The sequence below is a fragment of the Martes martes genome, assembly GCF_963455335.1.
Source record: "Martes martes genome assembly, chromosome: 5".
Classification (NCBI taxonomy): Eukaryota; Metazoa; Chordata; class Mammalia; order Carnivora; family Mustelidae; genus Martes; species Martes martes.
This window is the reverse complement of record NC_137892.1, coordinates 101,202,668-101,270,908: the sequence shown is the minus strand read 5'-3', so window position 1 is coordinate 101,270,908 and position 68,241 is coordinate 101,202,668. Positions and strand designations below refer to the sequence as shown.

The 68,241-nt window shown below is 51.6% G+C and overlaps 4 protein-coding genes across 6 annotated transcripts in view; 2 read left to right on the top strand and 2 right to left on the bottom strand.

The window, feature by feature from the left end:
- PRELID1 (PRELI domain containing 1) overlaps positions 1-1,432 on the top strand; it is a 3,301-nt gene extending 1,869 nt beyond the window's left edge. Inside the window, exons 3-5 of the mRNA XM_080803599.1 lie at positions 358-471; positions 587-665; positions 902-1,432. Of these exons, the coding sequence (XP_080659725.1) occupies positions 358-471; positions 587-665; positions 902-1,050 (342 nt within the window). The 3' untranslated portion in view covers positions 1,051-1,432. The remainder of the gene's footprint in view (positions 1-357; positions 472-586; positions 666-901) is intronic.
- Positions 1,433-1,686: 254 nt separating this feature from the next.
- MXD3 (MAX dimerization protein 3) lies at positions 1,687-6,031 on the bottom strand. Its single transcript, XM_080804481.1, has 6 exons — positions 5,858-6,031; positions 5,475-5,580; positions 4,792-4,821; positions 4,548-4,662; positions 2,278-2,461; positions 1,687-2,194 (listed from the first exon to the last, which is right to left on the bottom strand). Exons 1-6 carry the CDS (start codon positions 5,925-5,927, stop codon positions 2,079-2,081), a joined length of 621 nt encoding a protein of 206 aa, XP_080660607.1. The 5' UTR covers positions 5,928-6,031; the 3' UTR covers positions 1,687-2,078.
- A 16,857-nt stretch (positions 6,032-22,888) lies between these two features.
- LMAN2 (lectin, mannose binding 2) lies at positions 22,889-42,478 on the bottom strand. Its single transcript, XM_080804865.1, has 8 exons — positions 42,010-42,478; positions 41,722-41,840; positions 32,356-32,473; positions 31,478-31,557; positions 31,142-31,303; positions 30,931-31,045; positions 27,196-27,315; positions 22,889-25,429 (listed from the first exon to the last, which is right to left on the bottom strand). Exons 1-8 carry the CDS (start codon positions 42,203-42,205, stop codon positions 25,269-25,271), a joined length of 1,071 nt encoding a protein of 356 aa, XP_080660991.1. The 5' UTR covers positions 42,206-42,478; the 3' UTR covers positions 22,889-25,268.
- A 4,040-nt stretch (positions 42,479-46,518) lies between these two features.
- On the top strand, positions 46,519-60,167 carry RGS14 (regulator of G protein signaling 14). Of its 3 annotated transcripts, none has more exons than XM_080804220.1 (15): positions 46,519-46,706; positions 53,594-53,615; positions 53,791-53,969; positions 54,336-54,428; positions 54,512-54,655; positions 55,061-55,204; positions 55,322-55,433; positions 55,750-55,862; positions 56,312-56,515; positions 58,226-58,302; positions 58,547-58,673; positions 58,756-58,837; positions 58,944-58,990; positions 59,070-59,184; positions 59,440-60,167. In XM_080804220.1, exons 1-15 carry the CDS (start codon positions 46,662-46,664, stop codon positions 59,640-59,642), a joined length of 1,707 nt encoding a protein of 568 aa, XP_080660346.1. In that variant the 5' UTR covers positions 46,519-46,661; the 3' UTR covers positions 59,643-60,167. The 3 variants fall into 3 exon arrangements, 2 of the variants coding, with proteins under 2 accessions (XP_080660346.1, XP_080660345.1); XR_013966866.1 differs by having other exon boundaries at positions 46,627-46,706; positions 56,309-56,515; positions 58,501-58,673; XM_080804219.1 differs by having other exon boundaries at positions 46,627-46,706; positions 56,309-56,515.
- The last annotated feature ends 8,074 nt before the right edge of the window (positions 60,168-68,241 follow it).

Sequence of the window (68,241 nt, the reverse complement as noted above, 5' to 3'; positions counted from 1 at the left end):
GTCCTGGTTCCAGGATCCTGATAGTTGATAGCTGTGACGTTTGCCTGATTTCCATTTTTACTTCGCCTGTCGGGGAGCTCAGGAGCTGCAGTGGGTGGCAGGCAGGCTAAAAGCACTGCACCTAAAGCTACCAAACCAAGTCCAGGGTCAGAGGAGAGGTTTTAGAGAGCAAAGTGGCCCTTTTTATGTTCTTGCTCTCTTCCTGAAATGAAGGTTGGGAACACAGTAGGGGAAAGAAGTGGATTTTTCACTTTATTGCCTTAACCTGTGAAAAAGAGGCAGGTGATCAAATTTATGTGCAAGTTGATGAAGTTAAAGACTCCCACTCAATTGTGGTTGGCCTGACTCCCTGCACAGGTGGTGGAGGAACGATGTGTTTACTGTGTGAACTCTGATAACAGCGGCTGGACCGAAATCCGCCGGGAAGCCTGGGTCTCCTCTAGCTTATTTGGTGTCTCCAGAGCTGTCCAGGTGAGCAGCATTGTGGGGGTGCTGGGGCTTTGGGGGCCCAGGCATTTGGCATGAAGGCTGGGCTAGGGGTCTGTGGGAAGTTCAGAATCCTAACCCCCTTTTCTTCTTTTGCCAGGAGTTTGGTCTTGCCCGGTTCAAAAGCAATGTGACCAAGACTATGAAGGGCTTTGAGTACATCTTGGCCAAGCTGCAGGGTGAGGGGCTCTGGGCACAAAAAGAGCCTGGGGTGCAGTCCTAGCGGCCCTGACGGGTGTTGGAATCTGCAGCTGTCACCACCCCACTCTAAGCCTGGGACTCCTCATCTGTACCCTGGGGCAAATACCACCCTTCAGAAGGGGCCTGGCCCAAGGTGGGGGAATATTGGGGAGGAGGGGTGTGGAGGTGGGTCTTCTTGGAGTCTTCTGAATCCAGCCCCTGCTCTTTGCTGCAGGTGAAGCCCCTTCCAAAACCCTCGTTGAGACAGCCAAGGAAGCCAAGGAGAAGGCGAAGGAGACAGCACTGGCAGCTACAGAGAAGGCCAAGGACCTTGCCAGCAAGGCAGCCACCAAGCAGCAGCAGCAGCAGCAGCACTTCGTGTAGCTAGCCCAGGCCCCAGCGCGGTAGGACACCTGACCACCTGGCTCGAATCCCTCTGCCTGTCCCCCTTGTACTTTATTATTAAAAGTCAACTTCCAGCCCTTTCTGCTGTCTGGGTGGGTTGGGGCTGGATGTCCTGTTTGGCACCAACAGTGCAGAAGGCATGTTGCCCACGTCTGAGCCAGGCCTGTGGATGCCCACATCCGGCACAGGGAGGGGCGGGGGCCTGCCCGGTCCCAGACAGCCTGCAGGTACAGGGCTAGGAAGCACCAGACTGTAAGCTCCATGAGGGCAGGGACCTTTGTCATGTTCTCTGATGTGTCCCAAGTACCTGGAACAGTATCTAGCACATAACAGGCACTCAATAAATAGTTCTTGAATTCAATGAGCCCTAGCTCTGGAGTCAGAAAACTTAGTTGGAACCTTGACTCCACACTTTCCTGGCTTTGGGCCTTGGGCAAGTCTCGTACTCAGTGCCACCTGTGAAACAGAGCAGCCTCCAGCTGTGATGATTAAAGGGACACTGCCTGGTACAATGCACGGTGTCAGACATGGCTACTGATCTCATTTCCTCTTTTCCAGTTTGTCCGTGACTGAGAGTTCCCCATTTTCATCAGGCAGGATCACGGACAGGAAGTTAGTAAAGAGGCTTTTAATGAAAATACTGTACAGTATCTGGGACAAAAGTCAGGGGGCCTTCTCTAGGAAGGAATGTGAGGGCCCAAGAGGCTTCCTGCCGCCCCCCACCCCCCCGCCGTGGGGACAGCAGAGCCAAGTGCTACAAAAAATGCCTGGAAGGGTGGCCCAGGCCCAAGCTGCCTGCCCTGCAGGGCTCAGGGGAAACCCAGGCACCCCTCCCCAAGGAGGGACTGCCAGCAGCCAGTGGCAAGGTGGGGGGCAGGCACCTGTTCCCATGTAAGGGTCCTTTTAGTCCATTCCAAGCAGCCCTTGAGGCTTGGGGCGGGTGGGGGGCTCCCCGCTCAGAGCCAAGGGCAGTCTGTGGGTGGAGGCCTGCTCCGGGGCGGTGAAGGTTATAGCCAGGTACCACTGCCATGTGAATAGCTGTGCTCCTGGCCTGCGCTGAAGCTCCGTAGCAGCTCAGCCTCGCCCCCGAACACCAGGCTCTCCACGTCCACCTCCACCTCCTCTGCACAGGTAGGGTTCCAGTCAGGATACCTGGCCGGCTCAGCCCACGCCACCCCTGTGACTCCTTGGCTTCGGGGCACTCACCTTGGTCTGAGTCTGAGCGTTCAGAGGAGAGGCCTGAGGAGTCCAGGCTGTCCGCCCGGGGCCGCTCCCTCTCTCCCAGCCCTGCTGGTGCCCGGAGCTGCTCCAGCTGCCGCCGCAGGCTCTGCTGCTTGCTGCGCAGCTTCTCCTTGAGCCGCCTCGCCTGCTGCTCCTGCTCCTCCAGCTTCTACAAGTCCCAAGGGAGTGAGGGCCCTGGGTCAGCTGCCTGGGGGCTCGGGCCTCACCCCAGCACCACTCTACAGCGGACTGTGGCCAACTTGGTGACGGCCTGTTCCAGGCGGGGGTGACTGAATCTGGGTTCCAGAGGGTGGCTCCCATAGCCTCCAGGGAGCCAGCCCTCCTGCCCTCTGGTTCCACATACATGCCCTGTGAGCACACAGTATGGGTGAGTTGGGAAGGGCATCCCAGTCTCGGGCGGTCAGGGCGTCATCAAGTAATGGGAGTCTTTCCATGGCAAGCAGCAGGGACCGGGGAGGCCTGTGACATGGTGGCAAGTGGGCCCTACAGCTCAAGGAGGTGGCCCCCCTCTAGGTTCTAGCTGGTTACAGCCATATGCAAATGGGCCTAGCACCGCCACATTGCCCAGTTTAAGAAAAGCTGAAAGACTTTTCCATGTCAAATATCCTTTTAAATGCTGGCAGCTAATTTAAATTTTTTAGAAACTACAGACCAAAGCCTGCGGGTCTGTCACTCCTGGTTAAGACCCTCCCAGGAACCCTAGAACTTTAGCATTAATCCCCCTCACGCTCTGCCAGCCTGGGGTCTAGGGACTGGAGTGCTAAGGGTTCTCCCACCAGAGCCCTGGCTGGGCAGAAGCCTGCATTCAGTCAACAAGAACCGAACAAGGGGACATTTGTACTGGGTGTAGAAAGATGAGTAAGAGCTCCCTAGGCAAAGATGGGGCAAGAAGCAGCATCCAAGCAGAGGGAAACTGGGAAGATCATGGAGGATTCAGCTTCTCTGGTAGGGCATGGGAAGACATGAGACCAAAAGCAAACCAGTGGCAACACCTCGGCTGTGAAGGGCCTATAGTTTCATAGGAAGTAAGGAACTGAGACTGTCCTATCACGAGCCATGGAAATTTTCCAGCAGGAAACCAACCTGGACAGATCTGTGTGCTCCAAATTACATTCTAGGGCAATGTGGAGGGCAGCCCAGAAGAGGCAAAACAGGAGGTCAGGGAGTTAGGGCCTCAAGGGCCCTATCTTGGGAGGGGTGATAGGGCCTCAAGGAAGGAGCAATCCCCAGGTCTGCCCATGGGCCAGCCAGCCCCCACAGGGCACACATCATCCCTCTAAGAACCAGGCCAGGAGAGCTCCAGGTGAGAAACAGGCCTGCTACCAGGCTAGGGTGTTCTTCAGCACAATGAGTGGACACGGGCACTGTGGGGCAGAGCTGACAGTCCCTGCACTGTGATTGATTTGCTGCATAGCACATGGATCTGGGTCTGCCACAGCCCCTGGTTCCTAGAACAGGTGCTTGATAAACACCTGTTGAAGGAAACTGCAAGGCAGCGGACTTGGGCCTGGGTTACTAACTCTGCCTCTCATTAGCTGTGCTCCTCGGTCCTTGGCCTGGCCGTGCCCCCATTTCTTTGTGAAGAGGGCCAGGGGGGCAGGAAAAGGCCTCTTGTTTCAGAGGCTACTTTTAGTTCCCCGATCCACCCCCCCAATCTGGGTCTGCGTGGGGCATGAGCCCGCACACCCCACTCCTGTCCACCAGGGGGCACTGAGCATAGCCCAGGCCACAGAAGGATGCTGGGAGGAGTGACTGGTTTTCTCTGTCCTTCCCCTCTCCTGGCCTCTGGCACTGCCTCCCAAAATGGCATCAGAATAGACGGCTCAGAATGGGAGGCCTTGGAAGGATGGGAGAGCAGAAACCTCTGCAGTCCTAGGGACCCTGACATGGAACACATCAGAATGTTTTCAACAGCCATGCCCCTCTGTAGAGAGAGGGAAACCAAGTCCAGAGAGGCTGAGTGACTTCAGTTAGGACTGAATTGATAATAGCCCTAATAACCATGAGCATTTATTGGGCAAACTCGCTTAAGCCTCAGAACAATCCTCTTTGAGTTGTTTTCTGCTTTTCTTCCTACTTAACACAGTGGAAGCCAAAAGCACAGAGAACAGTCCCATGTCCCACAGCTGGCCTGTTACCTCAGGCCTCTCTCCCCAGTTGCACGTAGCCCCTCCCCACTACACGTCTCACAAGTTCTGGCAGGCTGGCTGCAGGGCACCGCAGGAACTTTTTACCTGGATGTGTGTCCTGGCCCAGCGCAGAAGGCTCAGGGTGGTGTAGCGGGCACAGTCAGCCCCCAGGGGCATCTGCTGTTTTAGCTGCTCCAGGCACCGCTTCAGCTGGGCCCTCCTGCGGGGGGAAGGGGTCTGGAGGGCAGTGCCAGCCTAGCCTTGCTGGCCAGACAGACAGCAGGGGAGGGAAGGCCAGAGGCAGATGGTTCCTGGGGCCCAGTGCTGTCAGGGCAAAGCTGGGACTCACCTGCGTTTCTCCAGCTCGTTGTGCACAGACCTGCCAATGCCAGGGAGGATGAGGTGAGGGGGTGTCAGCTACTACCCACACCCTCAGTCCCAGGGACTTAAAATCCACTAGAGATGTGGGCCCCAAACTAGCCTAATGTGGGGCCCTTGTACCAGCCTTGAGCACTGGAGCCGGCAGGCAGAGGCAGAGATACTAAGCCAAATGCTGAGGCCTGCCTAGGTGGTTGTGGGGTCCAAACGAGGCCCCTGACCAGCAGTCAGGAACGGCTTCCTGGACAGAGGTGACAGTCGAGCTGGGCCAGAAACATGCTACCCAAAGTAGAGTAGTGGAGGGAGAGGCTTTAAAATTGGAGGGATTAGCATGTGCAAAGGGATGAGAAGAGAAAAGAGAAGTCTGGGGGGAGGGGGGACGGGAATTGAGTGGAGATGCAGAGTGCAAGATTGTGAGTGGAAGGACCCTGAAGTCTCTTGTTTATGGTTTCTGACACATCGGGGTGCTCAAGAAATAGCCCCTGAATGAACAGAGGGGAGTAAGGAGATGGCAGGAGAGATCTGAATTGCCTCCAGAGTAGGGTACCTGGCCCAGAAGATACAAGCAACAAGGAGGAAGTGGGCAAAGGTGAGGCCCCATGAGGGATGGCACCCATCCCCCCTCTTCCCCCAACCATCCCCAGCCTTCCTCACCGCCCACTGTCCAGCGCGCCAGAAGCTTGGGGGGATCGCTTCCTCCTCCTGTAGACTGGGCCTGGACTGCGGTGCGGGCACAAGGACGCGTAGCCATGCTCGGCTTCTGCCAGAGAGAGCCCCAGCCCGCTTCAGCCTGGGGCTGGTCCCAGCAGGCGCCCCTGGCAAGGCACGGTCAGGGAAGGGCTTTTGGTGCCAGGGCCATTTCCCCAACCTCTCCCTGTCCGACAGCCCGGGGACCCCTCCCCCCAACAACTTGAGGGCGGGGTGCCCCGGGGCTACTGCCTAAAGTCATGCATGCCATCCTTGTTGGGAGTCAAGTCCAGCCCAGGCCTGTGTCAGCGAGGTTGCCGTCTGGAGACCAGCCAAGAGTTCTTCCTCACCTCTCTCACGGCGCTCTAGGAACTCCGCCGCCTGCAGCAGGACCTGGATATTGCTGGCCACGGATTCCATGTCGGCGACAGGGGGCGGCGGGCGGGCCTAGAGTGCTGGCCCTAAGAGCGGCTGCACCACTTTTGTTACAATGTAACTGACACGGTGCAACAAACACAGGGGCCCGGCTCCGCCCCTGGGACGCCCCGCCCCTGGGACGGCCCAGCCCTTGGCCCCGCCCCTCCCCCAAGGGGCCAGGGAACAGCCAACCACCTCCTCGAGCCCGCCCCCCGCTCAGACTCCCGGGGCTGTTATGGGCGCCGATTCCAGGCTCAGCCTTTGAATCTCCCCGCTAAAGGGGGCCGCGTCTCGCCCATTTTGCTCAACGACCCTGAGCTGCTAAGTGTATCAGGGTCTCAGTTTCCAGTCCCAAGCTGATGGCGAAGGCTCTGCACCTAAAATGGTACTCTGGGGGCCCTTGGTCTCCGGGAGGGCTCATCTCGGTCGCTGCACGTGGGCGCCGCAGAGGCGGGGCCGGCGGACACCCTCACCCATTTGCCCCATGCTTCCTGCGGCTGGCTGCCGTCACCTTCGGGGCGGGGCCTGGGAGCTTCTGAGGCACTATTGGCTGCGTGCGGCCCCGCCCTCTCCCTCCGCTGGTCAACACGTTCAGGCGGGAAAAGGAGCAGGTTTCAAATTTGAAAACCCGGGCTATCGCGGCGGGGTTGGGCGGGGAACGGAGCCGCAGTGCGCAGGCGCCGGGGGAGGGGGCGCAGATCCGCTCCTACGCTCGAGGGTCCGTACCCTCGCCGGCCTGCCATCTGCCCCTGTATGCCCGTGCTGGGCCTCAGCTTCCTATTGTCGTGAAGGGGAATAGTCTCCTGGCTCCTCCTGCTCCTTGTCATCTGCAGGGAAGCTACTGCTGGTTACAAAAACTGTCAGTAGGGTACCAATTTCCCAAGCCAAGCCATACTCTGGAAGCAGGCGAACTAGCTTGCTAAGGAGCTCAGGGTTCTGGAGCCCACAGAGTTGGGTTCCTCTCCTGTCCCTGCTGCTTCTCAACTGTATGACTCGGGAAGTGACCTCCCTCCTGTATGTTCGGGAAGCCCTGTGACGACAGCACTGTCACAGGATCAGAGCCCTTGCCCATCTGTGCCCAGTACTTTGTAGCTGCTGACTTCTGAGGCCAGTGCAAACCAGACACAGGTTTCTTCCTCCCGCAGAGCCCCTGGTTGCCTGAGTCCAGGAGCACTTCTTTAACACGACTTTTTAGCCTCCCAAAGGAGTATATGCAGTGACTTCTAAGGGTAGCCACCAGTAGGTGTGGCCATGCCTTCAGGAACAGTGAGTCTAAGGGTGGAGACCAGAAGATGAAAGCAGCTGTTTCAGGGTGGAGCATTATAGCCAGGCGGGGGCTGAGTGAGAAATGGCTAAGAGGCACTAGATTATTTATTAAGAGACAGTCCTGGGAAACACATGATACTTAGCAGTCCAGTCCTCAGGGGGAAAAAACCTTTGGGTTTCTCTAAGAGTCACTCCCAGAAGAACCACTGCCATGCTCAGCCAAAATGCTGCCTGGAACTGTCCACCCATTCACTCATCCACTCACTCATGATAGTAGCAGAGCAGTTCCTGGACCCCAGGCTCTGTGCCCAGGACTGGAGAATACAAAATGGGCAAAACCAGACAGGGCTCCTGCCTTTGCAGAGCTCACACACAACAGAGTTACAGTTTTGACAGGTCCTCACATGAAGGCAAGTCCTAAGGAGCGTCTGTCCTGATCAGAGAGGTCTGAGAAGGTTTTTCTGGGGAAGCGGCTAAACAGGTGTCATCTCTGTATAGGAGGTCTGTGGGAGACCTGCAGGCGCAGGAACAACAGGTACAAAGGCCTGAGGCTGAAAAGAACGTAGACAGACCAAAAGAAGGCCGACGTGGCTGGCAATACAGAGAGCAAAGAGCACACTGCAGGCTGATGCTGGAGAGGCAGACAAGGCCCACAACAGGCCGACTGGTCCTCCAAACCTCCACCCAAAATCGGTTATGTCTAAAGAGAGGCTGTCACTAGGCTTGGGAATGAATTCCCAATTTTATTTCATTGAAGTCAGCACCCACGCAGCGCAGGCGCAAACCTGCTATTCAGACATCGACGACCCAGGAGGCCGAACCCTGGAGGGGGGAGAAGATGGAGGAGAGTGGTTCTGAAGGGAGAGAGCTCCCTGCAGAAGGGAGCAAGGCCCACCTGAAGAGCCAGAGACGCTCCCACTGCAAGCTGTGCAAGGGGAGAGTGCGGCTGCAAGAGCACCCGAGTGACCACCCCAAGATGCGGCCTTCACCCCAGCAGCTGCCACAGGCAGGACTAGAGCTAGCAACAGCAGGGACACTAAGGTCAGGCTGGCCTCAAGGCCTCCTGTGAACACAGCTCAGGGCCACCAGCCAGAGGGACAGGAAGCACCACCTCCCAGGAAGCAGGGCAATGGGGAGGATGGAGAAGTGCCTTTTTCCTCTACTTCTTAGTTTTCTTTGTCTTTGGTTTTCAGCTGGTGGCTACATTACACCTGGGTATGGTTGTCTTGTGTTTGTCTTGCTTACAATGTTGTGAATTTCTGAAAAGTTTTTCAGTCTTTCTTTCTTCAAATATTTTTCCTGCCCTATTTTTTTCCTCCTCTTACTCTGATGCCAATTTCATGTATCCTTCCCAGTCTGAGAATATATCCGTGCTAAGCGATGTTGTTCATGTCTTCAGGTGGTTTGTTTTTTTTTAATCTCTCTGCTTCAGTGTGGATAAATTCTACTTACTTGTCTTTAAGTTCTCTTATTCTTTCTTCTGTGAAGTCCAACTTGGTGTTTAGCCCAGCCACTGTGGTTTTTATTTTAGCCATTTTATCTTTCAGATCTAGAATTTCCAGTTGAGCTTTTTAAAAAAGTTTTCTATCCACATCCCAGAGTATCTCATGACCTCATGTACTAATTTCCTAGGGTCATAACAAAGTACTATAAAATAAATGGCTTTAAAAAATAGAAATATAGTCTCTAACAGTTCTGGAGGCCAAAAGTCCAAACTCCGGGCTCAGCAGGGTTCGTTCCATCTGGCAGTTCTGCGGGACAGTCTGTTCCAGGCCTCTCTCCTCACTTCTGGTGGCTGCCAGCAATCCTTGGCATTCCTTGGCTTGTAAATGTATCACTTCAATCTCCGCCTCTAGTTTCACAGGGACTTCTCCCCTGTGTCTCTCTGGGTCCAAATTTCCCTTTCTCAGAAGGACACGAGTCACTGGATTAGGGCCCAATATTAGGACTTCATGTTAACTTACCTAATTACATCTGTTAAAGACTCTATTTCCAAATTAGGTCATATTCAGAGGTTCTGGATAGATAAGAATTTTTGAAAAACACTCTTCAACTCATTATACCCCTTTCTCTCTCCAAGTTATTCTTTTCCCATTAATTATTTCATATATATATAATGGTTTACGTCCTTATCTATTAATTCCAGTAACTCAGGGTTTGGTTTTTTTTTTTTTTTGGTGGAACTTCTATTTCTTTAAAAAGATTTATTTGAGAGAGAGAGAGAGCATGCACGAGCAGGGGGAAGGTCAGAGGAAGAGAGAGAATCTTAGACCCCTGCTGAGCACAGAGCTCAACATGGGGCTCCATCCTACGACCCCATGAGATCATGACCTGAGCCGAAACCAAGAGCTGGATGCTTCAGTGACTGAACTACCAATGGGACTTCTACTGACTGTTTTCTCTTGATTTTGAGACATAAAAGGAAGAAAATGCACTTTATAATTTTTAATTCTAGAACATAAAAGGGAGTAAAAAGAGAAGGTAACTATATCAAAGTGTGTGTGTGTGTGTGTGTGTGTGTGTGTGTGTGTGTGTGTGTATCTGTTTCATTTATTTTCCCGAGAGCAAGCAAGTCCTTACCTATCTGGCAGTTAAAGCAAAGGGCTTATGATTTGGATTCCTCTTGAGTTTTGTGAGGAATTTAGCCAAATGTACAGTAAGAGTGAACACAGTCACTTCTTACACTAACTGCAAGTTCACGGGGATGATTGGCTAGGATTCACAGAACCACTCAAACCTAAAATACAGGCTGTATACACTGTCTTATACAGCTCCTTACAGATTAAGACTGGCCCAGGGGGCACCTGGGTGGCTCAGTGGGTTAAAGCCTCTGCCTTCAGCTCAGGTCATGATCTCAGGGTCCTGGGATTGAGCCCCGCATCGGGCTCTCTGCTCAGGAGGGAGCCTGCTTCCCCTCTCTCTCTGCCTGCCTCTCTGCCTGCTTGTGATCTCTCTGTCAAATAAATAGATAAAATCTTAAAAAAAAAAAAAAAAAGACTGGCTAATTAACGAAGCTCATGAGTCTGGGGAACTATGAGAAGCAGGACTGCCACGATTCTCTCTCCCTGTGCATCTGGGACATGTTACTTGCCCGGTATCGATGTGTGACAATTCCACAGAGTACCATGTCCTAGATAGGCTATTCCAAGACTCAGCACTCAGTTTTCGGAGCTCTGTTACATGGGCATGAATAACTGAGCGCCCATGTGGTTGATCTCAAGTCTCCAGTGGACTGCTGTCATGTGACTTAAAGCCCACCTTAATCACACTGTCATTTGCTGGCTGGCCCAAGGCCTCTGGGCAAACAAGGATCATCTTCCAAGAGCTGAGGGCAGAAGACAGAGGCCTCCTTTGCAGTGAAGTTAAATGCCACCACTGCCTTTGGTCAAGACTCTTACAGCAAAATAATCATATTCCCTAAAGTTTAGAGGGGCTCGTGTGGAAGTAGGCATAGATTTAAAGCAACAATTAATATAAAGCCAGTAATTTTTGTCCTAATTATTTATTTTCCTTATGATAAGCAGGTGCAGAGCTATTCAGCTTAGAAATTAGCTGATGTTGGCGTGCCTGGGTGGCTCAGTTGGTTAAGCTCTTGATTTCAGCTTGGGTTATAATCTCAGGGTTGTGGGATCAAGCCCCACGTCAGACTCCTTGTTCAGCGGGGAGTCTGCTAGAGACTGTTTCTCTCCTCCTCCCTCTGCCTGACTCCCCCTTTCTCCTCACACACTCACTCTCTCTCTAATTAATTAATTAATTGATTTAGAAAAAAGAAATTGGCTGACTGTGAGGTCAATCCAGTGTTTTCTCAGGACAGTCATTTTTCCATCTGTGTTACTTCCTGAGGAGACTTTTTTTTTTTGAAGATTCTATTTATGAGAGAGCGAGAAACAGAGCGAGCGGAGGAAGGAGCCGAGAGAGAGGGACATGCAGACTTCCTGCCGAGCAGGGCTCCATCTCAGGACCCCAAGGTCACGACCTGAGCTGACACCAAGAGCCCAACATGTTTAACCGCTTAACAGACTAAGCTCTCCAAGTGCTCTCCAAGGGGACTTTGACTCCATTTCCCGATATATGTGACCACGAATACCAGTACCGCGACATGGCCAGTGTCACACCCTGTTGCAGCGAGCCGGGAGAGGTGTCCTGAAAAGCCCTGGCACACCGTCTGCCGGAGGGATGCCATTCAGGTTTGCAGACTCCCAGGGGTTTTTTTAGGTTTCAAAAGCTACGGTGGTCTCATAGCAACATGAGTCCCTGCCCTTTCAGGCACCTGGTGTCCCTGAGCTAGGAGACAGCCTCTGGCTGCGAGTCTCTCTCCAGGCACCAACGCCCACTGCCGCACTTTCACTGCATAAGCCACTCCCCCGTTCCTTGACCCTCAGCTACCAGGCCTCCTCTCCTCCATTTAGACCCATTTAGACCCTAACTTCTCTACTTTTGGAAGGGGCATTAGTTTCGGCCACTGTGCGGTCCAGGTTGACAACAGAAATACTAGTCTCACACACACCCACCTCGGGCCGCTCCCATTGGTGTGGGGCGGGGCTGGAGGGAGGGCTACTGGGTGCAGAACTGAGGGGAGCCTTGTGCACTAGAGTTGCATTCGGTGACAGCGAACTCTGCCAGGCAGGGCGAAGCCACAACCTTAGGAATTCCAACAGGAAGGTCTAACGGGACAGCTTCCTACATAGGGATCGCCTCTGCTTCCAGCACCAGCGGTAGCAGCCCTGGTCCTGGGACCACTGGACCAGACAGGACAAAGGAAGTTGAGGCAATGTGGGTAAAAAAGAGAAAGATATAGTAATACCAGCATCCTTCCCGTTGTCTCTTCTCCAAACACACCCTCCCCCCGAAAAAGCAGAGGAATCTGTCTGTGGGGCCTTGTCTTGGCCCCTTGTTGAGTGTGAGCACACACTCACAGACATGTGTAAGTCAGCCCTTCATGCCCTTATTTCCCCGTTTTAGATTTAAAAATTTAAATTTAAATTAAATAAAAATTTAGATTTAAAAATATTTATACTTCAACTGCCTGTTCCAAAACCATTCCTCCGAAAATTACATCCCTCTGTCCACTGTTGAACGTTATGGGCTATAAAATGTGTTCCTTGCTCTGATGAGGGGTGACCTGACAGTCTGTGTATTGCTGGTATCTTCTGTGCCAGTCCTTTTATTGCACCCTGAGCATGTATATCTACCAGGGAACAAGTTACGCCCAGTCCGGAGTAACTGTCTGTTCCCCTCAGGATCCATCTGTACCACAACCCCCCTCCCCGCCAGTTTAGCAGCATCAGTCTGACCTGCCAGATACATGTGGCCACTGCCTGTAAGTCAGTAAAAACCCAAATATGGGGGCTTTCACAATTGTTCAATTCTCCCATCATTGCTAGAGAAACGGCATACAATTCAGCCCACTGAACTGATTTGTTTCGACCTTCGTCATCAGAGTAGTGGACTAAACAGGAAACTGTCCATTTACTGTGGAACTGCCCTCCAGAAACCAACAATGTTGTTGGCCAATGGAAAGCTTTTCATGAGGCACTGCCTGAGTGGCTCGGTAGCCCACAGGATCCAGCGGCTCCTCTGGTGGTTCCAGAGCCAGACTTTGGGGAAAAGAGGCTGCTACTCATGAGTACTTCCTCTTACTCTCCCGGTGGCCTGTTCCTGTATAAACCATTTACATTTTATGATGGCCTTACCCTCCCCGTTAAAGCATTTCCCCAATGTCACCCAAGGCACTGTAGGTAGTTCAGGTTTCAAGGTTATTTTACGTCCTTCAATCACAGGGAAAATCTCAAAGTCCAATCAATAGTGATTCGCTCTCAAATGGGAATTTTCTGGTCGCAAATCCCATCAATGGCCACTAGGTGGCACTCACAGGTTTTTTGCCATAAATTCCAGGAGGCTGCATATGCAGCTATAGTACAGCAAACTAACGACCACCACCGGAATAAGCTCCTGCAACCTCACTGATTCCCATGCAGCATGTCCAGTCCTTCCTGGTGGAAGGGCAGATCCGCACTTTCCTCACCCCTTGCCGCCTGCAAAGAGTTGAAGAGAGTAAGGGCCTAGCTCTCGTTTATGCTCTGGCTTAAGGAAATGTGGCACCTGGTTTGATCATCTAGGCAGCCCACTCAAACTTCCTTCATATCGGTAATAAGGCTGTCTCACTTTCTTATCACTTGTGTATTCACTGGAGTAACACCTTCTCAATTTCCTTCAAAAACTTTCCCTTTGCGTCTACAGCCTGGCTGGCCACCCAGCACACGAGGGCCAGCTTCCCTCACATCTTCCTCACTCCGTTTCATCATTTCTAGCTTTTGATTGAAAGTGAGAAATAGGAGACTCTTCCTTTCACTTAAACACTCAAGAGCACTGCAGAATTATTTTTTTTTTTTTTAAAGATTTTTATTTATTTTTTCAACAGAGATAGATCACAAGTAGGCAGAGAGGAAGACAGAGAGAGAGAGGAGGAAGCAGGCTCCCCGCCAAGGAGAGAGCCAGATGCGGGGCTCGATCCCAGGACCCTGGGATCATGACCTGAGCTGAAGGCAGAGGCTTTAACCCTCTGAGCCACCCAGGGGCCCCTTTTTTTTTTTTTTTTTTTTTTTTTTTAAAGATTTTTACACTGCAGAATTATTAATCAGCCCAAGCTCAGTACTGTTGTGTCCATGGGAATAGGGAGGCCCGAGGAGATGGGGGAGAGGCAGGGCAGTCGGCTGAGCAATCAGAACACACCCAACATGTATCAATCCAGTTCACCGTCTCATATGGGCACAGTTCTTGGCCCCCCATGACAATTACAATAGTGACATCAAAGATCCCTGATCACAAATCACCCTAACAAATACAATGATAATGAAAAAAAAAAAAAAACCCAAACCTAGAAATATTGCGAGAATTACCAAAATGTGACACAGAAAGTGAGCAAACGCTGCCGAAAAGATCGCCCCGACAGACTTGCTCAACACACGGTTGCCACAAACCTTCAATTTCTGAAAAAAATACAGTATCTGTAAAACACAATAAAGCACAGTAAAGTGAGGTGTGCCTATATAAACTCGACAACTACCGACACTATTCCTTGGAGAAGCCGAGCTGCTCATCCCGAGAAAATGTCAGGGAACCAAGAATTCCACCAGTGGGGACGTGTGGGTGGCTCAGTTGGTAAGCGGCTGCCTTCAGCTCAGGTCATGATCCCATGGTCCTGGGATCAACCCCCACGTCAGGCTCCTTGCTCGGCTGAGAGCCTGCTTCTCTCTCCTCCTCTGCCTGCCACTCTGCCTGCTTGTGTGTGTGCTCTCTCTCTCTCTCTCTCACTGTCTAAATAAATAAAATCTTAAAAAAAAAAAAGAAGAATTCCACCAGTGACGTGAAAAGCTTCACTGTTTTTGAATTTGTAGATTTATTCTGATTTGCGATGCTACCTGGCAGGCTTTCTCTACAGAGGTGAAACGAGACTTGTTCTTTAACACGGAGAGACTTCCCTGGATGGTTGACAAATTCCACTTTGGCACTGAGGCTAGGGCTTGGTAAAGCCCCAGGGGTCATAGTTTTTACAACTTCTATCCTGCCAGAAGTATGTTTAAGGTCTTCGGTTTGCATTCAGGACCTAAGGGCTATCACACTGGCTGCTAGCAGTTTCACAGGTGGACAACTTTAACTAGATGGGCACCGTCTTCCTTGAGATCTCCAAGTTTACTGATGTGCCTGAGTGACCAGGAAGCAATCTCTTTACTGCCTGAAGGCTTGGACTTCACGGGCCCTCACAGGAGCAACAGGCAGGCTCCCTGGAGCACTTCACAGGCACCTTTTCCACAGGTGTTCAGAGAGTGGCGAACGGCCCTAAGTGAGGGCCACACAGTTGGGCACAGACAGGGTCACAAGTCAGCTTATCTAGCAACCCCTCCCCTTTTTTTTTTTTTTTAAAGATTTCATTCATCTATGTGACAGAGAGAGACACAGTGAGAGAGCGAACACAAGCAGGGCAGGTGGGAGAGGGAGAAGCAGGCTTCCCACTGAGCAGGGAGCCCGATGCAGGACCCGATCCCAAGACGCTGGGATCATGACCTCAGCCGAAGGCAGAGGCTCAACAACTGAGCCACCAGGCGCCCCATCTAGCAAGCCCTTGGCGGCAAGGAGGGTGGACTCTGAGCCTATGCTGAGTGACAGTGCTATGGGAAGTCAAGCCACTTGTGTGGCAGCTCCACAAACAGCTCAACACAGAATCACAGTGCGACTCAGCTGAAGGCGGGGGCGCAAACACACGTGCCCCGTGTTCTCAGCAGCATTATCCATGCTAGCCAAAAAGCACCAGCACCCCAAGTGTCCGTCAGCAGATGAGGGAGATGCGGTATACCCACAGGACAAAATGCTGTTTGGCCATACTATATAGTGAAACCCTAACCCTCACCTCGAAAACATTATATAAGCTCAGGAAAACCAGCCAGACATGAAAGGACAAATATTACATGACTGCACTAATATCTGAGGTATCTAGAATAGGCAAGTTCAGGGACAAAAATGGAACAGAGATGACCAGGGGCTGTGGGGAGGAAGCAATGGGAGTTAGTGTCTAATGAGTAGAGTTTCGGTTGGGGAAGATTCAAAAGCCCTGGACACGGATGGTAGAGATGGCTGCGTGGCGCTATGGATATACTTGTCATGGAGCTGACACTTAAAAATGGTCAAGATGGTCAATGTTATGTAGCATGCATACAATTTATGTATATTTTACAAAAAAAAAAATTTAAAGGACAGCAACGTGGTACAGACAGTTTAACATTTAACCACTATTCTTGGTAGTTCTATAAACAAGACAGGTAAATATGTCATATTCTCAAAAAATCATCATCTTAGTAAGACCTCCAGATGATCTGTTAACCTATAACCTGTATGATCTCCCAACAGCTATTTTTCCTTATTAATGGCTCATTTAATTTAGCTGGAACAAGGTTTTAGTGCTTCATTCTTTGGGGCACCTGAGTGGCTCAGTTGGTTAAGCATCTGCCTTCGGCTCAGGTTGTGATCCCAGGGTCCTGGGATGGACCCCACATCGTTGGGCTCTCTGCTCAGCAGGAGTCTGCTTCTCCCTCTCCCTCTGCCTGCTACTCCCTCTACTTATACATGCACTCACTCTCTGTCTAATAAATAAATTAAATCTTAAAAAAAAAGAATGATTCATTCCTTCATTCCACTCCTTGGTGGTCTCTCAGACGTGAAAACTCAGGCACAACAATTCAAAATAAAATTTTCCTTTCTTTTAAGGAGGGATCAGAAAATACGACTGACTAAACTAGATTTGGTTAAAAATACAACCAAATAACTGGAACACAAGTCATGAAAAGTACTCAGAAAACCTTTAGATAGAAAACTACAAATTTTCTTGAGATGCAAAAATAATTTGTATATGTGGAGAGTCTAGAATACTAAACGAAAATAATTAACATGAGAATAATCTGTAATCATGGTAACCGGTGGCTCAGTTCATTTAACTTGAGTGTCTGACTCTTGATCAGTCCTGACCTCAGAGACTGAGCCCCATGTTTGGCTTCACGCTGAGCCTGCTTAAGGTGCTCTTTCCCCCTCTCCCCACACCACCCCCTTGCCCCCCAACTCTCTCTATATTAAAAAAAAGAAGAAGAAATTACACTCCGTTTAATGGGTTCATGCAGGCATGTGACTCTCGGCAGTTTTGAGAGGTTAACGTGATCCCCAATTAAAGAGGGCACTGAGACACAGAAGGAATTGAACTTACCCTTCTCCTAACAGCTACAAAGAGGCAGGAAGGATGCAAGCACAGCTGGATATCTACAGCCACAGCACTGTCACTAAGATCAGTTTATGTAAAATTCCACATAAGCACCCCCTCCCAGTTTTACAGAGCTGTGACGACATTCAATGTTATACAGGTTTCTTCTTTACGGTGTGCTCGTGAAGGAGTGCTGTGGGGGTGTTTGGGTGCGTGTAACACGTTGAGGCAGATGGTTAAAGTTCTTGCTGTACTTATTTTAGAGCTGGGAGGAAGCGGAGCCATGGCCACGCCAGCGTTCAGAGTTTAGATTCTAGCAAAACAAGGCAGCTGTGCCCGGAAAGAGATGTCAGCCCCCGAAGAACTGCTCCAGTGCAGAAGGACAAAGAATGGAAGACCCAGGCATGGATGTGTGGCCACCAGGCGCCATGGGGGCGGACGTCTGGAAAAGGAAGCAAAGACAATGAGAGGGCTTTAGAAAGAAGTGTGGACTGTATATGGGGAAAAATCCAAGCGAAAATGAAGCAAGTGTCTGGGGCGCCTGGATCAGCAGCCTATTAGTTTTAGTGGAGTCAAAAGTTATACTAGGACTTTCGATTGTATGGGGCGGGTCAGTGCCCCTAACCTGAGCTCTTCGAGGATCAACTGTATTCCTAAAAATGTCAAGAAAAATAACCTACTCAGGAGGAACAGGAACCAGAAGATGACATCAGACTTCTAGTTGGCAACACTAAGCAGAAGTGTAAGAGCAAAAGATCCATTTCCACAGAAGAGTTCAGAATGGTCCCCTCCCTGCAGCATCTCTAAGAAGATGGGTATGTGCCACAAAACCAAAAAACACAGAAGACATGGGACAAAGAATCACAGAGCAAAGAGACTAGGCAAGTAAATAAATGAGCATTTTAAAACATTAATACCAATTTTGGAACCAAAATCCCACATAATATCTGTTGCTTTCCTGTTCTACTCTCCCAGGATGGCAGGGACACCTGGCTACTTAAGACATCTCTCCCAGGATCCAGAATGAATCCTGGCTCCGGATTCAAGGCACCTGGAGTTGGCAGCCAAGCCTTGGTGCCCAAGGAGCAGATGAGCTGAGCCTGTGAGGCTGCGCCACTGCATGGACACGCGACCCACATCCCCCAGTTGCCCGTGTTTTGGTCACCTCCACTGCATGGCCTTGCACCTCAGTGCAGGGCTTGCCCATTTCCCTCCTAACATTCTCTCTCCACAAGACCCCATTCCTTCCTAAATTTTCACTGACCTGTGAAGTCTCCTAAACCTACCAACTAAACCACTGCAAGTCTTTCCCTCCTCCTACAGAATAGATTCTCCCTTTGGATGCCAATCCCCACTTGCATGAGCTAGGATTACATTCAGCTTTGAGTAAAAGAAAATCCAACACAAGGCACACACAGCAGTTGGCTTCTCTCCCTGTGAAGGCCATCTCCAGTGGCAGCCAGTCTGGGGACCTTGGCAGGCCGCCCTCCAGATGGCCTCATGCCCAGCAGCCCTGCTGCCCACAGGTTACTCGCCAGCCATCTCTAAACCTCAAGCCGGCCTCTCTATGCTGCTGTGGGACACTGGGTCTGGAACTCTGCACTGTTTCCCAGGCTCCTCACCCAGCTGGCCTCCTACTGAGTTCTGCCACTGGGAGGTGGCAGATGGAAGGGGAAGCAGGAAGAAGGGACTTCCTTTTGCCCAAGGCCAGCAGCAGCAATGGGGCACCAGATGGCTCCCGCTTCCAGCACTCCCAGCAACACAGGGCCTGCCAGGCAGGCGGAGAAAGCGCCAGTTCACCTGGGCTGCCCCCCGTGGGAGCTGTGGCTCTCCTGCAAGTCCAAGCAAGCGCCACGTTCCACTGTCTCACTGTCTCACGTTCCACTGGCTCAGCACGAACCAGAGGATCCTCCAAGCTCCAGAGTTCTGAAAGTATCACCCCTCTTCCTTCTGGTCCCTCTGGGAGGCATGTGTTTACCCACGCTGAATTTCTGGCATATCGCAGGGCCCCCTTCTGCTCTGAGCCTCCCCACACCCCCACAGCCAGCTCCCTATATCAAGCGCCCTCTGTTTGAAATACCTGGTGTGGCACTTTGTCCACGCTGGATCCCGAATCATGCAACCTGTCTTCTCAGCCAGACTTTGCACTCTGCGAAGACAGGAACTGCGCCTCTGCATCCCTTGCCTACTGCCTAGTACACACTAGTTCATTAACAAGGACTTGTTGAAATAGCTAGCCTTTAGTCCATGATGGAACTAAAACTGGGAATCAAAATAAAGCATGATAAAACCATGGGTGAGATTATTTTAGCTCACATTCATTGCTGGTACTATTGACTGAAATCAAGAAATGCCAAGTATCGATCATGAGATTCTTATAACAACACCCATTCTATTAAAAAAAAAAAAAAGATTTTATGTATTTGTCAGAGAGAGAGCACATGCGGAGGAGAGAAGCTACCACCCTACCCACCCCCCCCAACCCGGCAGCAGGGAGCCATATGCAGGACTCTGCCCCAGGACCCTGGGATCATGACCTGAGCCAAAGGCAGATGCTTAACAGACTGGGCCACCGAGGCATACCCGCCCTGCCCTTTTGAAAACAAAAGCAAAGGGACACCTGGGTGGCTCATTCAGTTAAGCATCCTGCGCTTGATTTTGGCTCAGATCATGACCCCAGGGTCATGAGATCAAGCCCTGCATCAGGCTCCGTGCTGGATGTGGAGCCTGCTTACGATTCTCCCTCTGTCCCTATCCCCTAACCAACCCCACTTTCTCTCTTAAAAAAAAAAAAAAAAAAAAAGGCAAAATAAACTACTGGGATGACACCAAAATAAAAACTTCTGCACAGTGAAAAAAAAAAAAATCATCAGCAAAATGAAAAGGCAACTTACTGACTGGGAGAAGATATCTGCAAATGACATATTCAATTAGCAAATAATATATTTTTCCAAAGATGACATTATAGATGGCCAAAAGACACACAAAATGATGCTCAACATCACTCATCATCACAGAAATGTAAATCAAAACTACAGTAAGATATCACCTCACACCTGTCAGAATGGCCAGAATTGAAAACAAGAAGTAATAAGGTACGTGAGGATGTGCAGAAAAAGGAACCCTCATGCGCTGCTGGGGATGCAAACTGACACAGCCACTGCGGAAAATAGGGAGAGTCCTCAAAAAGCTAAATATAGAAATACAATACGATCCAGTAATTCCACTACTGGGTACTTACCCTAAGAAAACAAAAACATTAATTCAAATATATGCACCCCCATGTTCACTGCAACACACAACAGTCAAGGTACAGAAGCAACTCAAGTGTCCCCACACACAGATGATGGATGGAGACGTAGTATACACATACACAACAGAATCTCACTCAGCCATAAAAAGGAATGAGATCTTGCCATTTGCAACAACACGGATGGACCTAGAGGGTATTATGCCAAGTGGAGTAATTCAAACAGAGAAAAACAAATACCATATGACTCCACTTCTATATGAAATCTAGAAAGACCAGACAGACAAAACAGACCCATAAATACAGAGAACTGATGGTTGCCAGAGGTGCAGGGAGGTAGGGGGATGGGCAAAACACGCCTAGGGGAGTGGGGGACAGAGGCTTCTGGTCAGGGCATGACTGAGTCAGAGGGATGAAGAGTACAGCACGGGGAAGACAGCCGATGGTGTCGTACCAGTGCTGTACGGGGACGGCAACCACACTCGTGTGAGCATGGCATCACGGAGCTGTCAAATCACCGTTCTGTACACCTGAAATTCCTGTACCGTCGTGTGTCGATACTGCAGTTAAAACTAAGTAAAAGCTTCTCTTTTGATAGGTAAGTTCATGTTTACTGAAATATTATGTATGGAAAAATGCACAAATCTTACCAATGAATTTTCATTCCGCTTCCCTCAGCCAAATGCAGGTCTTTCTCCATCTTCATCTGACTTCTTGTATCCACTTTCTTTAATTTCGTTCCCCTTCACACGGTTACCGGTTGTGTTCCCCCAAGAAGGTATGTTGAGTCCCAATCGCCAGTATCTTAGAATACAACTTTATTTGGAAACGGGGTCTATGTAGATCTAATCCAGTCAAGATGAGGTCAGGGGGGTGGCTAATCCAAACGTGACTGAGCTCCTTCCACAAAGGGGAAACTGGAGGTGGAGGGAAGAGGACGTGAAGATGGCCATGCGGTGACGGACTCAGACTGGAGCGATCTAGGTCTGAAGCCAAGAAATGCCAAAGGCTGCAGAGAATCTGTGACACAATGAGTTTCTGCTGTTTGAAGCCACCAGTCCATGGTGCTTAGTTGTGGCAGCTCGCAGAAACATGGCAGAGTCATGCTCACTGTATACTTTAAACCTACTTTCTACTATAAATCTTTATTTCACCTGCGGTCCGCACCGGACTGTGAGTTCCATGAGGAACCCTAAGTTCCTTTTACTCTCTGCTGTGTCCTGGTGCTTAAGACAGCATGTGGCACAGGGGTCACGTCAGTATTAGCTGCAATCCAGAGAAGATGCCGACATGTTACAAAATCAGACATATACATGGAGGAGAGGTAGAGCTATTCTTACTCTCAAATTAACAGAAAACAGGACTCAAGGTAGTTTGAGCAGATACAAATTTATTTTTTTACATAAAAGCCCAGCAGTCAGGAGTCCAGGACTGTGGCAGCACCTGACGTCCTAAGGACCCACATTCTATCCAGCTCTGGTGTTCACTTTGGCCCCGGTGGTCACAGAGGGCCTCTATACCTTTGGGTGTCACCTCCACATTCCAGCAGGAGGAGGGGGACAGAGCCACGCCAGCTGCTCTCTGACCCTTTTTACTGAGAACCTCCTTGGCAGACTGCCTCCAGCATCTCAGCAGGCACAACTCTCCTGGAACCACCCAGCTAAGACGCTGAAGATGTGGCTGAGCACTGAGCCTTCCTGCTGCGCAAGAGGAGGAGCTGAAGGAGCGGTATCCGGAGTGTCTGACTCAGTGGTGCTGTGGCTCCTTTGGAAGGATGAATGTCAAGAAATGTGTTGGGATAACTGGCTAGACAGAATGGGAAAACCAGGTCCCTACATCACACCCTACACAAAAGTTAATTTCATAATTATATACTAAATTTGAACAGCAAAATTTTTAAACCTTTGGGGGAAAAAAGTCTGGAAAAGAGTGAATGACATTAAAATGTAGACTGTATATCACATGACATCATTAGAAAAGGAAAAAGATAAGCATACTGAGCTGTTTCTACAAAGGATACAACCTAAGGACCATATGACAACTCCTACACAGCGACCAGAAAAAGGGAGGGGCAAAAAAAAAAAATCAAACGACCATGGAGGAAATACAAATGGATTTTGATTTTGAAGATAACAAAAATCCTCAACCTGACTGGTAGAGAAATGCAAATTTAAACTTCTACACTTATCGGACTGTCAGAAAGTACACACTGACAACAGCCAGTGTTAAGAAAGGGCCAGAGGGAATCTCTATCACCAGGTGGGAGAAGAATGGATACAGCCCACTTCAGAGAACAACGGGACATCCAGTAATCCTGGAATGCAACTAAATCTGCCCAGCAGTTCCTGTGCACTTGTGCCTGGATGGAGACGCGCTCAAGAATGGTCAGAGGAGCATTCTCAGAGCCAAACACCTGGAAACCATCCAAACATCCAGCAACAACCAAAGACAGAAACTGGAGTCCACTCAAGGCCCACCCTGAGCTACATGTAATGCAAAGATTCACAAACAATGTTGAATTTTAAGATCCAACAATAAATCTGTGTGCCATTTGTAACTTTTAAAATGCAAACTACTACTATGTATTTACGGATACATACCTCCACAATAACATTTTTAAAAAACACTTGAAAAAAAATCAGAACCTGCAGCAATCGCCTTCAAAAGGAGGGCTCGTACACAGGGCAGGGGGACAAGGAGGGATGCAAGTGTGTCAGCAACGGTTTATTTCTCATGTTGCACAGCAAGTACAAGGATACACATTCATATTTATCTTTTGTATGATGAAATAACTCCATTTTAAAATGCATGTGGCAAAAATCGTGGATTACAGCAGCATGATCCCACATGTGTGAGAAAGCAGATGTGAGAGCACACATCGAACCTTCTAGGGAAGCACCTGCAGGTATAAACTCTGAAAGGGATGCAAAGGAGACACTGACAGCCAAGAACAGACCATAACCACTTCAATCTTTGCCTTCAAATCACTGGTCTTACACGTGCTGATTCCCAAGCCTAGAACCTCACCCTAACCACCCAGCATGGTTATTTCAAAGCGGCCCTTCCTGGGCTGCACCGTGTCCCCCACCCCCCCCCCACCCCGAAGAAAACACTGTCCTTGCCCACACCCCATTGACTCCTCAAACCCAAACTAGAGAACACAGAGGCCGGACTTTCGTTCTCTAGGTGACTCCAATGTGCAACCAAGGGCCAGAGCCACATCGTCCAGGGTGCCACCATACCTCATCATTCAGGAATTCAGGGAGGCACTGAGGGGCCAGAATGAAAGGCCAAGTGTGGTGCGTGTGGTGCTGACTGACGATGGTGGCCGTAGCAGCTGTGGGGGGTTCCAGACCCCCAGCCCTCAGGGTAGACATGGCACTCCCCCCAGAGGAGGGAGAGGCTCAGGGAGACAGAAGCCACCCAACCTAGTGGATTTCCGGTGTCCAAATGGATTAAGTGTTGTGGAGAGAGATGAGTTAATAAGCATCACCTGCTCAGAACCACGCTTGGCATGTAGTAAGCTCTCAAAGTTAGCTACTTCCCAAGTAAAGAAACAGTTTGGGGGAAAGTGAGCTCAGCAAAGTATTTCAGTAAAGATCATGTTTACTCTTACAGCTTCATGAATGGGCTCCCAGCCCCATGAGAAGGAAACGCAGCTCAGACGTGTCTCACTGAGGTCTCGTAAACAATCTCTTGATGACTGACCTAAGAAGGACGTGTCCTTCATATGCTGAGAGCACATGGAGGACAAGAGAACGTGAACAGCTGCTCGACAAAGAGCTCAGGAGAGTGAAAGATTAACAGGAAAAGGAAGTTCTTCCTCCTCACTTCATCTACTTCTATCTACCTGCAAGAATCTAATCAAGAATATGAATTACAAAAAGCCTAGTTCCAACAGGAAGACAGGGTTGCTCTCGCTTTTAAGATGGAGACTCGAATGTGACTTAGGAAGATGCTGAAGATGGTTCTAGAATGGATGAGGACACACTGCTGTGTGGCAGAGTCAGCGGCATCCAAGAGCAGTCTGGAGAACAGAGGTAAACCATGGCCAGGACAGACAGACCCATGAAAGCTGCCAGATAACGGTGCTTTCCCTCCAGCTGCTGGCTTTCTTCTACTCCCTCTGCCATCTTTCTCCCATTGGAACACCCCAAAGGGAATACTGACCCTAGCCTGTCCTCCTGAGCCCATGAATCCCTTCCAGATCTTCCTGAAGCCCCCTTAGCCAGAGTTCCCTCGAGTTCACTTGTGCTTAGGTCACAGCCTTCCTGTGGTACCCCACATTCTACCCTGGCTGGAGCCTTTCACCCAGAGGCTCAGGGCACATGAGAGACAGCACAGGGCCCCATCCCCTCACTTGCTATGTGATACTTGGCAAGTTTCACCTGACCTCCTAGAGCTGTGCTTCCCCACCTGGGAATGGGAGCATGGCACTGGCCTCCTGGGGCTGTGTGGCAGGGCCGAGGGGTGGAGGGTGAGAGCCATAAAGCACTGGCCACTTGGAAGTTACTTGAAGAAAAAGAGAAGCATGCCCCTTAGGACAGTCACACAGCTGAAGTTGGTTGTTTCACTTTATTTAGCAAATGGTCACTCTCTGAGCCCTACCAGATTGCTCCTCCAGCTTCACCCAAGGGTCTGCCTTGGGAAGCAGCTCAGAGGGCAACTGGGAAGGCCCAGGTTCCCCAGTCAGCCTCCTCTTCCACCAACACACCCTGCAGAGAACAAAATCACTGCTCACGTCCTCAGGCACCCACCCTAATGTGGTTGAGGGGCCCTCCAGTGTTCAAGAGCCTGCCAGGGCCCAGCTCCAGGCACAGCTTCCTTCCTGCTCCTGAGATGTTGGTGACGGGCAAGGACCTCTGTCCCCAGCTGTGGGGGTGACAAACCCTATTCCCTAGCCCTGCAGCCTGTCCCTGCTGGGCAAGAAGCAAAATGTACGAAAATACTTTTAATCATTTCTTTGAAACGGTTAAGAAATAAGGTCATCTTATTTTTCTTTTACAATCCCAGTAAAAAAAAAAGTTCACATTAGTGCTGGGGCCCAAAACTAGGCCCTTCCCCGGAGCAGAGCACCGGCCACTCAGTAGAAACGCTTGTTCCGCTCCTGCCGCTTCTGAAACACTACAGCCCCAACCACGGCACACACGATGATCCCCAGGAGCGCACACAGCAGCAGCAGGAACACCCGCCACCCCGTCAGCGGCCCGCTGCGGAAGTTGCCGGTCGGGTCATCCACATTATCTGGGGGAGAAGAAAGGGGAGCTGCAGTGGCAAAGTGGAGGTGGCAGGCAGGCTCCCAGGAGATGGGGGAGTCCGACGGGACGGAGCCGAGTGACAGGCCACAGCCAGCCCTACAGGGGAAGCTGTTGCCTGCTCACAGCCCTACCGGTGAGGGACAGGGGGATGGACGGAGGCAGAATCCCACTAGGACCTAGATTCCCAGGGATCAAGGCCCCAGGAGCCTTCTGCTGCAAGAAGCTAGTGAAAGCTGGGATTCCTGGCCTCCCCAGGAGAGCCTGAGTCTGCACAGGGCAGGCCCAAGATCTGTGTTCACAAAGCCCCGCTCCAGCCCCGTGCAGTGGCCCAAGGCCCCCCTCTGGAAGAACACAGCTCTGGCCAAAGGCTGCCCTGACTCACACCTGGATGCTTCCCATGGCTCCTTGGGGGTCTCCCCAAGCCCCTTGCCCCCTGTCCTTCCACTCCAGCCACACTACTTCTCTGGCTGCTAACACCATCAACAACGCTGCTGGGAATGAGGCCCTGCCACATTAGGTATCTCCTGGAATTCCAACCACACTGGGATGGGGAATTCTCGATCTCCCTTTTATAGGAGGCTGACGAGAGGAACAGACTATCAAGTTCATCAGTCTATGGTGAAGGGACTTGGGTCTGGACTCAGGCCCTTCTGCCCTGTGCAGCCTAGGCCATGTTCCTGCCAATTGGCCTCCCTCCGCAGCCACAACCCTCCACTCCTTACTGTGGGGGTTACTCGGGGCCTCCACCCAGCCAGGCCTGAATGCCAGCCAAGAGCCAACTTACATTCTCCTTTCCCACACAACCTGAACAGGGCAGGCCTGCTGACTCGGTCTTAACACCAGCCTCTCTCCTCCTCTTGCCTCAGTCACTAGACTAAGCCCCAGGACAGCCCACAGCTAGGCACAGAGTGGAATCTCTGGAACCATCTGCTAAAGGAATGAAAAGAGCAACAAGTCTGCAAACTAGTTAATCCCTGCATGGCCAAAATCCCAGGGTTGCTGGGTCGATCAGAGCAAATTAGGTCTCCAAAAGCCCTCAGCAGCCAAAAACTCTTGATTCAAAGGTTGCAAAAACAGTGGCGTATGGCAAGGTCTGTTTAGCCCCTGAGATGTTTAAAAGTAATTTGAATCTTAAAACAGTGAGACGTCACATAAAATGCTGGGTTCCACTCTGGCTCCCACTCTACATGGAGACCTTGGGCTAGGCTGAGAGGCTCTTCAGTGCCCCAACCCCAACCCACAGGCACAACTTCAAGGTTCTTGGGGTATATGTCCACACACACACAGGAGTTTCACTTCAACCAGAACCGTTGCTCTGTGAAGACAGGCTGGTGGCTAATTAGTGCCAGGGGAAGAGTCTGGGCCTTTGGGGCTTGGCAAAAACTTAAGGTCAAATCTTGCCTTTACTTGTTTCTAGCTGAGGAAAGCTGGAGGATCAGTTCCCCCAGCTCGTGGCAGGACCTCCTGCCCAGGCCATTCACCGAGGCCACACACGTATTGTATCAGAATGCCCTGCACACCACCAACAATCTGGCCCCTCTGTCTTTATTGCCCATCAACCCAGCACCAAGCACTGGCAGAAGCAGAGGCCAGGTGCGCTCACATCTGTTCATTAGCACTGATTGCTACTCTAAGACCCCAGGCCACAACCCAACCAGGTGAGAGCAAGTAGACCACAGGCACTTAGCCCAGCTGGCCCCACCCCCACCCTGCACGAGGCTGCCCAAGCTGGGGTGGGTCTCAAGCACATACCTTTGGGTGACTTGAGGAAATTAACGCTGGGCTCAATCTTGGTCCAGTCAATGTTCTCTTCATCAGGAGTGTGTTCTACCATCAGCTGGAACAGCTTCATGGAGATGATGTCATGATTGTCTGCAAGACCCAGAGTTAGCTTATTATAAGGGGCGCAGAGCCTGCCTTAGGGCACATGGCCCATGCCCCTCCCCAGCTCCGGGCTGCTGCTCCAGTCAGGGAAAGTGGCCAGGTTCCCTGGGGCAAACCCTGCTCCTGCCTACTGAGGGGCCTGTTTTCTTTCCAGCAACCTCCAGTCACCCCCAGCAGGCAGTGTTCCAGAGGCTGTAATACCTCTAAAACATTAAGAAATCTGGGAGGAGGCAGAACAGACACACACAAAAAAACATGGTTTTTACACTGAGAATCAGCTGGGTCTAAATCCTGAGTCAGGTTCCTTGTTTGTAAATCTGGATGATACTCTCCACCTTGCCTGGTTATCATGGCAAGAAAATAAGACAGTACATACAAAGCACAAGACATTGCCCAGCAGATAGTATGTACCAGAAGAAAACCTGCATGTTATTCTATGGCCGTTTGAGAAGCCTGATCCTCCCAAGGGGCAGCGGGCAGCTGCCAGGCACTCCTGTCAGAGACCCAAGAACAAGACACAGACAAACCACTCAGCTACCTGAGGGCTAGGCCCCAATTCCTGGGCAGTGACTGTCCCCGAGGAGACGTGAGAAAAGGTCGGGTCTAACACTGTGGGCAGAAGAGAACCTCTGGGGCGCCTGGGTGGCTCAGTGAGTTAAGCCTCTGCCTTTTTGGCTCAGGTCATGATCTCAGGGTCCTGGGATCAAGTCCCGAGTCGGGCTCTCTGCTCGGTGGGGAGCCTGCTTCCCCTCCTCTCTCTTTGCTTGCCTCTCCGCCTACTTGTGATCTCTGTCTGTCAAATAAATAAATAAAGTCTTTAAAAAAAGAGAGAGAGAGAGAACCTCTACTTGACACTAAGGGATCACCCCATTCTGAGATAGGGAGGTTCTGACCCGAGACAAGGGTGCTGGTCCCTTAATTCTAGTATCAATGTGGCTAATGAGCTGAATGTGAGGCAAAGCCTCATGCCAAGAACTCTGGAGACTGGAATAGGGAGAGCCTAAAAAACAGGGAGCTGGCAGCTGGGTCAGGCAGAGCCCTGTGGTACCTGCCAGTCCACTGTGCAGAGCCCCGGGGGTCCAGGGACAAGTCCTGACTCTCAGGTCTGATGGCAGTTCCCATCTTAGCTCTGCCCTTCCTAGGTCTGTGAACGTGGGGAGATCCCTTTACCTCTCAAACTCCCCACGGTAACAGGTGTATAAAAGAGAAAAGCAGGGCACCTGGGTGGCTTAGTTGGTTAAGCGACTGCCTTCAGCTAAGGTCATGATCCTGGAGCCCCAGGATCGAGTCCCACATCGGGCTCCCTGCTCAGCAGGGGGTCTGCTTCTCCCACTGACCTCTCTCCTCTCATACTCGCTTTCTCTCATTCTCAAATAAATAAAATCTTTAAAAAAAATGGGAAAATTGGCCACGCTATCATGTGACACTCGTGAGCGGCCTGCTGCAAAGGCTCACACTCACACGCCTCCGATGAATGGCCAGGCACTACTGTGTAGACAGCCATCTCTAGCAGTCTCCACTGGGCCTCGCCAAACGGCCTCAGAGAACATCCACTGCCACAGATCTGGCTTTGTTCCCAGAACCTTCTCCTGACACAGGCTGAAATACGATCAGGTGAAATTCCAGATCGCCTGAGGGGGAAGACTGTGGTGAAACCCTAGATGAAACCGGACTGACAGCCAGCTGATAACTGACTACCAGGTTGTCCACCAGCAACTAATGATTCCCTGAAGCTGGGTAACAGGGGCAAAGGGACTTACTGGACCATTCTCCCCACTCTGGGGTATATAATTAAAATATCCATTCCAAAAACTTTAAGACCCCAAAGCAATGACTCTCTGGGGACCAAGTGGACCCAGGCATTTCTGTGAAGGGGAGGCTCCCAGATTGTGGCTGGATTACAGGCCTTGGAAAGGTCTATCCTGAGGATGAGTAAGCCCTTCGTCTGATTCTGTACACTGCTTCCCACTTTCAGTCAGGAGCAACTGGGCCTGGGCCTGGTGCCCTCTGAGGGCCCTGATGCCTTCTGAGTACCATAGCCAAGGGTCACTATCAAGTGTCACCCAGGCCCAGTGGCCCAGCAAAGCCTGCACAGGCTGACAGCAGCCCAGTGCTTACAGAGCACACTGTGGGCCAAACAAGAGCCCTGACTTTATGAAACCTACAGTTTGGTGAAAGGGACACATGAAATCCAAATTATATGGTAGATTCCAAGACAGTTAAATACTATGAAGAAAAATAAATCCAAGAAAGGCAATAAGGAGTGCAGAGAAGACTGTATTCGTGTGCCATTTTGAATAAGGGAAGCAGGGGTGCCTGGCTGGCTCAGCTGGTAGAGCATGTGACTCTGGATCTTGGGGTTGTGTGGTCAGGCCCCACATTGGGTGTAAAGCTTACTTTAAAAATGTAAATTAAGGGCGCTGGGGTGGCTCAGTGGGTTAAGCCTCTGCCTTCGGTTCAGGTCATGATCTCAGAGTCCTGGGATCAGGTTCCGCATCGGGCTCCCTGCTCAGCAGGGTGCCTGCTTCCCACCGGCCCCCGCTGCCTGCTGCTCTCTGCCTGTCTCTCTGCCTACTTGTGATCTCTCTCTCTGTCAAATAAATAAATAAAATCTTAAAAAAAAAAAAAAAAGTAAATAAAAATAAATAAATAAATAAGGAAATCGGGGAAGGCCCCATTGAGGAAGTGACATCTGAGTAAGACCTGAAGGAGAGGAGGGTAAGGCACAGGCACAAAGGCCTGGCAGAGGGCACTGGCATGTCTGAAGAAAAGCCATGGGTGATGTAAGGGAGCAGGGAGCCATGAGTTACAGGTGATGGGGGGCAGGAGAGGCACTGGCACACAAGGCCCAGCAGACCACTACTGGGACAGACAGTGGCCTTGACTCTGCAGGAGACATGAGCAGTGGTGAGACCTCACTCAAGCTTTCACGGAATCGTTCTAGCTGCTGAGCTGGGAGAGATTGTTGGGGGCTGGTGTGGAAGAAGAGGACCACATGGGAGGCTCATGCAGTCATCCAAGTGAGTGAAGACAATGGCCCGGACCTGCCAAGTAGTAACAGAGGGGAGAGAAGTGGTCCGCTGCACTGAGAAGACAAGGCCAGCAGGACTCACCAAAGAATGAGAGGTGGCATGTAAGAGAGGAAAAAAAATGAGACCGGAATGACACCAAAGTTTTTTGGGCTGAACAACTAGAGTAACAGAGGTGTCATTTATGCCTCGGTGGCAAGACGTGGGCTTCAGCTGTGGGCATGTGAAGACTAAAATGCCTGTTGGGTATCCAGGCAGAGATGTTGGGCAGGCAGGTGGTTACATAGGTCTGGAAAGGTCTGAGCTGGTGATGGAAAGATGGGACTCTGCAGCATCTGAATTCAAAGCCCTCTAGCTGCTCAAGAGCATGGAAGATGGCTGAGGGAGTGCTCATGCAGTAAGCCCCAGGTGTGCCAACATGCCCAGATGCTGGAAAGTGAAGGAAGAAACGCAGGTACAAACTCCCAAATGAAGGGAGTTCAAGAAGAAAAGTGATCAACTGCATCGCAAGCTTCTGACAGACGAGTGAAGGGCAAGACTGAAGCTTAATGCCTTGCTCAGCCCACACACTCACCAGACAGGTCTCCCGTGCCAGCCGAGGCTCCGAAGTAGTAGCCCGTGGGCAGGCGCACTCCCGTGATGTCGATGCAGTTTTTCCATTCATTCTTGTCCTCTAGGTCAGTCATCACCTGCAGCCAGCCAGCAAGTTAAGTACACACCATGCTCAAGCCCAGCCACCTCCCTGAGCCCCTACAGACAGAGCTGGCCCTGGCCTGCCTGCTCACCGTCAGACGGCCCCGGGAGTAGCGCACAGCCAGGAAGGTATCATGATCTCGGTTCCGGAAGTCGGCCGTGCAGCCTGCCAGCTCAGTCCAGCGGCCATCTTTGCTATGGTCGTAGGACAGGGAGCCATTGTTCACCATCACCGAGATGTACGGGAACACACGCTGAGACCGAGACACCAGTTACTCCATGGCCAGCCCAACCTGTGGGAGGCAGTGGGGGCCCCAATCCCTGGAGGCCCCTTCTGTGCCAAGACCAGGGAGACGTCCTGGTCCCCACCCCTCCGGCCGACTGCCCAGCCCTTCCTGTCCTGTCAGAGGCAGAAGGCAGAGGCATACCTCTGTGGTCTCATCGTTGGGATATGTGTCCAAGAAGATGGCTAAGCCGTGGAAGTTGTCTTTGCTCCCAAACACAGGCCCTGGAATTAGAAGGAGATGCTCTCATAATGGGAGATATTGGAGTTGTCCCCTGGTACCTGAAGGACAAAGTAATACCAGTATAGGTGGGGAAAAGAGAGGTTAATCTGAGGTCATTCACCCAGGGAAGGGAAGGATCTCTAAGGGAAGGGAGGTATCAGGGGTGCAGCAGAGAAGACTCAAAATCTGAAACCAGAACTGTTGAGGGAATAGCACCTGGCCTTGTGCTCTGACATGTCAGGTGACAAGAGGGCAGGGACCCCTAGAGAGGAAGCCCCATCTTCTAACCCAGGGGTCAGCAACTTTATGTCAAGGGCCAGAGAAAAAACATTTTAGACTTTTAAGACACATATGGTCTCAGCCACATAGTCTTGTTTTTGCTATTTTAAAAAATGGTAGAATGATGGGATGCCTGGGTGGCTCAGTCAGTTAAGGATCCAACTCTTGGAGTGGGCCCAGGTCATGATCTCAGGGTCCTGGGATTGAGCCTTGCATCAGATTCCATGCTCAGCCCTGCTTCCCTCTCGCTCTCCCTCCGCCCTTCCCCCTGGTTCATGCATGCTCACTCACATGCTCTAGCGCACACTCTAAAGTAAATAAATAAATTGGAAAAAAAAAAAGTCGAATGGTAAAATTGTTTCTTAGCTGGTGTACAACACCAGGCCACAATGGGGTATAGCTGCTAGGATCCAGCTAGCCCTCTTCTTAAAAGGATACTTCCCAGAGCAGACTCAAAGAGGAGCAGTAGGACCCTAACCGGAGGGTACAGAATGCCCTCACCTAGATAAGTGCGTCACTACCTGGCACAAGGCGGTCCCGGGTGTACCACAAGGCAATGCCATCTCCATGGAGATTCTTCTTCCCAGCACCATGGACTTTAAAGTGGACGTGCATCTCCCAGTCCTTGAGGAAGCAGGGCTGCAGGGAAAGCAGAGAGAGCTGCTCAGAACTCACCAGCTATCCTGCCAGCTAGAGGTGACCCAGCGCAAGCCTGTCTCCTCCACTGAGACTGGCACTCCTTGGAACAGGCCCAGGCAGTAGAGTCACCAGTGACATTGACCAACAGACACCCTACGTGCCCGGCATTCTCCACAGGAAGGGAGGGGGCTGCTGGGCCTCCCAGGTGGGGAGGAAGGGGCCACCCAGTGTCCCAGGGCTGCCTGGGCCGCCCATCCTGGCCCTAGTCTTCTCTTCGGCCTGGCCATAGTTTCTCACTCTATGATTCACTTTCCTCAACACCAGCCAAACCAGCCATTTCCTCTCCATCCCCACTACTCCTGCCCCAAAATCGTGTAGAAGGATTACTACCCCTATTTGAGCCACGTGTTTTACAAAACAGAAAACCCATTCAAAGACAAAATAACTTGTCCACAGCAGGTTAAGTGGACTTAACCACAGCAGGTTACGATCACCCAGATCTGTAGGACTCTGAAACTTCTGCTGTGTCTTCTGTACCTCCCATGATCTTCAGGCCTTTAACACAAAGTGCAGCAACTCTTTTCTGGTCTCCCACCTTACTGTCTTCCTTTCTAACCATGTTTCCAAACTGAGACACTCAAACCCAGGTATGGATGACTCCAAACCCCAACCACTTGGCCAGCACCCTTCCTGCCTCTTGCAGACCCAGTCCAGCTTCAGTGTGAGGACAGTGCCAGGGCTGGTGGCCTGGAAAGTTCATGCTCTGGGGTCTCTGGTCTGTTGTGATGTGAGAAAAGGCAGATATTCCCTGGAATTCAGGAACACCAGCTGCAGAGCTGGACACTGTCCACAGTAAGGGGAACAGCCTAGCCTCATCCACCAGGAAGTTGCTGGTGAAAACTAAGGTGTTGACACATACTTTGACAAGAATCCACATGGGGGAAGTCTACAGAGGGGGGATGAGAGCAAGTGTTTAAACAAAGGCCCATTAGAAAAGCAAACTAAAACAAGATGTTGACTTATCAGATTGGCAACTATTAAAGAGATCATTAATACCAGTGTAGAGGAGGATGAAAAGAAACACATGCTCTCAAACAACCAATGGGACTGTAGATGCTCCCATTTTCTTGGGGGCAGTCTGGTTGTTGCAGCTTTTTAACAGACCACGGCACATCCGTAAGTCTTTATACTTGAAGATATCAAAGATATTAAGAGAAGAAAAGTAAGTTGACAAAGTTCAAATTCGTATACAGAGAGAAAATAAAAATTAAAGGAACATGGGCAAACATTAATGATACGTGACTTTGAGAGGGGAACTACAAGACATGTTTACTTTCTATATTTGAATTTTATATCATTAATATAATCTTTAAAACTCAAAAACAGAAAACTTTACATCCCTTCTTGGATGATCTGGCTGGGGCATTCATTGATTCATCAGACTTACTGTTCTGGCTCTGGGAACCAAAAACCAAGATGAAGCGCCCCAGTTTCAGCCTAGGAACACAGATGGCAGACACCTAACCAATAGCTCGCAAGTAGTAGTGTGAAATCTTGGCCTTCCCAATTCTTGGGAGTTCACTGGCTCTGTGGAAATCTGCAGATTCTAGAGGGCACAGCTGAGAGCCGAGGAGGCCAGCTCTCAAGGATAGATGGACAAAGACTCTGATGCCAAGCCCTACTGAGGGAGTGAAAGGCCTGGTGAATCACCCTTGCCTTGGGCTGAGACCACAAAGAAAACAACCCAAAAATTAGAGCCTGGAAAAGCCCTGCCAGGGGCAGGAGCCCAGCTTGAGCCCTCTCATCCCTGAAAGTAGACTAAAGTGACTCACCCATGCCTGAAATTGGCAAACAATCTTACAAAATACAGTATCCGACATACAATAAATAATCAGAAACACAAAAGACAAGTTATCAACCAAAACCAAAAGGGAGGGAGGGAGAGACAGGCTAATTGGAACTCCATATACTGGACTTTCAAATAACAAGCTTACTACTTCAAGGAGATAAAAGACAAAATTGAGAACTTTGGGAAATAACTGAAATTTTTAAAAAATCACCTCACAAAAAAATTCCAGAATTAAAAGAATAACTGAAAATAATAATGTAACAGACAGGTCTAACAACAGATTAAAAACAAAGAGAGAACCAGTGATCTCCAGGCCAGTCAGGTAGATAAAAATATCCAGGAGGAAGCACAGAGAATGAGTGGTAAATACAAAATTGTCAGTAGGAGACAGAGAATGAAAGATAAGTATAACTGGAGTTTCAAGATAAGAAGTGAGAGAACAGGTCAAAGGAATTTTTTTTTAAAAGATTTTATTTATTTATTTGACAGAGAGAAATCACAAGTAGGCAGAGAGGCAGGTGGGGGAGTGGGGGGAGGAGCAGGCTCCCTGCTGAGCAGAGAGCCCGATGCGGGGCTGGATTTTAAGACCCTGAGATCATGACCTGAGCCAAAGGCAGAGGCTTAACCCACTGAGCCACCCAGGTGCCCCAAAGGAATATTTAAAGAGATGCCCCAAAGGAATATTTAAAGAGATGTTACTAAAACTGATTCAAAGACATTACACCACAAATCTTAAATCTTACAAACCAAAGGAGACAAATAAAAAGAAAACCATACCTAGGAACATCAAAAAGGGAGGGAGGGAGGAAGGGAGGGAGAAAAAGAAGTCTTAAAAAGCAAGAGGGGGGCACATAAGATTATCTTCAAAGCAACAATTAGCCTGATATGGGGATTCTCAACAGAAACACTGGGAGCAAGAAGACAACAGTTTGAAATATTTGGAGTTAAAAGAAAATGACATAGGATTCTATACTTAGCAAATGTTATCCTGCAAGAATGAAGGTGAAATTAAGACATTTTTAGATAAACAGAAACATTAAAACTGTCTTTCATTCATCAGAAAGAAGGAAAATTATCCAGAACCAGAGATCATGACCTGAGCCCAAAACAGAGGCTTAACCCACTGAGCCACCCAGGTGCCCTGCAAGCAAAGAACTTTCAACCTAGCAGAAGACTAAAAATGGAACAAAACTTAAGCAACCCGAGAGACAACTGGCGAGAAAATGAACAGAGAATGAGCAGTACAAATAGAAAATAAATAATAGGAAGGTAGACAAAACCAAAATCCAAGCGCCTGGGTGGCTCAGTCAGTTGGGCATCCAATTCTTGGACTGTGGTCTCAGAGTGGTGAGATACAGCCCCGTGTCAGGCACTGTGCTCAGTGTGGGGTCTGCTTAAGAGTCTCTCTCCCTCTCCCTCTGCCCTTCCTCCTTTCTCTAGATAGATAGATAAATCTTTTAAAAAATCGGTAATTATCCTAAATGTAGATGGCTACATGCTGACAAGGCTACACAAGATCTCTATTATTTTTTACAACTGTATGTAAATTGGGGCGCCTGGGTGGCTCAGGCGGTTGAGCGTCTGCCTTTGGCTCAGATCATGATCCCAGGGTCCTGGAATGGAGTCCCACATCATGATCCCTGCTCAGAGGGGAGTCTGCTTCTCCCTCTCCCACTGCCCTCTGCTCATGTGTGCTCCCTTTCTCTCCAATAAATAAAAGCTTCAAAACAAAAACCTCTATGTGAATTTACAATGATCTCAAAATAAGTTTAATTTTAAATAATAAATAAAGGATCAAAGACAAACTTAAGAGCTAAAACTATAAATCACTTAGAAGAAAACACAGGGTCACAACATTGGATTTAGCAAGATTTCTTGGATAAGACACCAAAGCACAGACAAAAACAAAAAAATAAAGTGAATTTCATCAAAATTAAATGCGTGCACATCAAAAACATTGAGAGGGTAAAAAGACAAACCATAAAATGGGAGAAAGTATTTCTAAATCATGTATCTAATAAAGGAGCAGTGTCTCCAGAATATACAGAGAGCTCCCAAAGTTCAACAATTAAAAAAAACAAAACAATTTTCTTTTCAAAATAAGCAAAGGACTTGACTACACACTTTTCCAAGGAAGAAAATAAACAAATGGCCAATATACACATGAAAAATGCTCTATGTCATTACTTATTAGAGAAATGCAAACCAAAACCACAAGACATTGCCTCACACCCATTAGGATGGATGGCTATCATAAAAAACAAAACAAAACAAAACAAAAAAACCCACCAGAAGATAACAAGTGTTGGCGGGGCATCTGGCTGGCTCCGTAGCTAGAGCCTGCTACATTTGATCTCCAGATCGTTATTTCGAGGCCCTCACTGGGTGTAGAGATTACTTAAATAAATGAATAAACTGTAAAAAAATAAAATTTATATTAAAAAAAAAAAAGAAAAGCAAGGCACACAATCCTACAGGGTGGCTCAGTAGGTTAAGCCTCTACCTTCGGGTCAGGTTATGGTCTCAGGGTCCTGGGATTGAGCCCCACACTGGATTCCTTGCTTGGTGGGGAGTCTGTTTCTCCCTTTCCCCCTGCTTGTGCTCTCTTTCTTTCTCAAATAAATAAATAATTTTTAAGGATTTTATTTATTTGACATAGAGAGAGAGAGAGAGAGAGAGAGAGAACACAAGCAGGGGGAATGGCAGGCAGAGGGAGAGGGTTAAGGTGGTAAATTTTATGTTATGTACATTTACCATAATAAAAAATATTTGTGGTATTTTCTTTTCCATGTGTGCAGATACATAAATACAATAATCAAATAATTTTTGTAGAGAGCCATTACATTTTTCAACCGCATTTAAATGTCAATGAGAATCCTACTAAAGACAAGGTTTTCAAAAATTAAAGGATTTAAAAGTTAAAAAAAAAGGTTAAAATGACAAATTTTTTTATGTGTATTTTACAACAATAAAAATAAACCAATAATCCCCCAAATGCCTAATTACATGCCATTTACAAGACACAACTCTAAAACAAAGAAATGGAAAAGGAAAAGGACAGAAAAAGATACAGCATGCAGATGCTAACTGAAAGTAAGCTTGTGCAGCTATACCAATAACAAAGTTTACAAGGGGACTTTTTAATGACAAAAGGACTTTTTTTTTTTTTAAGATTTTATTCATTTATTTGACAGACAGAGAGAGAGCACAAGCAGGTGGAGAGGCAGGCAGAGAGAGTGGGGGAAGCAGGCTCCCTGCCAAGCAGAGAGCCCAGGACCCTGAGATCAAGACCTGAGCTGAAAGCAGAGGCTTAACTCACTGAGCCGCCCCGACAAAAGGATTTCTTAATGAACAAAAGATTTCATTTACCAGGAAAATTTTGGCCTCAAAATCTATCAAGCAGAAACTGACAGAATTACAAAAATAAAAACAAATCCACAAAGCAATTTTCACACCTCTCTCAGTAATTGATAAAAACAAGCAAAAATGTCAGGAAGAATACTTGAACTCAATCAGCAAACGTGACCAAGGACCTAAAGGGCACAATGTACTCAACTAGCTGAGAATCTACATTCTTTGCAAACACACACAGAAAATTTTCCAAAAACCTGACCCTTTGCAAGACTCAATAGACCTCCAAGGACGGAAATAATAGATTGTGTTCTTTGACCGGGATAAACTCAAACTAGGTATTAATGATGACTTAATTTTTTAGGAACTAGAAAAGCTTTTATGTTTGAAGAAAAAGTTAAACATATCTCACCTCTACAAAAGTCAGCCCAGAAACCAGATTTCAAATGGTCTCTTCGGTGCCCAGGAGTTTTCTGCATCTGAGAACAACGTACTGAGATAAGACCCCAAGCGGGTATGAGGGGTGCCTCCAAGCAGAAGGGCAACTGCAGGGAGATGGGAAAGGAACACCTACTCTCCTGCCCCTGGTATGGTTTATAGAGAGAGGAGTTTCCTGAAAGGGTACACACAGAAGTTGAAACCTAGAAACTGAATCCTTCATGACCAGTCTCTGTGTAAGGCAGACTGAAGACTGCAGATCGGTGGAGGGAAATACCAAGATAGAGACACTATAAAGCCTCTGAAGGATTTTAAGCAGGTTCAGGGAAGGGACCAGCTGGAACTGATTTAGAAGCTGCTTTTGGATGCAGAGAGTGACATGGCCATGCTTTTCCATCCTCGCTGCAAAGCCGAGCCGGCTGGGGCGCTCAGTAATCTTAACGCCCTGGCCCTCCCTGGGGCCAACTAAATCAGAATCACCTGGCTACAGGTGATTTCCATGCCTTTGCTCACAAGTGGGAGGCAGAGCTAATCAAATAGTCAGCTGATACATTATGAAACATTCTGATGAGAAATCACTACGTGATTTGGGGTTTGTAAACCTAAGGAAGTTGAAAATATCAAGTAACTCTGCTATAACAAAACTCCCTCATCCTCATCTACTATTTAAGTGAACAGATTCCCAGCACTCGCATCTACAAAAACAAAAAGCAGAAGTGGTGCTGAGGCCTATCTTACTCTGACAATAACAACCACCCAGACAGGGATGCACTTCAACAAATTTCTACTTCTACGATAATTATCCACAAATTGTGTGATGCATTTGTTTTGACCAAATGTGTATTAATAATATTCTCCCCCCAAATACTAAAACTTAGTTTCAAGGTCCCACCAAAGTTAAAAGGTTTACATTATTACACTTCTTTTAGTTGGAAAGGAATGAGACACACTAATCAGTAAGAGATTTTCAAGCATTAAATACACCGCACAGAACAAAATTCTATGTGGGATGAAATGAAAATACAAATTCAATAAAGAAAAAACCTGATGTATAATTTGGGCTGATTCACAGCATTTAAAACATACAGTGAATATCAAATGGAAATTATTTGGATTCCACTGAATACACTTAAGAGTACTGAACAGTTTCATTTTAAAATGGCAATATTTAGGGGCACCTTGGTGGCTCAGTCAATTGAGAGTCCCACTCTTGATTTTGGCTCTCAGCTCAGGTCATGATCTCCAGGTCTCGCATGCCCACTCCGTTCATTCCGCTCAGAGTCTACTGAAGATTCTCTCTCCCTACCCCTCCCCCCCAACCAGGGCGCATGCTCTCTTCCTCAGTACATACGTAGGTACATAAAATCTTAAAAATAAAATAAAATAAGATAAAATGGCAATATTTGAAATACACTGGAAACTACATCCTTTGCAAACATTTAAACTTAAGAAAAGCAGTTCTGGATATCAACTTCTAAAAAGTGTAAGAGGATATATACTTTCAGACAGTACATCAGCCACAAAAGCTTAAATGCTACTCTGCAGCCCACATAAGGCTCCCCAGGATGGGCCCAATCAGCCCCTTGGGCTTCCCTCTGTCCTGTGCTCCAGCCATCAGACTCTTGGGAGTTCCAGTCACCTTGGGGCCACTCCCTGGTCTGGACTGCTCCACCCCAAAACAGCAGAAGCTATGTTTTCTCTTCTTGGTACCACAGCAGGTGCTTATGAGTATTTTGCTAATTCAGGGCGCTTCCCAGAGTGAGGGAGACAAAGAAACGTCCAGAAAGCACCTCCCCAGTAAAGGAAAGTTCTTGGGAAACAACAGGCAGAAAGTTCTAAGCATTCCAAGTAATTTCTTTCAAGAATTACAGGAAACACTCCAACCCTTTCAAGAGTATCTGCAGGGCTAAATAGGAAAGTCCCTAGAAGTGAATGGAGACGCGGGGGAAGGAAGAGAATTCTATTTCAGACTGAAAATTTGATGAAGTTAAGTGCAGAACTCTCTCAGCCCTGTGACATCACCAAGCCACTGACAATGCCAACCAACCGTTACCTACAACCATAATTAAGTTACTTGTAGCTGAACCAATTTCTAAAAGTTCCAGCACTATTTGTACCTTACTTAAAAAATAGAAAAATTAATGACATACTGAACTCACTTCCATAAAAAATATAACACATTATAATTTTTAAAAATTTTCTGAAAACCCTAAGACAGAATAATGTGACAGGATGTGACGCGGGGGAGATAGAGTAGTTAATGAAATACTGAGTGGGTGGCACTCAAGCTGAGACATACCAGATGAGAAAGAAGCAGGCAGGCATTAAGAACCAGGAGGCAGTGTCCCAGATACAGGGAACAACAAGTGCAAAGGTCCTGAGGCAAGAAGGCAGCCAGAGAGGCTTTATAAAATTACCAGTATAAATGGAGATGCCAAGCACCAGGAGCCAGACTGTGTAGACATAATGTCTGTTTATGCCCTTCACGGAAGACCCCAGGCTCTGAGAATCAGAGTGAAAGCTGAAGAAAGTAACCCAGATGCCCCTAGCAGAAAGAAGAGGAGGAGCAGAAGGGACAGGCAGATGGACAAGGACAAGGACAGTGTGGGCTCCTAGAACTAAATGGGGGAAGCCATTCAGAATGGACCAAAGAACAGGGTGATGAAGAAAACTAGGACAATGGCCAACAGCTTAGGCCTATGGGAAGAAGTGGAATCAGGCAGGCTGAGGCAAGAACAGCTTCCAGCCCAAGCTGTGACCCAGCCCCAAATTAGTCCCCTTTCGCCCCTTTCCTGACCTAGACTTCCTCAGTGTGGAGTCTGCATAGCAACTTATTTTGGCCACTGGTCACGTATGACATGCCAGTGACACCTGAGGTTCCCTAACCTCTAGACTGAAGGTCACAAAAATCGAAAGTGCCCACAAGTCCAGCTCCTCTATTATCAGTGATGACAAGACCCTCAGTAAAGCACTGGGGAAGTGGACTAAGTCCGCAAGTATTTCTAAGGGATTCCTCCATTGTCCAGGGGGAGCAAGGGGGGCATGCGTTGCAAGTGAATTGCTGGGCTTCGTATCAGACAGATCAGAATTTAAATACTGATTATACCATTCAGTGTTTGTGTTAGCGCTGCATAAAGCCGTGACAACCATCTACTTTCAAACAGCCTGTTTGAGAATTAAATGCAATAAGGCTGTTTAAGGTCAGTGGCTAACACACACAAAATACCTAATAAGGATTCCATCTGTTCCATTTATCCCACTATTGAGAGTTCAATTCAGACAGCTATGAGCTCCACTGCTTACCAGCTATGTGACTTTGAGTCAGGCACTTTCAACTAATTCTTAGCTTCCTCAGTAAAACGGAGATAACATCACTTAATTCATCTAGCTTTCCAAGAAACTAGATGAGAAAGGTGTGAAGTGTCAGGCACAGCTCCCCACACAGTTAACTTCAATGGTCATTCACAGTAACTTCAAAAGTCAAAATGAGGATACCTTGTGGGGGGTGGGAGATCACAAGCCTTCAAACCAAGCTCAGATCTGGGGTGTTGCGGAGACTGGGAGTAGTAGCTTACTTAAGGATACACCCAGCGTCCTGGGAGTCACTCACCTGGTGGTTCCAGATAGAGCCCTCTTTGCTGCGCTCATCAGGGGTCAAACGCACATACTGACTCGTGAGTATAGTGCTGCCTTGGAAGTCCCAGAGGGGCATGGAGCTGGAACCGACCCCTGTGGGGAGAGAGGGGCGTAGACAGGTGCGTAAGAGGCCATGCCAGCAATGGCCTTGCCAGAGGCAGAAAACCCACAGAGCTGCTTTGTTCAGGAGAAAGGAAACCCCTTTAACCAACCCTACCCAGCCTCTCCCTCACCCTGCACTCATTCCCGCCCCAGGCCTCACCTTGGTAGGGCTTGATAAGCGAATGCTCCCGCTTGAGGTGTTCACTGTTGCCGTCAGTTATATCCGCAACAACCGGCCCCAGCAACAGGAGGAGAAGTAGAGGTGTAGTGGGGCCAGGGCCGGGGCCGGGAAGCCCAGGCCTCCCCGGGCACCGCCGGCCCCAGCCCCAGCGCCAAATCCAGCCTTCCGCCGCCATTCTCCGTTCCTCTTGGCCACTTCCGCCCTAGGACTTCCGCCTTCCGGGTGTCCCACCTCATGTCCTCCGGCGGGAAACCCTTCAACCCTAATGTCACCGGGAAATTTAAAAAAAGCAAAGCCTCGCAGCCGAAAGGAAGGCGGCTTTATTTACTGAGCAGGCCCCCAACCTGGCCAAATGCCGTTCCATCTCCTTGGCGGCTCCGAGGAACCTGTCTGCCAGCCTCAGCAATGGGTTTCTAGGAGCGACAAGAGCCGCAACCAATCGTGGAACAGCACGTTAGGCTTGTGAGCCAATGAGGAACAGAGGGATAGTAGTACTCGGGGCAGCACGAGGGTCGTGTGCGAAGCAAGGCATGCTGGAACTTGTAGTTTGGGGGGGTTTCGCGCGGGCTGGGCGGACGAAGAACGACCTCGGCCACCAGCCGGTGATCACATCTCTGGAGTAACATCTCCCAGTCCTTGGGGGGAAGAACTCAGAATGGAAGGAGGAAGCCTGAATTCCAGCTCCCTCGTCCCCTCGTACTCACTGGGTGGCTCTGGCTACCCAGTCTTAAAGGTTTCTGGCCCCACCCCTCTCCTAGCGCCAGGCCTTTGGAGACGTAGAATTCCCAGTTGCGGGCGTCCACTACTTCCAACTCCGGTGGCCCTGTAGGGTTTAAGCCAGAGGAGCGGATCCGGATCCTATCCCGGAATCCTGAGACGGTTACGACCCACCCGGATCCAAATCATTTTAGTGCCCGCCCGCTGCAGCTGGAAGGGGCCATGAATGGTCCAGAAAAGCCACCTGTGGACCAGAGGTCAAAAACTGCTGGCGCACAGCTGGGTAGAGCTCTGTTTTACCTGTTCATGCTGTTTCAATACAATGATTTTAAATATCGATTTATTTTTATTTTTTTAATTGTATTTATTTATTAGAAAGCGAGAAGGCACAAAACGGGGGAGGGGGTTTGGGGGAGAGGGAGAAGTAGACTCCTCGCCGAGCAGCGATTCCCAGCGGAAGTCAGCCACTTAACCGACTTAGCCACCCAGGCGCCCATCGGTATTTCTAAATCGACAGACTTAACATCAGAAATCCAAATTTCCGGCTTTTCAGGAAAATCTGGACATCCAACCACAGTACGCCCATGTGACCTTACAAAGGCCTTCCTCTGCGGAGCTAGCCTCTCCACTGGCCACTAATTTATAACACCTGCCCCGCCCCTCCAGCTATTTGAATTAATAACCCCTGCTACAGCTCACAGGATCGGGGGTGGAATCATTGGTTGGTTGCTCCTTTATTTTATTTCACGAATCTGCCCTTTTGAATGAGTGAACTTATTCAAGATTAGTGCTGAGACATCTTTCTGGATCACATACTTTTGATTAGCTTATTAAAGTAATACGCTCATCTATGTAGTACAGATATATAATACAGCAAAAGTCCCCTGCCATTCCCTTCCAGAAATGTATCTATATCTATACCTTCCACTAGACCTCTAGGACAGCTGGGATTTTTGCCCGTTATGCCCAGCATCTAAAACCACACTTGGCACAAAGGAAGTGATTAATAAGTAATTAGTAAAAGTATGAATATTTGTTCTAGAACCTGGAATTGGGCCATGAAGAATGAGTAGGAGTTTACCAGCCATAGGAAAGGCATTCTCAGCAGAGGGAACAGGAGATGCAAAGGCCCAGAGGGATGCCAGAGAGCATAGGGATGAAAGCAGGTCGGAGTGGCTGAGGAGAGGTGGGTGAGAGTATAGCTGAGGCCAGAACTTGAAGGGCCTTCTATTTCCAGCTAAGGAACATGGCCTTTTTCCAGAAAGCAATTGGGATGGTTTTAAGCATGGGAGTGGCCAACATGGGTTTCTCTGGCAATGGTGAGGAGAAGAAACTAGAGGGGAGCTACCTTCCCCAGGTGGGGAGACTGAATAGAAGGTCATTATGACCAGATGAGAGATAGCAAGGCCTGATCCAGGGAAGTCTCCAGAAGGAAGGGAGATTGGATCTCCCACACAAAGACTAGAAATCAGTAATCGATCCCCTGAGGGAGCCACGGAGAGAAAGAGAAGTTGAAAACCGAGTTCTGAGAGCTGCAGGGAAGAAAACTTGATAGGAACTAAGAGATGGGAAGTCCTAGGGTTGGCTGGGGTCCCTGGGGTAAAGAGCTGAAACTGGCATCTGTAGTGGAGAAGTGAGGAGAGGGGAAGATGACCTTGGCAGGGGCCAGAGCCTGTAATGGGGCCTTTTGGGGAAGAAAGATGAACTGTTGGCACCTGGCCTAGTAGCAGCCCAGGTGCAGTTCCCAGCACCCAAGCACACATATTTACAACTTAGCAGTATCTAATTTGATCTGTGACCTTGGGCAACTCACTGCTCTCTGAGTCTCCGCTTCCCAATCCGTAAAATGGAAATAATGAGCGCCACTCACAAAAAGGGTATAAGGATCAAATGAAGTCATATGGGGAGAAGACCCTATAAATGGTAAAGCCCTCCATGAAACCGAGGCCAAGAATCAGGGCACAGCAGATAGATGGGCAGTTCCCACTGACATCACACACCCCATAAACCACCCCCAGGCACATTGCCATTGTCATGCACCTTATTAAGACAATGCTCCAGGCCCAGAAGCAGCCCCCAATACACATACCAAGTCTGACTGAATCCCTCTATCTGGGGATCCTGGAGCGAGGTGTCTGGAAAGGGATAAGGCAGGCCAGGTAAAGAGGGGAACACTAGCTGCTATCACAAACAGACTCGAATGTGTATAACAACTCAAAGATTATTCCTCACTCACGTAACAGTGCAAAGCTAGTGTTCCTGGTTGACGGGTGAGTTCCCTTTGTGCCCTAATACAAAGACCCTGTCTCCTTCCTCCTATGGCCCCACAATCCCTTAATCTCCTTCATCCAGCCAGCTAAAGATGAACGAGACCATGTGGAGGCACATATTACATAAAATTCTTGGTCCAGAACTAGCACCCATTGTTTCATTCAAATTTACTTGGTGGGACTAGTCACAAGGCCACACCTGACTGTAAGTGAGCCTGGGAAATTAAAGTTTAACCATGTACCCAGAGGAAGAGGGCATGAACTTGTAGTGAAGAGTCAGCCAGTTTATACCAGCGAAAGGTTCAAGTCACAGCCCTAGAAGGGGACAGTAGGATAGAGGGTAGAAAACCAAAGAGGGGCCCAAACCAGAGTGGTGGGTGACTTGAGGGTGCTAAGCCCATACACAAGGTAAAATGCATTCGGTGGGTGCATGTCTGTGTAAGACAGAGGCCAACTGAGGACTCTGGCTAAGGGCCCAGAGTTCAGCTGGCCTTGGGCCGGGGCTGGGAGGGCAGGGTGTCACTCTTCAGCTGATGGTGCTACACCAAGGTGGGATTTTTGTTTGATAATGAACACATAGGCGTCACACATGGAAGCCACTGACGCACATGTCACCGGGAGGGCTGAGGACTTGTGTGTCTATGGGCAGTTGTGCCTGTCACATGCCCCTATCCAGGGGACTAGATATACATATACAAGGGTTTCTTTTCTTTCTTTAAAGATTTTATTTATTTATTTGACAGACAAAGATCACAAGTAGGCAGAGAGGCAGGCAGAGAGAGAGAGGAGGAAGCAGGCTCCCCGGTGAGCAGGGAGCCCGATGTGGGGCTCGATCCCAGGACTCTGGGATCATGACCTGAGCCAAAGGCAGAGGCTTTTTTTTTATACAGGGGTTTCTTATGAAGGGTGAGCCTCTGTGTTTATGACACACATGCCTGAATGGTCTGTGTGTACATGACTGTGCACGCAAGGTGTCCATCTGTCTGTACACTTGGGCACATACCTGGGTGGTGCCTGAGGGTAGTCACTCTGCATGAGCACAAGTGCCTGGGGGGACACTGGGTGTGCCCATGCACAGCACACACACAGTAGGTGGGAGCTAAGCGTGTGTTGAGTAAAGTACATGTGTGCATACTCAGTGTGCATGTTCACATGGTGATGTGAGCCCCCGCCAGGGTGCAAAAAGGTGACTAAGTGTGTGAGCACACACTTCTGTGTGCCCAGACATGAACTTGGAGCTCCCTGGACTGGGCCAGACCAGGCCAAGCTCCTTCCTGGGCACACAGAGGTCTCTGTGATGTGCTGGTGACAGTGTGGGGCACTGCCAAGGGTCCACTGGTGGCATGTGTGTGTGCCTGTGAACGTGCATGTGTGTGTGTGTGTGTGTGTGTGTGTGTGTGTGTGTGTAGGAAGAGGCATTCGCTCTCTTAGACCTTGCTTCTTTCTGTGGTTCGGTTTCTATAGAGACACTTCCTGTGGCAGAGAAAAGAGGTAGTGAGCTGGTGTTTCAGGATGTGAGGGCCCGCAGGAGCGGAGCCGGGCTCTCTCTGTTGCCTGCCTGCCACTGTGCAAGCTCTGGCCGGGGCTGCCCACAGTCCCCATGGTGGGCTCTCCTCACAGCAGGGACCCGTGAACAGCGGCGGCATGCCAGGGAAGCCCAAGCACCTGGGTGTCCCCAACGGGCGCATGGTGAGTGTGGGCTCCAGGCCAGGCCCATGGGGAAGGGGTGGGCACACCCAGGGTGGAGCCCAGGAGGCACGCCAGGCAGGGCTGGGCAAGAGCCTGCATGCTGCTCACGGGCGGGAGAAGTTGGGTAAAAACAGGAGCAGGCAACGGGACCTGGGACTCTCATCCTAGGACCTTCTAGAGGGCCCTGCTGGGGATCTGGGGCAACCTTGGGGAGGAGAGCAGAGTACAGTGGGTATAGGCTTCTGGTCCCCACTGCTCCCTCTCCGGCCACTTTGGCCCCATCCGGGGCAAGGAGACCCGGCATGCCCTTTGACCCCTGCCTACCCCCATAATGGCCCAGACCCCCACATCTGACTTAGCCTCATATCCTGTCCCCTGACCCCATGTTCTGATGTCCAAGGTCAGGTAAGGGGAACCCTCGGTGGGTCACTGCCCTTCAGCTGGACCTGCTCCAGAGGCTTCCTGCCAGAACAACTAGTCTTTGGGCAGCCTGGGATGGCTCAGCCAGGCTGGGCCAGCTTGGTGCAGCTTGTCTTTTCTATCCTGGGCTACCAGGAAGGGTGGGAGTAGCTGGGTGCTCGGATGCCCTGGCTACTGCTGCTGCCCCACCCCCTAAACCCTCTCCCTGGCTGCTTCACCTGTAAATCATAGCTGTGCTCGGACAGTCCAGCTTCTTTATGCATTCAGCTGATGGGGCAGACTGCGCTGGGCCTTCCTTCTCTCCCTAGGATACCAGCCCACTTGGCAGAGCCCCAGCCCCTCCTCGCAACCCCAGGAAGGCCAGCCAGTGTCTTCACCCCTAACCTAGCCCAGCTTAGGACTATGGAACAAAACGAATGGGTCTAGAAAGAACCGGGTTCCAGCCTTGGCTCCATTGTCCCTTACGAGGGGTCCTCTTTGACCCTCAGTTTCTTCACCTGTAAAACGAGGAAACTGGAGCAGTTCTCAAAGGCTTGTTGAGATGATTAAGTAGAATGATGAATACGAGGCCCTTGACCCACTGCGGGGGCTCCATAAATGTCAGCCCAATGCTTTCTTTCATGCTCGGCCCCTCTTCAAGGATCCCCTCCCTCATTCAGAAACAGATTGTACTCACACTCCTACCTCCTAATTACCAAGACCCTTCTCCACCTCTCCTTCTTCCAGTGTCTGTTGCCCAGTCCCAGGCTAGTTGGGTGGGAGAGAAGCAAACCCCACCAAGCTGGCCCAGTTCCCCACCTCACTGTCTTTACTATCAACCTAACTTTGAAAGTTCAAGAACCTAAGGTCCTTGCACTCCAGCCCCAGAAGCGTGACACTCAGATGTGCTGGCCAAGAAGGATCATGTCCACTCTCACGCCCACCCCAGAGGGCAGCTGGGTTGGTGCTTCTGAGCAGTGCCAAGAACTGGGAGGTGACTGAGGGTACCTGGAGACAGACCCAGCCTCTGCCCCTCCCATGTTAGCCTATGCTTTCTCTACCCCAAAGTTATTCAGAGAAGGGAGGGCACCCAAGTTCTGCTCCCAGCCTTGGCAAGCTCACAGATGCCCTGGTTCCCAGAGGCAAACTTCACACACAGGTTATCTTAGCTCTTCCTGGGTCTGTTCTGAACTCGCCATGTCACCTCTTGAAACCCTGAGGGTCACAGCTCAGCTGCTTGCGGGTCATCGGTCAGCTTTCTGAAACCATGCTCAGCTGACGTGGGGAGGGGCGGACAGGCAGGGATGCACACAGGGGCAGCACACAGAGGCACCCCCTGGAGCCGGTGGCAGGCTCCTTCTATGGGTTACCCCCAGAGGGAGGCTCAGAGGAGCAAGTGACATGCTGAAGGCAGCCAGCAACTAGAGGGGCCTCTATCTGAGCTTGGCCTCTCTGACTCAATGCCATTGCTCCCCCACCTCCCAGAACTGCCTGGCTCCGTCCTCCCCCACCTCCCCCTGCCACCACCCCCACCCACGGCTGCCATCATTCCCTGCTGAGGCAGCTTCATTTGTCAGCCTCGTCTTTCTGCCACTCAGCTTGTCAGGCAGTTGCAATGAAACCTGTCACCTAGAGAGGCTCCCAGCCCCCTCCCAGGGACATCTCCACCCAAACCCTGCTGCCACTTCATTTGTTCATGCGGGCATTCAGTCAACGGCTCCTCTGTGGGTCTGCTCTGTCCTGTCCCTGTCCCAGGCACTGGAGACCCAAATCCATTGCCCTGGCCCCTCTCCTCAAGCAGCTCCCAGTCTGGCAAGGCACAAAAGGCACGGGGACAAGTATCAGAATACTGTTCAAATTTGGGTAAGAGCCACGGGCCCGGGGTAGAGAAAGCTTGAGGGGGACCTGGGAAGGGAGACCTGACTTGTCGGAACATTTTGTGCATTGTGGGGTGAAGTTCTTGAAAGGCTACGCCATATGGAAGAGAGGGTGGCATGGGGAAGGGTCTGGATGTGGGGAGACACAGGGTGTGTGTGGAGGGACGTGGCCTGAGGGGAAGCTGGGCCTCAAGGCTGGAGAGAGGTGGTTATCATATGCTGCCACTCTCAGGAGCCCTGCTTAGTCTTCCCGCCTGGAAAGACCCGCAAGGCAGAGCCTCCTGGAGCTCTGCCTGCATTCTTGGCATCCAGTTCGGGGCTAGGGGTCAGCTCCTAGGGTTGGCTCAGGCTGAAGGGCTTCTCTGTGCATATACCCAGAGAGGATCTGGGGACCTCAGTTTCCCCAAACTAGGGTGAAATGAGATGATGGTACAGAGTCCAGCGCAGAAGATGCTAAGTCAGTTGGCCCTCCCTTTGAGGCCTGACCTCTCCAGAGGGTAGAGTTCAAGAGAACCCCCTGGGCCCTTTAGCCCTCATTGACTTTGCTCACCTGTGTCCAAAGAGCTGAGGCCCCGGGCCCCCCAGCTCCCCTTGTACATCTCCTGTTGGCCCAGGGAGGCAGCTTAGTGGAGGGAAAGACCTCAGGCTCCAGCTGAGCACACCTGGCTTTTAACTTCAGCTCAGCCACTTCCCTACTGTGTGACTTCTTTGGGTCTAAGTTTTCTCATCTGTAAAATGGGGCTAATAACACCTGCCACACAGGATAAAGATCTGGGGAGAGAGCAAGAACAAGGGTGTGTACTTTCAGAGAAAGCCTGTCACTCACCCGGAGCTCAGCAGTGCTGGGCCACCCCACTCTTGCCTTGGTATCCTTGGACACCAGTGGCCCTTCCAGGGCCTAAGAAGAAAGTATGGCACACTGAGACCTGACCATGGTCAGGGGAGTCACCTTCCACCACACCCTTCCTCATCCTTTCTTCCCCTTTTCTCCCATTCACTCACCACTTCTCCTCAAGCAAGCCTGGGTGGCGCAAGGCCGGCCCTGCTCAGCACAACTTCCCCAGGCCTGGGAGACTGGGCAGGCAGGAGCCCTGGGCAGAGGCATCAGCATGAGGTCAGCTGTGATGGCATGAGGTCAGCGGAGCCCCTGACGGATGCATGCTTGCCGCATTCACATGCCCACTCACTCTTCCTCACAGTCCCAAGAAATTGGGAATACTGAGCCCTGTTCTACCCAGGGGGGAAACTGAGGCCCAGGGGAGGAAGTTACTTGCCCTCCAATGGTGGAACTGAAAGTAGATTCAATCCTCACTCCCTCCCACCTCCGGATCTCTGTCCCTACCCCACCTCATCTCCAACTCTATGGATCAACAACCAGGGGGGCCAGAGGGACAGGCAGAGGTGAACTGCAGGCCACAGAGATGGGGCGTTCAGAGGAGAAGGATCCCTGGTAAAGAGGGTACCAGGACCTCGTGGGAGGGCAGAGGAGGACTGCTGGGACCCTGATGGCTGCTCATTAGCACCAGAGCCAGGATGGTGCTTCATGGGAGGGAGTGAGTGCAAGTTGGTTCCCTGTACAAACCAGGGCTGCCCCTGGAAGCTACCAAACTAGGACAGAGAGGCCTAGACACGGGTGGGCAGAAGTGTGGTGGGCAGGAGGGTTCAGGGCAGCTGGTCTTTGGAGGGGACTGATGTCAATGAGTAGAGATTGGAGAGCAGTAAGTTCAGTGAGGGGAGTGGGAGCAGATACCCCGCAAGAAAAAGCAGCAAAAGCAGGAAACAGGAGTGTGAAGGGGTGTGGGGAACCTAGAAAAGTTTGATAAAATGTAGGGTGGAGTAAGGGAGAGGGAAATGGGGGAGGCTGATGGGGTTCATTAGTCAGGCCCAGGCTGAGCTTCAGCTGTGACCCAGCAACAGCTCCACCCTCCAGGGCAGGGAGCTCGGCCGCCCCCACGACCTGGGAGCCAGCCTAAAGACACGGACAGTCAAGTCAACATAATGTCAAGAATGAAAGAAAACAGAAGTGTGGGCTGGCTTGGGCTGCAAGCTCCTGTGCCCTGCCTGTGGCTCCAGGCCTGCCCTAGCAGCCATGGGGACTCTGAGCTAAGGAGAGGCTGAGGGCAGGGATACAGGGCAGGGGAGAGAGAGGCCAGTGTGGGGTGGGGGGCAGAGGACCAGGTGGCCCGGGGCAGAGGATGGTGTCAGCAGCCCTAAGGTTGGCAAAGATGCAGAGCAGGCAAGATAGGCAGGTGTGGCAGGAGCAGAGCTGCCAGAAACAGAAAGAGCAGGCTGGAAGGGACCCTGAGCTTCAATTCTCGTGCACCCCAGGAGTTGGGACTTTCTCCGGCAGCCAGACACTGGAGCTGACTCAGAAGAAGGGAAGAAGCCATCAGATGGGGGGTGCAGAGGTGGGGGGTGAGGGTGCCAGTGGTGGGAGTGGGGCACCTGTGGGTGGGCTCCACACCCAGTCACATTCTGTGCGAACTTTCTTTCCTCTTCAGCAAACTCTTACCTCCACATTCCCAGTGGGAGACGAGGCTCAAGAAAGAGCCAGAGGGTGGGAAATGGAAAAGGGCAGAGCTGGGATTTGTCTCTGGGTCTGGCAGATCCCAACACCTGTGTTCTTTCTTCTACAACAGAGTTAGCAAACTCGAAAGTGGAGCAGGGTCAGACACCAATACTAACGCAGCAACAGCAATGAGAGTGACCTTCATGCTGGATCATGCCGGATCGTGTTCTGGGTTCCTTATCTGTATATTTAACTTATTTAGCCACAGCAGCCCTTTGAAGTCAGGGGACGCATTTGCCCTATTTCTATAGAGAAAGAAATTGAGGCACAGAGAGGTGTAGTGCCTTGTCCAAGATCACACAGCACAAATGGGAACTCAGGCAGTCTGGGACAGCACCTGTTTCCATAAGTAACATAAATGCATCAAACTGGCCTCAGAGACCTCTGAAGAGAATGTGAGCCCCTTCCAGGGAAGCTAGTTGCTGCTCAGGGCCAGCCAAGATTGTCATGCTGGGAAGAAGCTCCGGCTAGCTGAGGCATCACAGGAGTTTATGTGAAACTCCTGGTTTTTAAATGTGGGAAACACCTTTAAACTTACAATGAAAAAAAAAAAAAAACAGTCTTGGGCCTCCTGGGTGGCTCAGTCAGGTAAGCCCATTTAAAAAAAAATGAGGCCCAAGATATTAATAATGTCCTACATATTTCCAGGCCAGCTCTGGCCCACAGATGTGGGACCTGAGGTTCCTAGGGGAGTGCGGGGAGCAAGGAGGGAGATTCTAGCTAGGAAGGCTGGGAGACATGTTTGCAGACCTGTTTCCAGTGGGGATGTAACAAAGGGACAGATGGGAGCAACCACTGTGACAGGCTTAGTGAGAATATAGGATCCGAGAGAGGGGGAGGAATTGGGGATGACTGAACCCAGGTTGCGGGAAGAAAGACAGGAAGGATGTAGGGAAACTGTTCATGTCCTGCTTTGGTGGTGGCAGTGGTGGCTCCCTTTGGGACTGGCTGAGTTGGAAGGGCTTGTGGGACATCTGGGCAGAGATGGTAGCAGGAAGTCGGCTATGTGGATTTGGAATTGGAGAGAGGTGGGAGGGGGAAAGGGCCCAGGACAGAGTCAAGGAGGCGTAGAGGCCACCTTGCGTGGGTAGGAGATGAAGAGGAAGCTGGAGGAGCTGCTAGGAAGGTAGGAAGACCAAGGGAAACCACTGCAAGAGTCATTTTGAAAAGAGGGTTTTTTTCTATTTCACTAATGATTGGGATTCCCAGAGAAGTCGGAGCTGTGTGTGGGGGAGGGGGAGGATGGAGTTGGTCTCTACAGCAATGCTACCCACAGTGGTCTATGGACCAGCCCATCAGCATTGCCTGAGAGCCTGTTAGAGATGGAGAGTCTCCGGCCCCATCTGGACCTATTGAGTCTGAATCTCTGGAGCCGGGCTCCTACCACTCATTTCAATGCACACGAGAGTCTGAGAATGACTGTTCTCAACTATAAAATAGCATCCTGGCACCAGCCTAAGGGTGGGGGGGGGCAGGGTCTCTCAGACTCTCCCTCTCCAAGAGGTCACAGTTGCAACAAAGAGATCACTGGCCATAGAGACACCAGCAAACACTGATACAGCACCTACCACATGCTGGCCATTGTTTCAGCTGCTGGAAATGTCTTAAACTGATCTGATCCTCACAATAGTGCGAGGAAGTAAGTTACTATTATTATCATCATCCCCTATTTTCAGAGGAAGACGAACAAGTAACGAGTCACACAGCTAGTAAATGGCAGAGACAAGATCCAGAGTCTCTGCTGATAGCCCCATGCTGCACACCTGGGCTTAGCCAGCAGGTGATGCAGGAGGAGGGAACCAGGGGCAAATGGGAAGTAAGCTGACATACTTCCCAGGCCACAGTGATCGACACATGATGGAAAGGGAGCCAGGAAGAGCCTGAGCAAAGTGCAGAGTAAGCAGTGACCAAGCTGGGAATGCCCAGCATGGTCCTCCAGGGAGAGGAGAACACAGCTCCAGTCCTGGGGCCTGAACCCAAAACTGTCCCTTGAGAGTCCACCCTGAGCTGTGCTCTGACTGCCTACCTTGGGTCTCTTGTAGGTTCTGGCTGTCTCAGATGGAGGTAAGTGACAGAGGGTATAGAGGAGGCTTGCCTGGGGTGGGGGAGGGTATGTGGAAACAGGGTGGGGACACCCCTGTCACTTGCTATCTTTCCAGGGAAAATACCTGCAGATGGGGTTGGGCCAAGGGCTGGGAAAGGCCACAGGGTTCACCACCACTTGTCCATCCACCTACAGAGCTGAGCAGCACGGCGGGGCCTCAGGGCCAGGGCGAGGGCCGAGGAAGCTCCCTCAGTATCCACAGCCTCCCTAGTGGCCCCAGCAGCCCCTTCCCCACCGAGGAGCAGCCTGTGGCCAGCTGGGGCCTGTCCTTCGAGCGGCTGCTGCAGGACCCGCTGGGGCTGGCTTATTTCACTGTAAGCCTTGGGGTGGGATTGGGAGGGCAGATGGCAGTGGTCACTATAGTGTGTGTGGGGGGGAGGGGGTTGGGCAGCGGGCATGGGAGAGGACATGGATGGAGCTTCAGGCTGGCCAGAGTGGGATTCCTCTGTCAGCTGCCTCCTCGAGCCTTTCTTTGGCACCTTCTTCCTGTTCTCTCAGCAGGGAACTTTCCTTGTCTCTGCCTCTCATTTTCTCTCTGTGCTTTCCAGCCTGGCCTCATCTGTCTGTCTGGCCCTATCTGCCTCACTTGGCCTCTTGGCCCTACCTCTATCCCAGCTCTTTGACTGCACCCCCTGGCTGGGTCTTTGTGTCCCTAATTTCCTTCTCCTTCTCCGTGCTAGGAGTTCCTGAAAAAGGAGTTCAGCGCCGAGAATGTAACTTTCTGGAAGGCCTGCGAGCGCTTCCAGCAGATCCCAGCCAGCGACACTCAGCAGGTGGGGGAAAGGGGAGCTGGGACAGAGTGGTGGGACCAGAGCCTGGGCCATGTCCCTGAACTTCTCTGTCCCTCCTGCAACAGCTTGCTCAGGAAGCCCGCCATATCTACCAGGAATTCCTGTCCAGCCAGGCGCTGAGCCCAGTGAACATCGACCGGCAGGCCTGGCTAGGCGAGGAGGTGCTGGCAGAACCCCGACCGGACATGTTCCGCGCGCAGCAGCTCCAGGTGAGCTGTTCATCCGTCTCTTGGGGTTAGGGGGCGTGGCCTTGGAAGAAAGCGCAAGAGGCGGAGCCAGATCCAGGGGCGGGGGCCGATTGTAGCGGGTGGGATGCGGGTGGAGTGGGGTACGGAAAAGGGCAAATTTAGACGCCAGCGCCAAAGTAAAATGCAGTGTCAGGTCGTGGGTCAGAGAGCGGTACCAGAGGCTGCAGTGAACTGGGGCTAGAGGCGGAGCCTAGCTGAGGTCGAGGCGGAGCCAAGGGGGCGGGGCTGGACCAAGGAGTTGGGTGGGAGGGGCTAGGGTCTTGCCAGCCAGGTTGGGGATCCCGGCAGCCCTGAGGGCAGGGTCAGGTAAGCTGGTGGGGAGCCCAGCGCCCTCTCCGGCTCACCGCCCCGGCGCGGGTCCCGCAGATCTTCAACCTGATGAAGTTCGACAGCTACGCGCGCTTCGTCAAGTCCCCGCTATACCGCGAGTGTCTCCTGGCGGAGGCCGAGGGACGCCCCCTGCGGGAACCTGGCTCCTCCAGGCCGGGCAGCCCTGACTCCACGAGGAAGGTGCGGACGGGAGGCTGTGGGCAGCAGGGGGCCGGGTGCCGATCTATAGGGCTGTGCCCCTGGTCTGCAGGCGGGCTGGAATCCAGCCCGGTGCCAGCGCCTTTCCTGTACCCGCAGAAGCCGAAGCTGAAGCCTGGGAAGTCGCTGCCGCTGGGCGTGGAGGAGTTGGGGCACCTGCCAGCTACTGAGGGCTCTGGGGGCCGCCCCCTCCGCAAGTCTTTCCGCAAGGGTGAGGGTTGGAGGCCCCAAAGAAAAGTCGGGGTGGGAGTTTGGGCAAGCTTTGAGAATCCCCACTTCCTCCTACTTGTCTCATAGTCTGTAAATCTGTGAAAACCGAAATAGAGGTCCCGGTGACCACCACGTTTCCCCGCTGATTTGGTTTCTAGATTAGAGCAGAAGTTTGGGAAGCCCCCTCAGTAGCAACACTTCCATGGTCGCAAGACGCGTTAGACCCCTGCAGTAGGGCTGCAGCGGGGTCCCCCTGGTTGTGGAGAAGGGGGTGTAGGGAGCCGGCGCTGTTCTGCTCACTGCTCCCTCTCCCCTAGAACTGGCAGGCGGAGCCCCAAACTCAGCCTTACGCAGAGAGTCCCAGGGCTCCCTCAACTCCTCTGCCAGTCTGGACCTTGGTTTCCTTGCCTTCGTCAACAGCAAATCTGAGGTGAGCAGACTTCTGGGGGAGATGAGGCCTGGGCTAAAACCGCTACTCATGCACCTTTGGGGGCCGCCATCACTCACAGTCACAGTCCTTGTCCCCAATTCCATCTCCTGCTGCCAACCCCTCATACTCCATACTTTCTTCCTGTCCTCACCGCCTTGGGCCCCTGTGTGCCATGGGTGTACATTCTCCTCGTGTGTGTGCACGTGTGGGTGCCCAGGTGTCCCCAGCAGGTGTATGTGGGTCAGCAGGAGGACCTGTCTCTAGGCGCCACTACATCTGGGTGAGCATATCTATGTTGTTGTAGAAGGAGTGCCTTTGCCTGCCTAGAAGTATGCCCTTAGGCGTGTGCATGCGTGTGTGTGCCCCAGTGACCTTACTTGTCTGTGTACCTCCCTGCATGTCCCTGAATGTGTATACATGACCTTCCCTCTGCTCCTGCCCGGAAGCAGAGCCACCGGAAGAGCCTTGGGAGCACAGAAGGTGAGAGTGAGAGTCGGCCAGGGAAGTACTGCTGTGTGTACCTGCCTGATGGCACGGCATCCTTGGCCCTAGCACGACCTGGCCTCACCATCCGTGCCATGCTGGCGGGCATCTGTGAGAAACGAGGCCTCTCTCTACCTGACATCAAGGTCTACCTGGTCGGCAATGAGCAGGTGTGAATCTGGTCTGGTCCCCAGCTCTCACTCTCCTCCTGATCCTGACCCACCCCATTCCTGTCTCTGTTCAGCTAGGACCTCAACCCCAGTTCCGTTCCTATCCTCACCCCCCTCCTGATACCAGTCCCCAAAACAACCCTGCCCCTCCCCCTATGCCCAACTCCAAAGCAGCCTAGCACCAACTCCTTAAACTCAGGCCTCCACCCCCATCCCATGAGAGTCCCATCCTTACTCCCCTCCCAGCTTCACCCATCATCTTCACTGGGGGGAGAAGCATGGCCAGAACTGGGTTTCCCCCCATGACTCCCAGAGTTCCTACTGGCCATCCTTGAAATGGCCATCGGGGCACCCAGACGCACTGAGCCCATGAAAAACTTTTCTTGAGGTGCAAACGGGCATTAAGTTTTAAAGAGGAATCTAAGGAAAAACTCACTTTGGACTAAACTATCCCGTAAGGGGGATCTAAAGAAAGAATGCTGCCTTCCAGAGAGACCCTGCAGGATTTCCTTCACCTAGGCAGGACCTAAGGCCCTGCCAGGTGGGTAGGCAGAGGGACCTGGGCCTGAGCTCTGTCCTCCAGGTCCACAGGATGGAGGTGAGTCTGACAGGATGTGATCAGGGAAGAGAAGCTGAAGCTTCAGAGAATTTCTGGGGAAAGGTAGGCTTTTCTGGGTGCTGCCAGGAAGGCTTCATGGAAGAGGCAGCTGTTGATGAGGGGAGAATGAGGATGGGGAGGAGTTTGCCTGGTGGAACTGTCAGGAGAGGATATTCTAGGCAGATGGAGCAGCTTAAGTGAAGTCCTGGGTGTGGGTAAGAAGTGCAGGGCAAGTTCCAGGGCCTGGAGAGTGGGACTGGAGGGCAGCCGTGGGAGGAACTCTGCCCACTCAGGCCACCCATGCAGCCTCTGAAGCCCAAATGGGCATTCACGACTGCTGAATATAACTCCCCACCCACATTCCACCTGTCCCTGCAGCACAGCAGGGACCTATCCCTGGAAGAGGCTCCCTTCCTGCCCCGGGCTAGTGCAGACAGTGGGGACTAGAGGGGCAGTAGTCACTACACCTACTGTTTATGTACCTACTGCGTGCCCGGCACTGTGTGGACACTTTACGTCCTTCTGGCCTCACCGCAGTCTTGGGGGAAGAGGGCTTGTTGCAGTGAGGAGACAGGAAGTGTCTTTGGTAGGTGGGGATGGAGAGAAGTGGACAAGTGTCAAAAAGGGGACAAGGCCTGGGTAGCTGATCAAAGGTGGGTGGTGAGGAAGGAAATGCATCCAGCTGGTCTGGCTGGGTTTCACATGCCTGAGAGACAAGGGGGCAGCTGTCCAGGAGGCAGGGCCTGGCCTGGCCTGGCCTGGGAAGAGGCAGCCCCATGATCCAGGACCTAGGCCTGCTCCTTATCCAAGCAGCCTCATTGCCATTCTGTGCTTACCTCACTCCCATGCTTCCTGTAACTCCACTTCTTTTCCGAAGCTGCCCAACCTTCTTGTCCCCTTCTCCCTGGCCTTGGCCATATTAGGCTCCCAATCCGGCCAGGTGGCTTACTCCATCCACATCTCTACACCTCACCAGCCCATTGGCCCTTGCCTCTGACCCTCAGGGGGCACCAGTGGGCGCCATGGGAGGAAATGAGGTGGTTCCCTCGGACCCTGGGGATGGCTGGGGCCGGGGAGAGAGGGACTCTGAGACCTCCCTCCGGCATCTGCAGAAGGCCCTGGTCCTGGACCAGGACTGCGCGGTGCTGGCGGACCAGGAAGTGCGGCTGGAGAACAGGATCACCTTCGAGTGAGTGCCCCTCCTCCCAGGCTTGGGGCCTGGGTCCCAACCCCTGTTTGGGTCCCAGTTCAGGTTCTTCTCCCTCTCCCGTCCCAGCGCCTCGGGCTAACTGTGTCACCGGAACTAAGGGCCCACCCCCAACTTATCCCACCCCCAAGTTCAGGCTCCGCCCTCTCTTAGACCTGTCCCTGGTGGGTTGGGGGAGAGGCCGGGTCCGCTCTCCGCCCTGCCGCAGCGCGAGGGTCCCATGCAGGGTCGAGTTGGTGGCTCTGGAGCGCGTGGTGCGGATCTCCGCCAAGCCCACCAAGCGGCTGCAGGAGGCGCTGCAGCCCATCCTGGCGAAGCACGGCCTGAGCCCGCAACAGGTGGCGCTGTGCCTGGTGAGCCCGGGGGCAGCGGGGCGGGTCAGGGGCGGCCGGGAGCGGGCTGCCTGGCTCGCGGGCTGCTGACCTGTCCCCACAGCCAGGCGAGAAGCAGCCGCTGGATCTGGGGAAGCTAGTGAGCTCGGTGGCGGCCCAGAGACTGGTTTTGGACACTCACCCAGGTAGAGAAGCAAGGCTCTGGGGCTTGGTCCCTGGAGATGGCTTGGGCCCAGAAGGAAAGGGGGCCAGGTGGGAGGCAAACACTAACAGTGGTGCTCTCTGTCATAGGTGTGAAGATTTCCGGAGCTGGAGATGTAGCCCAGTGCTGCAGCCAGGTGAGAGAGGGAAAGGGCTCCCCCCTCTACCCACCGTGCCTCCCCTCCCAGTTGTGGCTCTGACTCCACGTTCTTACAGGGTGGCCAGCCTAGAGCCCAGAACAAGGCCACCCAGCCCCCTCCACTGTCCCTCAACTCGCTGGCCGAGGCGCCCAGTAGTATCCCTGGGAAGCGGCAGACCTGCGACATTGAAGGTACTTTGGGGATGGTGGGAGCTAGGGACTAGAATCACTGGGGACTATCGAAGGTGGGTGGTATCCGAGAGGCTTAAACTGAAGCAGGGACCTGCATGTCTTTGGGGCTGGTCCTCTGGGGCTAGGGGAACAGAGAGGCTGAAGGATGGGAGGGGGTTGGAAAGGTTGTGGTCATAGGAAGGGCAGCGGGATGGTGGTGGGCTAGCAGAGGTAGGTTTGCACCAATGGGCCTCTTGACTCTATGCCCCCCGCCAGGCTTAGTGGAGCTCCTGAATCGAGTGCAGAGCAGTGGGGCCCATGACCAGAGGGGCCTTCTGCGCAAAGAGGACCTGGTGCTTCCAGAATTTCTTCAGCTGCCAACCCAAGGGCCCCGTTCCCAGGAGGCCCCACCACAGACTGTATCAGAGGTCCAGCCCAAGGGGGACCCCTCGGACTCCACGGCCCACGCGGCCCTCTGACAGCCGCCCAGCAGTCCAGGCCAGCTGCACGGCACCTCGCGGGCCAAGCATGCTGTGGGCCCGCTCTGCATGCTCTGTCTGTGCCATGAGTGTCCTTGGCCCCTTCCTGCCATGGGCAGGCCCGCAGGAAGAGCTGGAGGGCAGTGGAGAGCGGGCTCAGAGGAGCCACACCCCACAGCTGCCACCACTCGGTCCCTCATCGGTTCACTCCCCCAACCCTTGCTGCCAGGCCACTGAGGGGAGGTGGGGCTAGCCTCCCCAGTACAGGCAGGCCGAGCACAGAGGGGCGGCGTTGGAGTGCAAGCCTCCCCACCCCGGGCAGAGCCGCAGCAGGGAGCAGGACGAGGGGCTGGCCCCTCGGCAGGGAGCTGGTATGAGTAAGTCCTGGGGGTGCAGGTGGGCAGCCCCTCACTACTCACACAGGCGCTGCTGGACGTACGGATTTTGAAGTTGGCCTGGGGCAGCTGGGTTTGTCCTGGATGTATGATATTGTTATTATAATAGTAATTATTATTCTCCCATGAAGTGTGTTCCTTGTGTGCCTGTATACCCTGGGTACCCCCCCCCAAAACTGCACTGCCTTCGTCACCAAGGTTAGTGCCAGGAAGCCCTTGGGGACCTCAGGATGTGCCCCCTGACTTCCTGTTGTCAGAACTTCTCTTCCTGACTGCACAGAGTATTGAGGTGTGAATATGAGAGATAAGACAGAGACAGGAGGGACGGAGGAAGGGGAGGGAGGGGAAGACCCTTCGGGGGAGCTGTGCCTGTGCCCCCTGTCACCATGCTGTTTCTCAGTCTGTGGATCTGAGCAGAGTACAGCATCTGGATGTTGTCCTCTGCTTCTAGTGGGGCTTGAGTGTCTGCAGACATGGCTGTGGGCTCCTTTGGACACATTAAGGGCCTTGCAGGTTTTGTCCCTTGTCTGCTTTGGCTGGGTGTATCCCTGTCTCTAGGCAGCCCACACATTGAGGGGGAGCAGGGAGGACCTCCCAGAAGGAGGGCCCAGTGTATGGGCAGAGAAGCCAGACTCAGGCCCGGTGCTGCTGAGCTAGAGGAAACCAGGGGACATGAGGACCTCGAGGGGACACCTGAGGAGTGAGGGGCCCTCCTGACCTTGAGGTGGTCAAGCTCTCTTCCCCACTCCAGTTCTTTGTGCTTGCTGTTCCCTCTGCCAGGAATTGGCGCCCCCATCATGGCACCTCTTCCTTGAAATTCCTGAGACGAATCAGTTGGGTTTGCTGGCCCATCATGCCTTTCTCCAGAAGCTGAAACCAAGCTTTTCTTGGGGGCCTTCAGCCTTTTGCTCCCTCTACCCGTTTTGCTTGGCTGGGTTGACCAGAACCCTTAGCTGCTGGGGGTGGGGATGGGCTCATGACGCAAGCCTGGCCAATCAGAGTTTGGTGCAGAGATAATTCTCTGACCTCAGTCGTGGTCATCTACCATCTCCTGGGGCTTTGAGCAGATTATGCAGGGAGAGAACCTGCATGTCAGTGAAGCCAACACAGGAGAGCGGGACTGAGAGATAGAAGGAGATTCCTGACCAAAGCTACCTGAACACCTAAATTCACCCAGGCTTGAAGTCACCCACCCCTAGGCATCCTCATTTAGGCAAGGCAACACATTCTTTCTGCGTGCATGTGCCTGTGGCTCTGAGTAGGTTTTCTAGGACCAACAACCGCAAAAGTCCTACTTCATCGTTCAGCTTGAACACCTCAGCGGAGCATTCCCCGGTCACAGATGCTGTGGTCTAAATGCTTGTGTCCACCAGCACCCCCCAGATTCACATGTTGAAATCCTAGTCCCAAGGTGATGGTATTAGGAGGTGGAGCCTTTGGGATGTGCTTGGTCATGAGGGTGGAGCCCTTGTGAGCGAGGTTAGTGCCCTTATAAGATAGAATCTCCACCCCTTCTACCGTGTGAGGACGGAGCAAAAAGTTGGCTGTCTACAACCTGGAAGAGGGCTGTCACAGACACCAGATGTGCTGACACCCTGATCTTGGACTTCCAGCATCTAGAACTGTGAGAAATAAATTTTTGTTGTTTATACATCTCCCAGTCTCTGGTATTTTTGTTATAGCAGCCCAAATGGACGGATACCAGATATGACATTCTCCGTAACTTTGTTCTCTACCATGCTGTCCGGTTTCCTTCCTTCACAGTGCTCATCCCACTCTGTAATGACCTTGTTGACTTTACACTTGTTTGCTGACAACACGATAAACATGCCCTGATGGCAGTGACCTTGTCCATCGTAGTGCTGTATCCCTTTGGCCTAGTGGGAAATGATTCTGCAGCCTCAGATAGACCCAGTGAAGGACACAGTGACAGCAGGGCAGTGGGTGTCCTGGGCAGGGCATTGGATAGCACCAGGATCATAGTCTGTGGCCAGAAGAGGGTGGAGAGACAAACTCCTGTCCCTTCCCCAATCAGCTGCAGAACCTCCCTATACTTCCTGGGCCCTGAGGGTTCTCCCTTGGGGGCAGAGACACTTTCCACGTGTGAAGATAAAGAGGTGGGGACACCAGGTGAAAGATGGGACCTTCCCAAAGTTGGCAGATCCTGAGGCAAGCGCACCCTTCACCCACCAGTAGTAGCAGTGATGCCTACTACTCTTAAGGACCAACAGATGGGACTGCCCCCTAACAGAGGAGGTCATGGGTCAGGTAAAAGGGCCTCTAGAGATGTGAGCTCCTGCAGGGGGAGAAAAATTCACATCAGCTCAGGCCCCCAAGTTAGGCATGTCCCATCCTTTATCTCTTCTTTGTCCTCATGACAAAATAGCCTGATGGGGATGAAACCAAGGCTACAGGAGGGGAAGTGATGAGTCCAGGATCCTGCAAGGAATTTGTTGCTGGACACAATCAGACAACACATAGGCTGTCTGACTCAGGAACACACAACAGGGAGCAGGGAGGAAACCCTGATAGGAAGCCAGCACCCTCTAGGGCGAGGATACATTGATATGGATGCTCTGGGGAGCAGCCTGGGAGTTTCTGCTGAAAAGTAAAAACACACAGCATGTGATTCAGCATGTGCTGAAAACTAAAAACACACAGTCACTCACTCCCAGGCACAGGGAGCCCCATCCCTGCCGGGCTGTGTATGACCCCAAAACTGGCAAACAGACAAATGTGGGTGTGGGTGGAGGGTGGGGGGGTGGGATAACAAAAAGGTGGTGGTGTGTCTATGCCCTGCAATACCACACAGCAGATGAAGAATTAGGTAGAACATGTTCTGCTGTGGAAAGTCCTCCAAGATGTGTTATTGTTCGGTAAAAGAAAGTAGAGCAATGTGCATGACATGATACCTTTATATAAACCACAAACATAGAGACACACTTATAAGGATACAGAAAGAACAGAGAATGTTCTAGAAGGATACATGTCAAACAGACAGGAAAATAGAGAGGAGACCAGGACTGGGGGTAGTAGTTAAAGGACACTTTCACTTTAGCTTTAATGCTTTTTAAATGATACAATTAAAATAATTATAATAACAAAGAACTTCTCAAGGCCACTTTTTTGTCACTCTGACCCACCATCCCTTTCTCGAGAAGGATAACAAACTCTTCCTTTGTGGGGCTTCAGCCCACTGCCCACCTTGGCCCGCTTTGGCTGGCTGCTGTGTCCCTTGGCCACAATTCCCCAACATGTCCCCTGAAGCTGTCCCAGCCTGAGGGAGACCTAGTTCCCTCCTCCCAGCTCTGCACACTCAGAATCCCTCAAGGTCCTGGGCCCTCACTGCAGTGATGGGGCCCACGGACAGAAGGCACCAGCTGGCCAACCCCCGGGCCCTTTTCAAAGCCACTGCACTGCACAGAGCTGGACTCCTGCGTGGTTGGGAAAAGTCATGGAAGCAGCTTCCCCTCACCCCACCAGATGGGAAGCCTGGAGGGGAGTCAGCCTATCCACCAAGCACCCAGTGTGAAGGAGGGGAGAGGACACATATTTGCTGACAGCTCTGCAGTCCCCAGCAACCCCATCTTGCGGAGGACACAGGCGGAGAGAGTGGGTGGGACTGCCATGAGGACAGCCATAGGACCCAAGCCTCTGAGAAAGAAACCTGCTGCCTGTCTCTGGTTCGCTCGCCCCTCTTGACAGTCACGGTGACAGTCAAGCAGATGGGATGAGGTGGCCACAGGGTAAGTGCAGAGCACACAGTGACCTTGGCTCTGGCGACCCCGCCAGGGTGGGGGCAGGCAGAGCCCCCAGCTGCTACCTGGTGCCCAGCAGGAAGTGCTGACACAGCCATGGACAGATGCTCCCTGGGGCAGCCATCCCTACCTCCAGGAGCGAGCACAAGGTGCACCCTGCAGGGGGCCTGGCCTGGTGGTCAGGTGACTCCAGTGTCTGGGGGATCAGACACTGGCATTTAGCTTTCTCAGGGAAAGAAAAGCCGGATGGGGGGAACACATATGTTTGGTTATGTTGAATCAGATGCCACCTAGGCCCATTCACAAAAAACAGGGGGCAGCATTCCTGTCCCTGGTGGTCCTGGCAGGTCCAAGAAAAGCTGAAACATGAATACATGTGTGTGTCCTGGGACTCCTGCATCGACTAGGCAAGGGGTACTCTGTGACCGTCTCAGCTCCTCTCTCCAGGAACTGGTCTGGGGGTTGAACAGAGGCAGAAAAGGCAAGGACAAGCGCCAAAGAAGCAGCATCCCACTTCCAGGCCAGCGCAGGATGCTGGTGGCCAGAATGAAGTCTCAGCCAGCTAAGAGGGGTGGGCACCAATAACCCCGGTAGCCAAGTAGGCCATCATCTTCCAGCCTTATTGTTGAGGGGCTGGAGGAACCCAGAAGCCAGACCCAAAACCTGGAGCGTACAGTATGCCACTGGAACTTAGAGCCTGGAACCCAGACCTGAACCTGGAGCCAAGAACCTGAAGTCTAAAAACTGGACTCTAGGGGTGTCTGGGTGGCTTGGTTGTTAAACACCTGCCTTTGGATCAGGTCATGATCCCAGGGACCTGGGATCAAGCCCCGCATCAGGCTCCCTGCTCAGCAGGGAGCCAGCTTCTCCCTCTCCCACTCCCCCTGTTTGTGTTCCCTCTCCCACTGTGTCTCTATCAAATAAATTAATTAAATCTTTAAAAAAAATAAAAAATAAAAATAAAAACTGGACTCTGGAGGGGTACCTGTCTGGCTCAGTTGGTAGAAGATGAGACTCCTGATCTGGGGGTTGTAAGTTTGAGCCCCATATGGAGTCTGGGATCCGGGATTGGAGGCTGCAGCCCAGAATCTAGAGCCCAATGCCTAGAAGCAGAGCCCCTACTCGGCTGGACATCGGAAGCCTGAAATTGGAGCCAGGGACTGGAGCTCAGATCCTGGATCCCGGAACCCAGAGCTTGCCCCTGAGAATTTACAGTATGGGGCCTAGAGCTCCAGGCCCAGAACATGGAGGTCAGGACCTGAAGTCTACAGCTAGAGCTCAGAGCTTCTGATTTGGAACCTGGCGCATAGGACTGCCATGCTCACCCTCAGGTCTGGTCCCCGAGGCCAGTATGAAGGCACAGAGCTGGAACCACACTAGGAAGGGAGCTGCAGGGGAAGAGATGATTTCTTAGAAAAGCCCAAAGCAAGCTCAGCTCTTTTGGCCACAGACTTTGGCCTCCTCCATCAATGAGTGACTGGTGCCTGGACTATCAGGATTAAACATTACTCAGGGCACTTATCCCCCAAACAAGGATGGGGCATCCTCAGGTCAGCGGCCCCTGCCCTGGATCCATGGATCTAATATAGCCTGCAGCACCCAATCTGGAAAACGGGGCTCGGAGGGGAGAACACCGTAGGACCCTGCCTGTTCTGTGCCAGGCAGCTCAGATGGAAGTCCAGATTCTCCAAGAGAGGATAAAGTCAAGGGGGCCAGGGGAGGAACTGCTCTGGTCCTTAAGGGGAGGTGGGAGGCAGCCCCTGTTATGTCACTCAGCCCATGGGTGAGAATGGTTGCTTCGGCCACAGATAAAGGACGCCCCCATGCGTGTACAATGCACACCCACGTTGCGTCTGTGTACTGGGATGGAATGTTCACGGCTGTGTCCACCACATGCTGACTCACCATGGGGCTTATTTGTTAGTTGGAGAAATAAACACATTGTTTCAAGGAGACAGGAGAAGCCCTGTTGTGGGATGACACTGGTCAGTTCTCCCCCCCAAAATCCAGTTCATGGAGGGACTGCCTGGCATGTTAGTTTTTCTTCCCCTGATGGTCCGTCAACTTTAGGTCCTGCAGAAAACGTACAGGCAGCAAACTGTGTGTATTTAAAGGAGCCGCTGGATCTTAGCCGAGGATTACAGAAACAGCTGGTTGTGCCAACTTCCCCAGCTCGCTCTGTTCCTGGCCCAAGCTCTCGTTCTTGGGATCGTTCTCTACTCAGCTCAGCAGTCCTGCTGCTCCCGCAGAAACTGTTTTCATTGGCGTGACCAGATTCCCGATCTGTCAGTCTGTCACACTCACGTTGGCCATGCTGTCTTGGCTCCCACCTCCTGCTCCTTCCCAACAAGCCCTCACAAGCCGCCCCCACCCCCAGTACCGCCCCAGGACAGCTCGCCTGGGTCACTAAATCTGCTCTGTCCTCACATTCCCCGATAGCTCTGTGGCATCTGACCTGGCTCATCAGGTTGTCTCTCTCAAGACAGGGGTGAACTTGGCTTCTGGGACATCTGTTTTTCTGCCCTTTCCAATCCTGTCACACCTGTCGGCTTCCTCTCAGGAGTCCTTTTTTTTTTTTTTTTTTTTTTTTGCCCTCCCCCAAATATGGGTGCTCCTCCGGGCTCAGCCCTGGGCCTTCTCTCTATGCAATGTGCACATTCTCCCGTGGGAGGGGGGAGGCATCTTCACAGGCTACACCTGAGGCCTTGAGGCAGGTGGGATGCCAAGTCACTCTGGGCACCAAGGCTGTGACAGGATGCTGGTCTTTGTACTGGCAGGGCCAGGTTTGAAAAGAGAGGGGTGACAGAGTCAGAACTGCATTTTGAAAAGCTGGCCGGCTGCTAGTTTGGAGACTGGATCGGGAGGCACAAGGCCAGAAGCAGGGAGAGCATTCAGTGAGAGATGGTGGACCAGACCCGGGAGGTGGCCAAAGGCTGAGGGAGCTCCCGCTGATGGGAAATGAGGAGCACTGGGTGATGGAGGAGAGACAAGGAAGTAGAGGAGAAGGACAGCCCAAGGAGCCTGCTCTGTTTCTGGCTCAGATCAGAGGACCACGTGCTGCTCCCTGAGGCTGGAAACGTGCGGGAAGCCCTGTCTGAGGTGAGGAGCACGTCGTGTGCTTCAGACCCACAGAGCCAACTGCTCACACCATTGGCGCCTCAGACATAGTCTGTCCAGATGGATCTTGGCATCTTCCCTCCAAAACTGCTCCTCCTCCCGGGTGCCATTTCTCAGGGTGAGATACGGCCAATACCCAGGCTCCAGGCTGAGAGGTCTAGGGGAAGCTGCGGCCAGAGTGCTGGTGAGCAGACATGGCAGGAGTCAGTATTTGGGGGACAGGCAGAGACTGTCATGGGCTGGGAGGAGGCAGCATGTGAGTGGAAGGAGTTCAGGTGAACCAAGGGGCAGAGATATGGTCGCCTTCTCCATGCTCATAGGAGTTGGGAAAACAGCTCCGGTCAGCTCCCCAGGGCTCCAGTGGCCACCCTCCCAAATTCCTTCGGTAGTGGTCACTGCCCATAGCATTTTATAATGATGTCTCTTGCAGGGCCTATGATGGAGAACTGCGTCCTTCCTTAAACCCCGAGCTCCGTGAAACCAGGGAAGGTAGATGGCAAAATTATCAAAGATCCTAACCTTATTAAAAAGAAGCACCCTAGGGGCACCTGGGTGGCTCAGTGGGTTAAAGCCTCTGCCTTCGGCTCAGGTCATGATCCCAGGGTTCTGGGATCGAGCCCCGCCTTGGGCTCTCTGCTCTGCTTCCTCCTCTCTCTCTCTGCCTGCCTCTCTGCCTACTTGTGATCTCTGTCTGTCAAATAAATAAATAAAATCTTCAAAAAAAAAAAAAAAAAAGAAACACCCCAGGGCGCCTGGGTGGCTCAGTGGGTTAAGCCTCTGCCTTCAGCTCGGGTCATGATCTCAGGGTCCTCGGATCAAGTCCCACATCCAGCTCTCTGTTTGGCATGGAGCCTTCTTCCTGCTCTCTCTCTGCCTACCTCTCTGCCTACTTGTGATCTCTCTCTCTCTCTCTCTCTCTGTCAAATAAATACATAAAATCTTAAAAAAAAAAAAAAGAAGAAGAAGAAGCACCCCTAAGTTCATAAAGAGCACCTCGGATACAGTGGCTCCTGCTCCGGATCTGACCAGAGCAGGGCAGGAGAGAGGAACATGGCCTGCGGTCGAGGTCCCTGGACCCACTGGGGATGGGGGTGCCTGGCCCTGGACAGCCTCTGAGCCCAGTGTGACTTCACCAGCACTTGTGAGCCCGAGGACGATTCTGACACAAGAACTCAGCAATGACTACCTGCCCCTGGCTCAGCGACACCCCTCCCACCCATGCACAAACCCCAATCTTTGCCAAATCACTCTGTCCAGTCTGGAGAGTTTCCTGGACACCCAAGGGATCGCTACATAAATTAAGTTTCAGGACAGAACATGATGCAACCA

Coding starts and splice junctions, on each gene's coding strand:
- MXD3 (XM_080804481.1), bottom strand. CDS start 5,927: ATGGAATCCGTGGCCAGCAATATCCAGGTCCTGCTGCAGGCGGCGGAG. Junction 4,822..5,474: donor GGCGCGCTGGACAGTGGGCG/GTGAGGAAGGCT, acceptor TGGCATTGGCAG/GTCTGTGCACAACGAGCTGG. Junction 2,462..4,547: donor GGGCCAGGACACACATCCAG/GTAAAAAGTTCC, acceptor TGGGACTTGTAG/AAGCTGGAGGAGCAGGAGCA.
- LMAN2 (XM_080804865.1), bottom strand. CDS start 42,205: ATGGCGGCGGAAGGCTGGATTTGGCGCTGGGGCTGGGGCCGGCGGTGC. Junction 31,558..32,355: donor CCGGGACCGCCTTGTGCCAG/GTAGTGACGCAC, acceptor TTCTAATTCCAG/GGCCTGTGTTTGGGAGCAAA. Junction 27,316..30,930: donor TGGCACGGGAGACCTGTCTG/GTGAGTGTGTGG, acceptor TGGGTCTTGCAG/ACAATCATGACATCATCTCC.
- RGS14 (XM_080804219.1), top strand. CDS start 46,662: ATGCCAGGGAAGCCCAAGCACCTGGGTGTCCCCAACGGGCGCATG. Junction 58,303..58,546: donor GAGAACAGGATCACCTTCGA/GTGAGTGCCCCT, acceptor GGTCCCATGCAG/GGTCGAGTTGGTGGCTCTGG. Junction 58,838..58,943: donor GGTTTTGGACACTCACCCAG/GTAGAGAAGCAA, acceptor TCTCTGTCATAG/GTGTGAAGATTTCCGGAGCT.